This window comes from Clarias gariepinus, chromosome 23 (assembly GCF_024256425.1).
Source record: "Clarias gariepinus isolate MV-2021 ecotype Netherlands chromosome 23, CGAR_prim_01v2, whole genome shotgun sequence".
Lineage (NCBI taxonomy): Eukaryota > Metazoa > Chordata > Actinopteri > Siluriformes > Clariidae > Clarias > Clarias gariepinus.
The window spans coordinates 61,706-133,794 of record NC_071122.1 but is presented as its reverse complement, the minus strand read 5'-3'; the positions used below and the strand labels follow the sequence as shown (position 1 = coordinate 133,794).

The 72,089-nt window shown below is 40.2% G+C and overlaps 1 pseudogene; it reads left to right on the top strand.

The window, feature by feature from the left end:
* Positions 1 to 31,099: 31,099 nt before the first annotated feature.
* Positions 31,100 to 59,167, top strand: LOC128511708 (anti-Muellerian hormone type-2 receptor-like; annotated as a pseudogene).
* The last annotated feature ends 12,922 nt before the right edge of the window (positions 59,168 to 72,089 follow it).

Below are 72,089 nucleotides of genomic sequence, written 5' to 3'. Positions count from 1 at the left end.
GGTTACCAACCCCCATTATTTCCCTGGAACGGGGAACCATCTGACCTCCCGACAGTCGACAGCTGGTTCCGAACAAGTGAGAAAGTCTGGGAAGAAGCTCACCATCATCTGCAAAGTGCTGTACGCAGACACAAGAGTAACGCCGACCGACGTCGATCCATCGCTCCATCATTCCAACCTGGAGAAAAGGTATGGCTCTTGACTCGAGACATGCGTCTACGTCAGCCATGCAAGAAGCTCAACCCCAGGTATGTCGGCCCCTTCACGGTCCTGGAACAGGTAAACCCGGTCACTTACAAATTACAATTACCTCCTCATTATCGAATCCATCCCACGTTTCATGTATCACTATTGAAAAAATACCTAGGCCCTGTTATATCATCCTCAGAGCCTGGCCCAGGAGAAGAAACACCTCCTCCTTCGATCATCGAAGATGAGGGAAACATCTACCAAGTAAGGGACATTCTGAATTCCCGTCGTCGCGGTGGTCGCCTGGAGTACTTGGTGGACTGGGAAGGCTACAGTCCAGAGGAGAGATCATGGGTACCTCGAGTTGACATCCTTGACCCCACGCTGCTAGATGAATTTCATCACACCCATCCCGACCGCCCAGCACCAAGGGGTAGAGGTAGGCCACCACGTCAACAGAGGAGACGACCCTCAGGAGCGGGTCGTGGAGGAGGGGGTAATGTCACAATCGGGCCAGGCTCCGAAGCAAGTCAAACACCAGGCCCCCCATCTCCTGAGTACTAATCACCGCCACCTGATCACAATAAGGACGAACCCTTTAAAAGCGCACGCCACATAACATTCAACGTCCGGGCTCGTAAGACGAAAGTGGACCGAATCTCCAGAAGAGTAAGATTCGAATAAGTGTCTTAAAATTACTTACCTGTTCTCCTTGTCTCTCCTCAGAAGTGTGTTCTCCTGTTTGTTTCCCCGGTCTCCGTGGCTCCGTGTGTGTGTGGTGTGCGCACATCTCCCGCGCCGTTGTCTCTGTGTGCCCTCCGCTCCGAATCTGCCATCCCCGAATCTCCACGTCGACCAGCTTCCCCCCATGTAAAGTGACTGCCGATAATTTCCAGTAAATATTCTCTCAACCTCTGATCCGCTCAACCTTGACCCAACTGTGTTTGCTGAATAAATAAACATCTCGTTCTTGAAAGACTTACCCTCCGGTGTCAGTCCGATTCTGTTACAAAAGGAGATTCAGGTCTTAAGTATTTACAATGTTTTTTCCAGCAAGTTTAATCTAAATGCACAAATAAATATAATTAATGTAATATATATGATACATGTATGCATTCATGTATTTATTTATTATTTAATGTATTCTTTCTTTCTTTCTTTCTTTATTTATTTAATAATACTTAATGTATTTATTTAGTATGCAATAAATTTCTTAATTTTATGGTTAAAAATAAAGTGGCTTTTATAATTCTCTTTTCATTTATTTCTCCTTTTCTCTCTATAAGAGAGGTAAGAAAGACACACACTAAGTATAATCAGTTCCTCATACAATGTGTATAATCTTCACTTACCCTCAACAGATCTGTAAACACTATAGATTTTTTTTTACTTTTTATTGAGGTGCCTCGATGAGAATCACAGCTTTCAGCATGCTGACACACTCGCACTCTGATATAATCAATTAAAATAAATAAATAAATAAATAACACCAAGGCACTGTAATAGCTAAACTGTTCAAATGTAACTAAGGGTGCTTTCACACCTATAGTTCGATTGCTTTAGTCTGCACCAGTCAAAAAAATGTTACAATGTAGTACAATGCACAGTTCTAAATGAACCAAAATAGGCCGCGAAGCCCATTGGCACCGGGAACAGACTATTTTCAGAAAATCGCGCCATTTTCAATAATCATGAAGGAACAGCTTTGCTTTGCGCTCATGGTGCTGATCCTCACGCACTACATTGTACGGCAAATCATTATTTTCAGATAATTAATTTCGAACACGATTCGCGGCTGCGACTCCAAACCAGCTTTCTGGTTTATTTATCTCGCCGACGGCGCATTGCGCGCCACTTCAGGGGGAAGAGACGTGCCCTCCTCCTGAATGATCATTTTGTTATTAGCCGGCGATCTTCCTGCAGATCCATCGGGTAATCCGTTGGCCTATCAAAACAGCCCAGCCACACATTTTTCATCCTTAATGTGAAGCAGAGAGGCATAGGCTTGCTATGAAATTGTCATACAAATGGCAAGTCTTGTAATGATACACATTCAAACATGATATTGTCTATATTATCTATACAGTTCTTCAAATTGCATAGTGACATGGCATGAGATTACCTAGGCTACTATAACAATGTTTTGAGAAGTAATATTTGGCGAGATAAAGTCCATAACTGTACCAATGATTCCTTTGTCAATGTAGTCTATGACTTTTTACTTAAATGGTTATCAAAGTTAATGATTATCAAAACATAACAGATCCCCAATTTTTTTCTGCTCTATAAGAGCATATGGGCATATGCACGGAGTGATTGCTGGTGGTCTCACATTTACAACACCTGGACAGATAAAGAATGGCTATCCAACTTCCGGATGTGCAGATCAAGTTTTGATTATCTCTGTGACATTCTCCAGCCATGGCTAAAACGCCAAAACACAAGATTTAGACAGGCTATACCCGTAGAGAACAGTGAACGCCAATTGTATTTGGAGGTTGGCCACCAATCTGGTGTTTCGGTCAATCTCTCACCTCTTTGCTGTTGGGATATATCAACATGCTGCATCATCACTCAAGAGGTTGTAACCGCTATAAATTCAGTTTGGGAGCCTATGTACCTCAAGCATCCCTCAGCAGCAGAGCTACGCCTTATTGTGCAGGGCTTTCGTGACCGGTGGAGATTTCCTCAAGTGGCAGAAGCCATTGATGGGACGCACATTACGATTAGAGCTCCATCAAAAAACTCATCTGATTACTACAACAGAAAGGGGGGCTATTCCATTATTTTGCAGGGTGTGGTAGACCATAGGATGAGATTTTGGGACATAAATGTGGGGCGAACAGACAAGGTACATGATGCCCGTGTTTTCTCCCTCTCATCATTGTATGAGCTAGCCAGTGCAGGAACTCTTTTACCTCACTGGAGTGAAGCATTTGAGGGGGTCGATGTGCCTCTTCTTCTGTTAGGAGATTCAGCCTATCCCTTACTACCGTGGCTGATGAAACCTTACCCAGAAGGTGGAGGAATAATACCACAGCAGCTAAATTTCAATCAAAACTTGGTCAAGCCCATATGACAGTTGAGCGTGCCTTTGGCCGTCTCAAAGGCCGTTGGCGCTGCTATTTGAAATTAAATGACACCCATATAACTTTTATAAGTCGCACAGTGTCTGCTTGCTGTGTGCTACATAATTATTGTGAGTACCACAATGAGGAATATCTTAAGGAAGATACTGAAGTAGAGGAGGCCAAGAGTGGGGGACATCAGGAGCAGGTTCCTGGTCAACAGCAGCCGAAAGACATCAGAGAAGCGCTATCTAGCTATTTTTCTAAAATGTAAGTAGACTCCTTTTGAACAGATGGCAGCTACTGGCAGAAAAATGCAGCTACTCATATACAGTGTGAGGTACAGACTTAACAGTATATTTATAGATGCGTTAAAAAAACACTGGCTTTTCCGTTAACTATGTTTGTTTGTATGTTTGAATGGGATTTTGATATAGCACCAATTCTAAAATGTTATTTGAATTAAGGGCTATTTATGACCATTAATATTTTGTTCATTTTAACTTCATTTTGCATGTTCAATAGATGCACCATATTCTGAATGCTGAATGAAACCATGTTTGTCTATAAACAGTGGTTAGATTTGCCTAAAAACCTAACCTGTTTGAATGTTTGTAAATGATACTCGACAAAAGGAAAATAACAATTAAAGCAATTTATTGTTTATTCCCAAATGTGTTGCTTTTGTACATGAATACAACTTTCAGAAAAAAAGTAAGGTAAATAGTGCTACTTCTCACAAAAAGAGCATTTTTGCAACCACATTAATAAGAATGGGGTATCACATTGTTTAGGCATGTTAACAAAAAGATCTTGACTGCACCTCAAGAACATGATGTGCTGTAACAGTTGGTACCTCAAGTAAGAAGTAAAATCAAAGGTGTTTAAACGTGCTTAAACTCACAAAAGAGTTGTATCCCTTTAGTGTTTTAGGCCCTAAATAATGAGGCATCTTATTGTTTACACATGAACACAAAAAAATCCTCAAAAAGCTATATCCTTATTGTAATTGCACCCCAAGAACATGTGCGGTATAACAGTAAGTAGTCTATTCTCACAAAAGTGTAAGGGTTAACCCCTAGAGGGCGCCAAAGCGCCCAAAGACTGGTTCTTGTTGTTTTATGTTTGTAGTTTTGTTTAGTTGGACTTCAAGTCCCAGACTGCACCTCGGTCAGGTGACGCAGACATTCACCTGAACCGAGGGAAAGTAATTAAATTAAGGATTATAAATAGCCTGACTGAATCTCAGTCAGGCGTCTAGCTTTGGTTCAGATCGTATGGTTTATGTCGGTGTTTATTTATGTGTTTTATGTGTTGCTTTAATAATAAAAACCTTATTTGAACCGCCAGCTCGCCTCCAGCAATTATGCCACACACGCGCCGATTGAGGAGCCCTGACAAAAAGAGTGTTTTAGCAACCAAGGAGAATGAGGTAACATTGTAAACACCAAAAGAAATTTCTCCACTGAATAAACATTCTTGTCTTAACTGAAAGCAAATAATATGACCTACTTTATGCTACATAAACAGCCTACAAATGGTAAAAGTCCTGTTGGCGATTAATGTCATGTAGGATAGATGAAGTGCTGGGACGTTGATTTTGGGCATCTTGGGGATGTGGAGGAACCCCATGTGGCTGGGCAGCAGGCTGTGGTTGATATGTCTGTGGCACTGACCAGGTCCTAATGGGAGGAGGTGTGGTCCAGGTCGACATTGATTGAGAACGGCCTGGCGCAACAACACTTACCACAGTGCTCATTAGTTGCATAAGAATCTGATTGCTGGCTTGTTGCTGTGCCTGTAAAGCCTGAAATCTCCTATCTTCTGCCTCCCGCTGAGCCCTCATCATACTTTCAAATGCAGCAGCCTTTTCTTCCAGTCGCCCCTGCTCAGCAGTTTGTGTTTCCTGCATCATCCTTCTGCTGTCAATCATGTATTGCCGTAAGTTGTCATCTTCAACTCTGCTCGACTTTGCCTTTCGCTTTCGAGCCCGTGCTCCAGGAATAGGTAATTTTAACTCTTTAGGGGTCTCTGCATGATCACCACTCTCAGTGCTCTGGGTAGACTCACTTGACTCATCAAGGTTGGTAACTGAATCTTCCACTGTTTGAAATGGAAGAGGACAATAGAAGAAGTAGCATAGAAGAATAGATTGGGCCCATTTTTAAGCTAGCCTAACATTGTGTGCATGCGCATGTATGTATCTGCCCACATATTATGAACATATTCTCTCTCTCTCTCTCTCATACACTCATGCATGCATGCACATGCACACGTACATGCACACACACACACACACACACACACACACACATATATTTGTTCGTTTTTGTTCCAGTACATTAGTCTAAACATCATTTATACAGTGTCAGCAAAAAAATAGGTTGCTTACCATCTACATCAGTGTCACGTTGGTCTGTCAGGTCAGACACAGCATCGATGGGTTCAAGTGGCGAAAGCGTTGAGCTGTCATTCTCCACAACATCCACCAGCTCAACGATAGGTTTTGTCCTGAGTATTCCATTTAAAGCGTCATACCAGGGAAACTTGTCTTTCTCTTTTCCAGAACTTCCCATCTTGCTAAGTGCATCATGCACTTTTATATCAAATTCAAATTTTATTTGTCACATACACAGTCATACACAGTACGAAATGTAGTGAAATGCTTACACGACCGCCAGTGACCTTAAAAAGAGAATTAAAACTTATAAGTAATAAATATCAATGGAGGAAATATGATAGAAAATTTAAATAAAAATTTAACTAGAAAAAATAGAACCTGAAAATAGAAATATGGAAATATACTGTACACATAAGAACCTGAAAATAAAAAATAGAATAGAAATATACTGTACACATAGAACTATAATGGTGTGCAAGTATGCATAGAAAAAGTGACTTTGTGCAATGGTTATTAAAGTGACTTTGTGCAATGGTCCAGAATGTAAACGTAAACATGGAGTGTGCATGGAGTGTAGATGTGATGTGCGTGGAGTTGTCCATAGTGTCCATGGATGTATAAAGATTGATTGATTGATTGTGAGAATTGTGAAAATATTGTGTTAGTTTTGCCTAGTGGTGTGGTTGAGAGACCTTATCGCCTGCGGGAAGAAGCTCCTCCTCAGTCTCTCTGTGTTGGCCCTCAGGGAGCAGAATCGCTTCCCAGACCGCAACAGAGTAAACAGTCCATTGTTGGGATGGCTGAGGTCCTTCACGACCTTCCTGGCCTTGGTCCAGCACCGCTTGGTGTAGATTGAGTGCAGGTCAGGGAGCTCGATGCGGATGATGCGCTCAGCTGATCGCACCACCCTCTGTAGAGCTCGTCTGTCCTGCATGGTGCTGTTCCCGAACCAGGTCGTGATGTTTCCCGTCAGGATGCTCTCTATGGTGCAGGGGTAGAAATTCCTGAGCACCTTGGAGGGCAGTCTAAAGTCTCTCAAGCGTCTGAGGTGGTACAGACACTGCCGGGCCTTTTTTTACCACGGTGTTGATGTGACAGGACCATGTCAGGTCCTGCGTGATGTGAACACCGAGGTATCTGAAGCTGTCCACTCTCTCCACTGGGCTCCTGTTGATGATGGGAGTCTGGTAGTTCCTCACCTGCTTTGTACTGAAGTCCACTATCAGCTCCTTTGTCTTGCTGACGTTCAGGAGGAGATTGTTTCTCTGGCACCAGTTCTCCAGATTTCCAACCTCCTCCAGGTAGGCCGTCTCATCGTTGTTGGTGATCAGGCCCACCACAACAGTGTCGTCAGCAAACTTGATGACGGTGGTGGAGTTGGTAGTGGTCACGCAGTCAGAGGTGTACAGAGAGTACAGCAGGGGGCTCAGAACACAACCCTTGGGGGCTCCAGTACTGAGAGTGATGGAGGCTGAGACATGGCCGCCCATCCTTACTGCCTGTGGTCTGCCAGTCAGAAAATTGGAGATCCACTGATACATGGATGAGCTGAGTCCCAGGTGCTCCAGCTTGGTGGTGAGTGTGGAGGGAATTATGGTATTAAATGCAGAGCTGTAGTCGATGAAGAGCATTTTCACATAATTCCCCCTCCGAGTGTCCAGGTGAGTGAGAGATGTATGGAGGAGATGTGAGATTGCATCGTCCGTGGAACGGTTTGGATGGTATGCAAACTGTAGTGGGTCCAGTGTGTCTGGTAGTGAAGAAATTATGAAGTCTCTGACCAGGCGTTCAAAGCACTTCATCACTACTGAAGTGAGGGCTACAGGGCGATAATCATTGAGGGAAGCAGGATGAGGTTTCTTTGGGACAGGAACAATAATGGACTCTTTGAAGCATGTGGGGATCACCGACTGAGATAAAGAGATGTTGAATATCTCAGTGAACACAGGTGCTAGCTGGTCTGCGCAGGCTTTGAGAATACGGCCTGAGATGCCGTCTGGTCCTGCTGCTTTCCTGGTGTTCACTCTCTTGAAGGCTCTCCTCACGTCGTGCTCGGTGATGATGAACACGCTTCCGGTGCTGGCAGTGACTTCCTGTCTGCAGCCATTAGCGCCGCTAGCATTAGCATCGCTAGCGTCTTTAGCTGCAGCCTCGAAGCGAGCATAGAAAGTGTTCAGCTCATCTGCCAGAGTCATGCTGCGTTTATCATACCGGATGTTGGTGCTTTATAATCCGTTATTGTCCTTAATCCCTGCCACAGGCTTCTAGAGTCACTTTGTTGGAGTTGTGACTCTAGTTTCCTCCCGTAGCGCTGCTTCGCCTCTTTCACCGCCTTCCGGACGCTGTATGACGCAGCCTTGTACGTTTCCATGTCCCCCGACGCGAGTCCCGTGTTGTAGGCAGCGGTGCGAGATTTCAGAGCGTCGCGGATGGTTTTATCCACCCATGGCTTCTGGTTGGGAAACGTTCTAATAGTCTTTTTCTCCACGGTATCATCCGCTAGTTTCCCGATGAATCCCACAACCGCTTCCTTAAACACGCTGACGTCACCATCGGAGCTGTTTCTGAACATGTCCCAGTCTGCGTCATCGAGTGCGTCCTGTAACGCGGCCACTGATTGGTCCGTCCAGCGCGCGACCTCCCTCTGAACCGGAACTTCCTGTTTCAGCCTTTGTTTGTATTTTGGCATGAGGAAGATGGCGGCGTGGTCGGATTTACCAAACGGAGGGCGAGATTGTGCCTTGTAACCGTCCTTGACTGTGGTGTAGCAATGATCCAGTGTCCTTTCGCCCCTGGTGGGGCAGGTGATGTGCTGATAAAAGTTTGGCGCTGCACGTTTGAGGTTGGCACTGTTAAAGTCCCCCGCCACAATAAGCGCAGCGTCCCGGTGTTGTGTTTGTTGTTGTGTGAGTGCCTCATGCAGCTCGCATAAAGCAGTGTCCGTGTCCGCTTGTGGTGGAATATAAACGGCGCTGATTATGACCGATGTGAACTCCCGAGGAAGGTAAAAGGGACGACACATGATGGACAGTAGTTCCAGATTTGGTGTGCAGGAGCGTGTGAGAGGAACAACGCTCGCGCTGTTGCACCAGCTGCTGTTCACCATTAAACACACGCCGCCTCCCCTTGACTTCCCCGAGTCTCGCGTCCTGTCCATGCGGTGAACCGAGAAGAACTCGGCCGGCTGGATGGAGTGGTCCGGCACCGCTGGGTTCAGCCATGTCTCGGTGAAGCAGAGGAGATTGCAGTCCCGAATGTCTCTCTGGAACTTTATCCTGGCCCTGAGGTCATCGAGCTTGTTTTCCAGTGACTGGACGTTGGCGAGCAGGATGCTAGGCAGAGGTGTGCGGTGTGCACGGGCTCTCAGCCTGTTCCTGACGCCGGCTCGTTTCCCTCGGGGCCGCCGCTTCGCGTCGCGTCCTTTGTTTTCCCTCAGGATCTCACTCGGCCAGCTCGGATCCGGAGTTAAAAACGTCGAATTGTGAGTACATTGTATACCAATAGAAACAAGAGTGTCTCTATCATAACTAATGTACTCCATGGTGGTAATTTGACTGGTTTTAAAACGGTAAAAACTAACTTAAAGAACAAAAACAAAGAAAATCTGGTCGGAGCAGTCGTGACGGCAGCCGACCTCACCGGCGCCATCTTGGATTCTATATACAGGTCCTTCTCAAAAAATTACCATATTGTAATAAAGTTCATTATTTTCTGTAATGTACACACAACTGAAGTAGTTCAAGCCTTTTAATTATTTTAATATTGATGATTTTGGCATACAGAAAACCCAAAATTCCTATCTCAAAATATTAGCATATCATACTAAAAAAGGTTCTCTATACGAGCTATTAACCTAATCATCTGAATCAACTAATTAACTCTAAACACCTGCAAAAGATTCCTGAGGCTTTTAAAAACTCCCAGCCTGGTTCATTACTCAAAACCGCAATCATGGGTAAGACTGCCGACCTGACTGCTGTCCAAAAGGCCATCATTGACACCCTCAAGCAAGAGGGTAAGACACAGAAAGAAATTTCTGAATGAATAGGCTGTTCCCAGAGTGCTGTAACAAGGCACCTCAATGGGAAGTCTGTGGGAAGGAAAAAGTGTGGCAGAAAACGCTGCACAACGAGAAGAGGTGACTGGACCCTGAGGAAGATTGTGGAGAAGGACCGATTCCAGACCTTGGGGGACCTGCGGAAGCAGTGGACTAAGTCTGGAGTAGAAACATCCAGAGCCAGAGTGTGAGTGTGTATACTGTGTCTATTTTTGTGTGTCTACATGTGTGAGTGTGTGAATATTTGTTTGTGTGTATGAGGGTGGGAATGTATGTTTGTGTATATGTGTGCCTGGCTGTCTACGTTTAGGTGTCAGGTTAGGTCCTAGACTCCACCTCTCTCAACATCCCAGGCCCCTCCTGCCCTGCCATCACACCCAGCTGTGGAGTGCCCCCGGCCGCTGGTGGGTTGGTGGTTTCTCGCTCCGGGGCGGGGCGCTCGGGTGAGCGCTGGCTCACTTGCGGCGGTCGCTGGGCGGGATCTGGCTCTCCTGGCTTGGCTGGGCACCGGCTGGGGGGTGGAGGCGCCCTGGGATTTCTGGACCCAGGGACCGGACTGCCTCGGAGTGGACGACCGCCGGCGGAGCCTGCGGTCCTGTCGCCACGGCCCCCTGGGACGTCTGCACTGGGGCTGCTAGATGACCCCCCTCTGGGCTCTCCGCTGCTCCTTTCGGGGTGGGGGGGGCTGTCTTTCCGGTGGTTCTCCTGGGACTCCTGTGCTTTGGGGGGGCCTCTGGATGTCTGGGACCCGTGTCTCCACCGTGTCTGCTCCATGCCTTGCGGGACGGGACTGTGGTTTCCCACACATACTATTAAACATTTACATGGATAAACCTTATGAACACAAGCGCGCTCACACACACAGGTGTGCACACAAACGTTCACACTGGTGTACAAACAGGTGCTCACACACACACTGTCTTTGCTGTTGCTTTAAAACAAAATGTTTATTTCAAAATATTTTATTTTGTGCGCTGCTCAACAGGTTTTAGGATTTATGATTTACTGCGAATCATACAGATGTGGGTTGTGGCTGCAATTTCTCTGCTGTTGTGTCTTCTGTTGTTTTCTCCCTTTTTTTTCAGCAGGTATGGTAGCAGATTCTGACTATATTCCCCCCCCCCACCCCCTTTTTTTCCTTTCCTTTTTTCTTCCTTAAATGTTTGTTTATTTGTTTATTTATTTATTATTATTATTTATTATTATTATTTTTTTTTTATTATTATTATTATTATTTTTTTTTTTACTCTCTCTTTTGGTCCCCCGGTCTTGTCTGTCATAATATGGGAAACAAACAAAAAAAAAAAAAAACTGTTAATTAATGGAAAAAATAAATAAATTTAAAAAATGGCTGTGAATGATGATAGCACAGCTACACATACACTCTATTATGTGTTATCTGTGATACCCACAGGCCGGGAAAAAAAACAAAAAAAAAAAAACATCCAGAGCCACCGTGTACAGCCGTGTGCAGGAAATGGGCTACAGGTGCCGCATTCCCCAGGTCAAGCCACTTTTGAACCAGAAACAGCGGCAGAAGCACCTGACCTGGGCTACAGAGAAGCAGCTGTTGCTCAGTGGTCCAAAGTACTTTTTTCAGGATGAAAGCAAATTTTGCATGTCATTCGGAAATCAAGGTGCCAGAGTCTGGAGGAAGACTGGGGAGAGGGAAATGCCAAAATGCCTGAAGTCCAGTGTCAAGTACCCACAGTCAGTGATGGTCTGGGGTGCCATGTCAGCTGCTGGTGTTGGTCCACTGTGTTTTATCAAGGGCAGGGTCAATGCAGCTAGCTATCAGGAGATTTTGGAGCACTTCATGCTTTCATCTGCTGAAAAGCTTTATGGAGATGAAGATTTCATTTTTCAGCACGACCTGGCACCTGCTCACAGTGCCAAAACCACTGGTAAATGGTTTACTGACCATGGTATTACTGTGCTCAATTGGCCTGCCAACTCTCCTGACCTGAACTCCATAGAGAATCTGTGGGATATTGTAAAGAGAAAGTTGAGAGACACAAGACCCAACACTCTGGATGAGCTTAAGGCCGCTATCGAAGCATCCTGGGCCTCCATAACACCTCAGCAGTGCCACAGGCTGATTGCCTCCATGCCACGCCGCATTGAAGCAGTCATTTCTGCAAAAGGATTCCAGACCAAGTATTGAGTGCATAACTGAACATAATTATTTGAAGGTTGACTTTTTTTGTATTAAAAACACGTTTCTTTTATTGGTCGGATGAAATATGCTAATTTTTTGAGATAGGAGTTTTGGGTTTTCATGAGCTGTATGCCAAAATCATCAATATTAAAACAATTAAAAAGCTTGAACTACTTCAGTTGTGTGTAATGAATCTAAAATATATGAAAGTCTAATGTTTATCAGTACATTACAGAAAATAATGAACTTGAATAACCACATCTGTAAAAGACATAATCTGAACTTTATCCAAGAGTCCATAAACTTCCAGCTGCCTAACACTCAGTATGACTGCAGCAAAAATTTCTGCTATTTGTTTCACCCAAATGAGAATGGGTTCCCTGTTGATTCTGGTTCCTTTTAAGGTTTCTTCCATCACAGGGAGTTTTTTCATGCCACCGCCACCCTTGGCTTACTGATCAGCGACAGTCTAATCATTTTGATTCATACACGTTTCACATTTCATACACATTTCCATGTTTTTATTTTTTTTTTATTTTGTAAAGCTGCTTTGCGACAATGACCATTGTTAAAAGCGCTATACAGTAACGATGCGGGTAAATCGTGCATAAATACTCTGCACTGGTTAGAATGGGCGGGGTCACATAGACACGCGGTTGCCAAGCGATGCTGCTGCAAGGCGATCTTCCTGGACACGCCACACCTGGCGGTGTGTTTATTTTAAATGTCCTAATACCTCCGCACTTCGTGTTATTATTTAGGTAGCCCCCGTAAGGTATCAGGGCCAAATAAAAGAAAGGAAGAAAGACAGACAGACAGACAGACAAAGTGTGCATAGAGTGCAAGACAGAGGCAAAGACCTAGCCTGTGTCTTTCTAGACACTAGTGAACGAGAGAGAGAAGGAGGGAGAGAGCGCGACACGCATTAGTTAAGCATGTACTCTCGGTTTGAGGTAATTATGTTAAAACACAAAACTCTCTCTCTCTCTCTCTCTCTCTCTCGCTCTCTCTCATCTAAACCCTTGTTTAAGGGCGTGAAATTGTTTTTGTTTTAGTTTCCAGAGCCCCATCTGTTTTTGCGTTTAAACCGTCTTTTATTTTGTGTTTGTATGCATGCATGTACAGTGTGTGTACTGGTTATTATAACGTGTGTGCACGAGTGTAAAGCAAAAGAAAGTCACAGTAAAGAGGTTAAATATCTATTTTCCCTCTCTGTATTAGCCTGCACTGATTCCGTTAGTGTGTCTGTGCGCGCGCATCATTGTACAGTGTGCCTCTTCCCTTCTCCTCTTGTCTTCACACACACACACACACACACACACACACACACACACACACTAATGGAAACACTGCTCTGTCATGATTATTTATAAAAGTAAAGTGCGGCTTAATTTGTTTATTTTTACTTTACAGCAGTGATTCTATTAGTGTGTGCACGCTGGAGTGTCAGATGTTTCTTGTTAATTTTCCTGATGAGGCTTTCCGTTAGTGTGTGTGTGTGTGAACGTCGTCCCACACGTCCTCCGCCCTCTCCAATTAGAGAGGAGGAAGGCTTACTGTGTAAGACAAGAGGAGGGTGTCATGACACAAATAAAATAAAATTTAATTGACAGTTTACTGGTATATAATTAATAATTAGTGTTAATGTTATGGCTGATCGGTAGACCCTAGGTCAGTATTTTGGAATGAGAGATATTGTTTTTGTATGTGTTATCTGTCAGTGTTTTTAAGTTAACATCCATTGGAGCTTTAATGTTTCACAGCAATGTTTGCAATAATTATATTTAATAATATTTTGTATTATTGTGACAAACTAACTTATCCACGGGAAAGCAGATTTTGAAGTAAAGAAACAGTTAACAATTAGTGCCCTTAGGCAGTATATACTGATGCACCATTATACCAGCGGTTGCACTCCCCAAAGTACTGGCTGCTATAACAATAAAGTGCTTAAAGGTACAACCCACAAGCCTACAAGCCCACCATTTGCTCTCACAGTGTTTTTTTATTGCCTTTTATTAGGTAACTGTGATATACACTACTTGAATTGTTGTTTTTAACCTTGTGTTGTTTTTATGTTTTGTCATAGCCCCAATGTTTCACTTTTCGTTTTTGTGTGACTCTGCGTGAAACTTTATAAGACATTTTAGATCTACCACTGTGTATCTGGAGCTACACAGTGATTTTTTTCTGCTGGTACGTATGGGTTCTCCATTGCATATTAATAAGATTGTGTATATAGTAAAAGTCAAAAGTTTGGACACAAGATTGGATTTAATTTTTACATTCTCAAACAAAAAATTGCACTTTAAAGTTAGTGCATATGGATGTACAAAAAAGTAACTTTCATCATTGTAAAAAGAAAAAAAAAGACAGCTACAGAGCTATAACTGGGAGTCACAATTCTACAAATGAGTAAAAAAAAGGTTGAATGCAAGTTTCCTTAAAGCACAATAGGGAGTCTGTTTAAAAATAGAAGAAGAAAAAGAATATTCATTTCTGCTTGTAACATCACCAAAAATAAAAGGCTTTGTAATTTTTTTTATAAAATGGGAATGGAGTATCAATTAGTGCTTGTTTTCTTTGCAGAAATAGTCAATTTCATCTCAAAGAATTTTTTTGGTTTGACAGCCAGCATAAGATTTACAAGGTCTAAGATTATTTTTTTCATTTTGTGAGAGCACATAGAACAATCATAGAACAAGACAACAGCATTGAACAAGATGTGAACGGAGCGCTGAGGCATTGAAGGTTTACAAAAAAAAAAAAAATCCGATTACGCCACCCTAAGACCCAGGGACCTTAATTAATTAAATCTCATCTTAGGCAGCAGGAGTCTTAAACATGCAGTCTAAAACTAACATCTGATGCCTCTAAATGTACATAAATAAATGTCTGTGCTACATTTACTTTGGATTTCTCACTAACATGAAATTAAATTTCAATCTTTCATTTATCTTCTCTGCACCGTTCTTTAACTACCGCTTGTAAAAGTACAACAAGTATTACTCGTATAAGTATATAGTATATAATAAGCCTAATTATTATTATTATAAGTAATGTGTAAAACATTAAATTTACACTCCGACTTCATTCATTAGAAAGCAGCATTGGGGAGGTAAAGACACTAGCCTGTTGGCCACACACTCTGCTGTGAGTCTTGCATCCTCATCGTGATCCCAGCAATCTTCAAGGAGCTTGTGAAGAAGCTGTCCCTGAAAATAAAGTCAATTAGACTCATTATAAAACTATTAGTGAAAAAAATGTATGATATTTTTAACATTGTCACAAGAGTAATCTGTTTTTTAATCCCATACTGTAGGTGTTTTTAGGTGGCACTATGGTGGCACCTCTAGGGTTGGGGTACAATTCCAGGCTCTGTGTGCATGGAGTTTGCACTTGATGGGTTTCCTCCTGGTGATCTGGTTTCCTTCCACAGGTTCCCAAAAAAATTGCCCATAATGTGTGAATGACAATCGGGCGTCAAGCTGGCAACCTGATCTCTTAAGTAACTGCCACAGAAACTATGGAAATATCTTCAGGGTGGGAAGTATTCATCGCCCGATGTTACGGATGGCATGTGGATGGACCAAAATACTAAATGTTTTTTTAGGCTTAAAAGTAGGCACTTATGTTTAAAGGCAGGGTCAGGAAAAGTGTTCAGGAAAACTATGGCAACCACAGAGGACGTACCTGAGAGACCCTGGCCCATGAACGAGGTATAGTTCGACGCAATCTCAAATTTTTCAAATTCAAATTCAAATTTTATTTGTCATGTACACGGTCATACACAGTACGATATGCAGTGAAATGCTTTTCCGACTACAGTGACCTTAAAATAAAAAAACTTAAACATAAGAATAAATATAAATAAACGGTAATACGGTAGAAAATAAAGGTAACTGGTAAAATATACTGTACAAGTAAAAATAAAGACATATTGCAGTAAAAGAAATGTTGCAGGAAAATGAAATCAACTAGTAAAAGTAAAAATATACTGTGCTACCTAAGATAAAATATGAATAAAAATATACTGTACAAATAAGAACAAAAAAATATATAATATATAAATATGAAAGAAGAAAATAGAAAGTTGTCCATAAGTAATGTAAAAAAATGGCTGAGGTGTGCAAATATGCATAAAGTGACTGTCTTCTTAAAGTGTCTTATTATTAAAGTGATTTGTGCAGTGATCCATAATGAAAGTATAAGTATATAGTGCAAAAATTGTGCATGAATGTGTCCATAGTGTCCATGAATGTATGAATGCAAAAATTGTGCATGAATGTGTCCATAGTGTCCATGAATGCCCACTGTTGGATCTTTTCTCCAATACCAACATTGACCCAGTTCCGTCTCATAGGGCAACATATGTTTTGGAACTGGAAAATCTAGAAATTATCAATAACATAACCAGTGACATTGAGACACCTACCTGAAATGTAAATATTTGTTTTATTTATTACTTTTAGCCATATCGAGAGGGTACATCAAAGAATTATTATTTAGGCTGCATGAACTTACCAGTTGGAATTATATTCAGGCTTCCTTAATTTTACTAGAATGAAATGAAGATTGTTCTTAAATCCAACTGCGTAATGTTTTTTTTTAAGGATAAAGATTATTTTTTTTTACAAGCATCTATTAAAAAAAAAAACATAAACCTATACCATTGCAGAGGTCAGAATACCGCATCAGCAGCTCCCAGAGCAGTAGTCTTCACTGCATTGGCTCCCTGTGAAATTTCGCATTGATTTTAAAATACTACTCTTGACATATAAAGCATTAAATGGTCTCGCGCCGCAGTACCTGAGCGAACTGCTAGTGTCTTACGATCTGCCACGCCTACTTCGATCAAAGGATGCAGGCTGCTTGTCAGTACCGCGTATTATTAAAACTACAGCAGGGGGCAGAGCTTTTTCTTACAAAGCCCCAAAATTATGGAATAGTCTTCCAAATAGTGTTCGGGACTCAGACACAGTCTCAGTGTTTAAGTCCAGGCTAAAAACCTATTTATTTAATCAAGCATTTTTATAAATAGATTAGCCTTAGGTAAAGGAGCAGATCTGGGGGACTCATGGACGTAGAGTATTATGGTGAACTGGTATGTTTGGATGCTGTCTTCCTCACTCTCATTGATCACTCAGGTTTGTTGACAGTGAGGTGATTGTTTGCTTTACATCTCAGTTCCCCCTCATGTCTGTGTTTCCTTCTGGCTCCTCCCTTTTAGTGATGATGTCATAGTTAGTCCTGCTGGAGTCTCTGCTTGCACTCTACAGTTAATATACATTCACATTATACATTGTGTGACTGTGACCAGACCTAACTGTTATCTCTCCTCTTCTTCTCTCTCTCCTGCTCTTTCTCTCCTCCTCTCTCTCCTTCTCTCTCTCTGTCGAGCTACACATGTCGTTCCTGAGCTGCCAGTGATCCAGACTCCCTCTGCCCTCCGGACCTGTCTGACCCATCCTGGTGCCCCGCTTCTGGTTGGAGATCTCGTCACATGGATGCCCCGTGTGTCTCTTTGGGATGCGTCTCGTGTCTGGGGATGATTCTCTCTACCTAGAAGACGGTTCTGGCCTCGACTTACGGTGGCCCAGAAGGGCAAATCATCTTACCCGTATATGTGTATGTTTTTTCCCTTATAAATGTGTTTTTTCCCCTTGAAAATGTGTGCTTTTTCCCGTTTGTGCGCAACTGCTTTTTCCCGTGTGAGAACTGTCTTTCTCCCGTATTTTGCAAGCTAAATGCTAATACGCAAAGGACTATGGGAATAAGGGCAGAAGGTAACTAAAGACGAAACCTTACCGGTGTTACGCGCTAAAATGGCCCCCGCCCCCGGATTGTCCCCGTACATAAACTCTATCAAATATTATATTAGGACATAAATTCGTAGGTTTATGATTTACAAATCACAAATTACACTCAACGAATTTAATTAGAAAATAAGCAATATAAAAAATTTTGCACATAACCCTGGCTTCCAAGTGTTCATTTTGTCCGTGTTGGCCTCAAAATCTCATAGTGCCTTGCGCATTAGCTTTAGCGTTTAGCTTGCAACTTAAACGAGAAAGTTAGTTCTCGCACACATGCTCCAGGGAGATGCTTTGCCCTTCTGGAGCATGTTTTTTTCCTCCTTGTGGTGTAATATTTTTCCCTTGAAAATGTTTACTTTTTCCCGTGTAAGTATATTATTTTTCTCTAGTAAATGTGTTCTATTTCCTGTGTATGTATATTATTTTTCCTGTGTAAGTATTTTTTTTTCTCTTGTAAATGTGTGCTTTTTCCCGTGTACTTATATTACTTTTCCCTTGAAAATGTGTACTTTTTCCCATGTAAGTATATTATTTTTCATGTGTAAGTATATTATTTTTCTCTTGTAAATGTGTGCTTTTTCCCGTGTACGTATATTACTTTTCCCTTGTAAAGTCAAGTCAAGTCAAGTCGCTTTTATTGTCACATCACGTTACTGGTACACTGGTACCGTACATGTGAGTGAAATTCTTATGTGCAAGCTACACAAGCAATAGTGGTGTACAATTATAAAAATAAATATACATATGGATAATACAGTAGTATAAATATTGTGCAAGTGTTATTAAAAAAATAACAATAAAAAAAGGTGAGTATAAGTATACATATATACACATACAGAATATACACACATATACACGTCTATATATATATACATACATATATATACATATATCTACATATGCACATACACACATATGCATACATGTATATACCCATACACACACGATTGTGGGAGTGTGTCTACTTGTGTATAAATGTATAAGGAATGTCCGCAATGAATGTTGTGGAAAAAGGCAATTATTTGGGTAACTGGGGTGACTGGAGTCTTTGATGATCCTCCTCGCTTTCCTCAGGCACCGCTTCCTGTAGATGTCCTGGAGGGAGGGAAGCTCACGGAACACCGCACCACTCTCTGCAGAGCTTTGCGGTTGTAGGCGATGCTGTTGCCGTACCAGGTCGTGATGGATCCAGTGAGGATGCTCTCGATGGCACAGCGGTAGAAGGACCTAAGTATGCGGGGGCTCATGCCAAATCTCTTTAGTCTCCTGAGAAAGAAGAGTTGCTGCTGCGCCTTCTTCACTGTTTTGTCAGTATGAACTGACCATGTGAGATCCTCTGCTATGTGAACACCCAGGAAGCGGAAGCTGCTCACTCTCTCCACAGCAGCGCCGTTGATGATGATGGGGGAATGTGCACTCCTACACCTCCGGAAGTCCACTATCAACTCTTTGGTCTTTCCGACATTGAGGGAGAGATGATTCCCCTGGCACCAATGTGTCAGGGCACTGACCTCCTTCCTGTATGCCGTCTCATCACTGTTGGTGATTAGACCCACCACTGTTGTGTCGTCCGCAAACTTCACAACGATGTTGGAGCTGCTAGTGGCCGTGCAGTCGTATGTGTCGTAAATGTGTGCCTTTTCCCATGCAAGTATATTTTTTTCCCCTTGTCTACGTAGTATTTTTCCCTTGTGAGTGTATGATTTTTTTTTCTCTTGTGAATGTATCATTTTCCCCTTGTGGTCTATGATTTTTTTTTTCTTTCTAAGTGTATGACGTTTCCCTTGTGGGTGTGTTTTCTTTTTTTTAAACACTTGCATGATATTCTAATTTTTTTAAATAAACTGTATTTCTAATGTCACACTCATTGTTTACATGTGTATTTTAATTATTTGCCAATTTATGATACTCTGATTCTTGAACATTCCATTCACAGTACATCGATATAAGTTGCTACTATAGTAAATAGTTGGTGGTAAAGTTTGACCTTGAGGGCTTACACTCCTTCTGGAAGGTGTAGATGATCATCTTCTGGACAATTTGTTAGGTCAGCAGTCTTCCCCATGATCGAAGTGAATATATTTTAATATTTTGACATACTAGATTTTAGATTTTTATGGAGGTGTAAGCAGTAATCATTTAAATGAAAACAAAAAGCTTTACTTTTTGAATACCATAAAAATAAATTTTTGGAAATGCACTATAAGTAAATGTATGCAGAGGTGTTGGTTTACAGTTGAAGGAGTCCTTTGCTGTAAAATGTTTAAGAACCTCTGTTTTAACTGCTGAACATATGGGATTAATGTATTCATAAATATTATGGAATATGTTGTTCGAACTGAAACAGAGATATCACTAATATCTCCAAGGCAGCATGCTTTAGTTAGCAGAAAAACCTTATTAATGCTAATATCACATACTGTATTTAAGCCTGTACCCTCACACAAAGTGGAGTAACATCTGATTCTATTCAGTGTCATTTGCAGCAATGCTTTACATGCACTTTAAATGTTTTGCTAAATAATAAGCAAACTAGAAATAAATACTCAACTATAAATTATATTAAAGACTTTATTTACAAATTAATAAAATACATGTATGTATTGGTGGTGCAAGAAGGCAGAGCATCAAGGGTCTGACCTCTCCACGACAATCTACAACAGGGGAGAAATAAAGACATGTTAATATAAGTGTCTAGTAAAAAGACTTCATGGTGTTACTATGCAGCTCCATGGCATCTCTGTAATATACATCCACATATGGGTTTATAAGCAAGTTAATATCACTTCATGATGTTTGACATCATATGACATCAGTTTGACACACGCAGGCAGGCACGCACACAAAATTTCATAGAATGCAAGCTTTTAGTAATACTGTTTATTTTATTATAAATAGCAAAATTATTTGGTTTTGCTATTAAGGATTGCTGCAAAATTTGGCCCCATCTCCACCATTCATTAACACACACATTATGTCCATAAGGAGAAATGTGTCCCTGTCCCCTGATTAAGATGTGCTTAGTGGTGTTCTTGAAAAGAGAGGTAAATACTTCTGAGCACTCACCTTCTGCTCAGGATGTAAAGCTGGTGTAGAAATCAGCTGATACACAGGCAGTTGATGATTTACACACAGTTCACTGTAAGAAGAAAAACACACAATCATACATATTATAAGGAGTATAAACATGTATTTAATGACTTTATAATAGAATAGATAGAACCTGAACAAAAGCCCCTTTTCTTGACTGTTACATACATTGTGTAAGCACATAACTAACTATTCAGAAGATCTCTAGCTATGATAAAACCACTACATTATACAGCAGTATACATTATATGGCACTCAGGAGCTCCAATAAACTACATACAACAATTCGTTAACCATCTGTAACATTTAGCACATAACAGGAACAGCTCAGGGATTGCTGTGTCGAAGTTGGTTCCCCCATCAGAACGCGCATTTAGGAGAAGGCTCGCCCGCGGAGGGTTATGCGCGGACCACTAAGTTTTTACGGAGCGCGGTAAAGAATAAAAAGGACAGTTAGTGTTCTTTAATCCCTGACGAACTCTTGCCAACAGGATGTGTTTCCCTTGTTATCTTGGACATATTTAGAATGATGAACCTCGGCTGAGTCACTTGTAGGCTGTAAACATGTCAGTATTTTGTCTGATATTTCATATCAAATATGCCTTTACAGCAAAACCATAATGCCAAAATAGAGACCCGTCAGATAAAGTCTCAAGACATTAATAATAATAATAATAATAATAATAATAGTAATAATAATAATTATTATTATTATATATAAATTATAATTATTATTATTAATAAAATATTTCATATAATAATAATAATAATAATAATAATTATTATTATTATTATTATTATGCGAGATAATTAGCCTTTTTATCCATGTGATGTCAATTCACTAGGTCACATTATTTAATTAAACCCAAACTGTATATGAAAGAAATCAGCACTCGTAGTGGTCCATTTCTTTATATTAAATATATACTGTATTTTAAAAAAATCCCTTGATAAAATAGCATAAATAAATCATGGGTAGTGTATACCAGTAATTAAATATAAACAATACAACGCATGTACTGACATGTTTACAGCCTACAAGTGACTCAGACGAGGTTCATCTTTCTAAATATGTCCAAGATAACAAGGGAAACACATCCTAATGGCTAGAGTTCGTCAGGGGATTAAAAAACGCTAACTGTCCTTTTTGGCCTTTACTGCGTTCCGTAGAAGCTCAGTGGTCCGCGCATAACCCTCGTTATCATCCCATTTCAGTGCATCAAAAAAATCTGTGTTTCGTAATACACAATTTCAGATGGACCATTTGTGTTGACAGCCCTGTGGCCAGAATTTGATAATTCTTGATTCTTCTTTAACATCTCAATTCATTTCTTTACCGCATGGTTACTAGTAAACATATTTACAGTAAGTGGCTACTCTATGCAACCCCCTGATCACATTTCATACAATAATTATCCGAATTGTGTTTAACATATCAGAAAAACAAAAAACAAGGGTTAGATAATGAATAAATGAAAGATGAGCTTTCTCCAAGCTCTTGTATAAGCATTTTTCACTGTGGGTGTCTACATGACAAGTGAAATTGTGGGGAAAAGATCAGGAATTTATACTTATATATATATATAAGTATAAATTCCTGATCTTTTCCCCACAATCTTTTGACTTTAATCAGAGAATTCTGACTTTAAACTCAGAATTTTTACTTTTGTCCACCAGAATTTTGAGAAACAGGTCAGAATTCTGACTTTAATCTTGGAATTCTGACTTTAATTGAGATTAAAGTTTGAATTCTGAGAAAAAAGTCATAATTCTTAGGGGAAAAAATAGATTTTACTCTTTTTTTTATGCTGGCCCAAATCCTCTACAAAATCCTGTACAACTGAAATATGGAATGTTACAAAACTTTATCCATGCCATAAGTTAAACATAATAAAATTGAAATAAAAAAGTTGTTTAAAAAAAAGTTTCCTTGGAGTTACTAAATAGAGTTTACCTGAACATCAACACTATTAGAGCTTCAGTACAACTGGAATTATGAGATTCATGCAACTTTATTAGGGCGACAATTATGAGTGGAATTATAAAGTTCATCTGACATTGCCATCTTAAGAGCTACAACGGGAATCATGAATTACATCATAAACCATTTCTGATTAAAAAAACCTTGAAAGTCATGGTCATTGCAGTGATAGTACTGGTAATGGATACCTAATTAGTTGTAGCCACGGCTGGTTAATGTTGCTCATTATCTATTTGCTCATACTGCTGAATGAAGGTACAAGATAATGTGTTACACATGGGTCTGAAGTCCTTACCATTCATTTGTAAGCAGATAGGTCAATCCTTTCTGTATGCAGATAGGTCAATCCTTGCGATAGGGCCTGAGCTAGTTTCAGCGTACACGCCCAGTCAAACACCGCTCTAGATAAAAATACATTCAAAGAAACCTAAAAGTAAAAAAATGTGTGTATATACAGTATATATATATATATATATATATATATATATATATATATATATATATGATTTTGGACGAGCAAAATTAAACTGATACCAAGTAGCAGGATTTCATTACATTTGTCATCTTCTATACCCCTTTATCCTGTATTCAGGATCACGGGAGCGAAGCCTATCCCAGGAGACTTAGGGCACGAGGCAGGGTACCCCTTGGACAGGGTGCTAATCCATCGCAGGGCACACACAAACACACCCATTCACACACTATGGGCAATTTGGAAATGCCAATTAGCCTAATATACATGTCTTTGGATTGTGGGAGGAAACTGGAGTACCCGGGGGAAACACACCAAGCAAGGGGAGAAAATACAAACTCTATGCACACACAGACGGGAATCGAGCCTGACCAGGAATCGAACCTGGACCCTGGAGGTGCAAGGCGTCAATGTTAACGACTACACCACCGTAAAATATGATGATATTTGAATAAAAGAGGCACACTTTGAAATAAATGTCTAACAGGAACACTGAAACTGAAACACTGAAACTGAAACTTTACCAGTGCCAATACGCCTCTGCCACATTATTGTTTTACAAAATAGCACTTGATCCAGCACATCCTATTATTTTTATTGTATTTGGTTTTTCAATCATGCTGTAGCAGGTACTATGTTACTGAGCACAGCATAAAGGCCACAGCTGAGACAAAATTTGGGTCATGAAATCACAAAGAACTTCCACAGAAAACAATCAAAATGCACCTGGGTTGCCAGTTCCAAAACAAGCACAAACTCGTTCCCCATTTTTCCATTTGCAAGAAATCTAACGATCCCAGAATGCATCATTAGAGGTAGCTTGTAAACATCTTTCTCTCTTGTTTAAGTGCTGTAGGAAACACTTTCCTACAGCAGATAAAATCAAGTGAAACATTGTAATTAAACGAATTCATAATCACACTAGTAACATTACAGTACAAATTTAAAATTAAAATTAATTTAAATATTTTTAGGATCAAATTTAAGCAACCTAAACGTTAACACACTGAGCCTTTAGATTTTATTATGTGTAATTAGAAAAGCTACACGTGTAGGGTCTTGCGTCATCTTATATTTTGTGTTCTTCATCTTATATTTTGTGTGAAAAATATATACTTATAGAAAGCGAAATATCTGCTTTTATATAAAATAATGAAAAACAAATTATTAGATTATGTAATTCATATGAAAAGTGAATTGTAGGCGCGTCCACCTGTGCGGAGACGAGGAGATGACATTATTACCATCAGCACAGCCGAAACCAAAGAAATCACTAATTTATTAATTAATTATTAAAATGGTCAGAGTGAGTTTCATGGCTGTTTTTCCCGAAGCATTCATAATCCTTACTCTACTTCTGCCGGTGCGCTCTTGAAAACTTTATGCGTGCTAATTAGACTACTAAATTAAAGAGCAGTATCACATACACATACACATACATACACATACAGGGACATCTGTATGAATAAATTGTTTAAATGTATGTATCTCATTGCTGTGCGGTTGGGGGGAGGAACGTGCTAATGACGATTTGGTCTGCTGTGTGTGTGTGTGTGTGTGTGTGTGTGTGTGTGTGTGTGTGTGTGTGTTTGTGTCAACTTATCAGTGAATTATTGAAATGGCCAGTCAAACTTGCTGTTTTCCCCGACGCATTCATAATCATTAGTTTAGTTCTGCCGGTGCGGTGATCCTTATCCCCAACTCCGTTAAAACGGCGTATTCAGAGGCTCGCCACTACGGTCTACTACAAAGCAAAAATATGTTAGTATAATATGACTGTGATAATGCGGCTCACATCTGCGTGCGTTTTGCAGAGCGCCGCAAAACCAGCGCTTATTTAACACGTATAAATGGGTGTTTGTTGTATTTCTGGGAAAAAGAAATCTCTTATAAATCTCTCATGTGACCCAATAACAGTAATATTTCAAACATTTTGCAGGCTGCCGTTTGGAGAAACCAGAGAATAATGGCTCAAAATAACCCAACCAGGTGTTCATTTGTAAATGACTCACTACATCTGACCCAACATGAGATACACAACAATGTGTTTAAAGTACCCGAAATAACCCAGAATTTTGACCCAGCATAAACCACCCAACGATGTGTTTACAGAAACAACACAACATTTTTAGTGCGTCTTTTTTGAGTTATTGTAATGTTTTATTCTGAAAGTCTATTTTACCAGTTATTTCTATATTTAAAGTTTGATGTATTTTTAAATTTATTTTTTTAAATAACAATAAATAGACACAAACAGAGATAGGCTATATAACAGTTCATTCTTTGTACAAATAAAATGATCAGCTAGTGAACGTGATCGTCTGTCCAAACAACATTTAACCAATGTTTGTTTTTTTTTACTCATTATTATACAATAAATATCAATATCTCTGGTTCAGATTTTTTATTTTTGTTGTATAAAGTTCCCAGATGTGAAAATTACAATCACTGTAGTATTTCTTCGATACAACATATTGTTAAGACTTTTTTTATGACTTAATTATATTTAAAACTGCGTAGATTGAAAAATGTCACTTTGCGCCACCTGGCGGTCATTTCACGAATGACTTTAAACTGCAACTGATTTATTTTGGCTGCTGCCGTTTTCCCACGGCGGTGAGCGCGACGGTAATAGGCATTCTGGTTGTCCACCTACTGTAATGTGTGTCTGGAGGTGTTACGTGTCCTTTATGAAGAGATAAAACATATTTATATAATTACATACTGACATCATAAACATTTAATAAAATACTTTCCTGTAAGGCGTTTGTTTTCACACAATAAGAGATGTTCCATGGTACTGTACCTGTTTTTAATTTTGATATGCGAGATCAAAAAATAAAATCAATAATAATATGAAACATGTACAGTACACAGGTATTTACAAAGGTATAGTCTAGAACTACAAATAAGAACATTTTCTGGCTATTACTGCAAAGGCATTTATACTCACTGGCCACTTAAGTAGGTACACCTGTTAAATGTTTTTATTAATGCAAGTATCTAATCAGCCAAATAAATGGCAGCAACTCAGTACATTTAGGCATGTGGACACAGTCAAGACCATCTGCTAAAGTTCAAACCTGAGCATCAGAATTGGGAAGAAAGGTGTTTTTGAGTATGGCATAGTGGTTGGTGCCAGAGAGGCTGGTCTGAGAAGGGTTTACAGAGAATGAGCTTAAAAATATCCAGTGAGGGCAGTTCTGTGGGCGAAGATGCCTTGTTGATGCCAGAGGTCAGAGGATAATGTCCAGAGCTAATAGAAATAGAAAGTGACTCAAATAACATCTTGTTATAACCAATATATGCCGAAGAGCATCTCTGAACACACACCATGTCGAATGATGAAGCAGATGGAGTATAGCAGCACAAGACCACACCGGTAAGAACAGGAAATTGAGGCTACAGGTCACATCGGCTCACCAAAGTCTCGGTTTCTGCTGTGACCTTTGGAGGGTAGGGACAGAATAAACAACATCAAAGCATGGATCAATCCAGCTTTGTATTAATGGTCCAGGCTGCTGGTGATGGTAGTGGTGTAAAGATATGTGGGAGATTTTCTTGCCAAACTTTGGGACCCTTAGAACCAGTTGACCATGGTTTAAATGCCACAGCCTACCTGTAGGAAATATTTAATTCTTAGTGTGTTTCATGATATTCTGTGTGCGTGAGAACAGAGTGTCTTTCTTTTACCATGACACAAGCTGCACTTTCAACAAACAGATTCTATAGATTCTCTTCTTCTCTTTCCCCCCTCTTTCTTTTTCCTCTTTCCTCCTGTCCCCCCCTTTTACTCTTTCTCTCTCTCTCTGTCGAGCTACACATGTCGTTCCTGAGCTGCCAGTGATCCAGACTCCCTCTGCCCTCCGGACCTGTCTGACCCATCCTGGTGCCCCGCTTCTGGCTGAAGATCTCGTCACATGGATGCCCCGTGTGTCTCTCTGGGATGCGTCTGGTGTCTGGGAATGATTCTCTCTACCTAGAAAATGGTTCTGGCCTTGACTGGTGTTGGCAACTGTTTCTCTGGGGACTTGACAGTTCGATAGTTCATGACTGGAACTTCTTACAAGTCTACCTGGGTCTTCAATAACTACCTGGACTCCATATTAACATCAATTAACATCAGCTATTATAGCTGAACTGGCTTCCACCCTACACACTGTATAAATGCAGATCATTTACTGCTTTCTGTTTCACCCAAATGAGGATGGGTTCCCTGTTGAGTCTGGTTCCTCTCAAGGTTTCTTCCTATTACCATCTCAGGGAGTTTTTCCTTGCCACTGTCGCCCTCGGCTTGCTCACCAGGGACAAACTGACCATTTTGATTCATACAAATTCACATTTCATACTAACTTAAATAATTCTTTTGACTATGTAAAGCTGCTTTGCGGCAATGAAAATTGCTAAAAGCGCTATACAAATAAAATTGAATTGAATTGAATTGAATCATACTGAATGCGCAGCCGGCACCTCTGATCTGAAGCTAGGACTGTTAAATATTAGATCTCTCGCATCTAAAGCAGTTATAGTTAATGAAACTATCACAGATCAGGAGTTTGATATACTCTGTTTAACAGAAACCTGGATTAAACAGAACGAGTATGTAGCTTTAAATGAAGCTAGTCCTCCTGGATACAGCTACATACACCAGCCTTGGTTAACTGGTAGAGGAGGAGGCGTCGCAGTTATTCACAATGATAATTTGACTATTGTACAAAAACACGGACACAGAACACAGAACTCGATCAGACGACTGATTATTTAGAGTCGACATTTCGCTATACCTTAGATAATGTAGCTCCATTTAAAAGAAAAATTATTAAAGATAAGAAACTTGCTCCCTGGTATAACAATCACACGCGAACTTTAAAACAGCCTGCTCGGAAATTAGAACGTAAATGGCGTTAAACTGAATTGTTAGTATTTCAAATAGCATGGAAGTAGAGCATCCTGAACTATAGAAAAGCTCTCAGTGTAGCTAGATCAACATATCTCTCCACTCTCCACAAATAACAAAAATAATCCTAGATTTTTATTTAATGCTGTAGCCAAATTAACCAGAAATAAGACCACTGCAAAAATCTCCACAACAACATTGTGTAATAGTGAGGACTTCATGAACTTTTTTAATAATAAAATTGTAAATATTAGGCATAAAATTGAGGCTTTGAAACCGAACAATGTAATTGATGCAGATGTTAATCTAGCCATGTCAGATCAGAACCTAGAATACTTTACTCCCCTTGAAGAGAATGAACTAATTTCACTCATCTCTTCTGCAAATTCATCAACCTGTATATTACATCCTGTACCGACACATTTTCTTAAACAGATAGTACCAGCAATAACAGAACCCCTGTTGAGAATAATTAATTCTTCACTCAGCATTGGTTATGTTCCAAAATCTTTTAAATTAGCAGTTATCAAACCAATAATTAAGAAACCTGACCTCGACCCCTGTCAGCTGTCTAATTACAGGCCAATATCAAACCTCCCCTTTATCTCTAAGATTCTGGAAAAGATAGTAGCGAAGCAGCTATGCTCATATCTACATAGAAATGGCATACATGAACTATGTCAGTCAGGATTTAGGCCTCATTACAGCACAGAGACAGCACTCGTTAAAGTGGTAAATGACGTCCTATTGGCCTCTGATCAGGGTTGTGTAACTATGCTTGTATTACTCGACCTCAGTGCAGCTTTTGACACCATTGATCACGCTATTCTTCTTCATAGATTAGAAAATGTAGTAGAAATTAAGGGTACAGCCCTCTCCTGGCTCAGATCCTATCTGACCGACCGTTATCAGTATGTAGACTTAAATGGTGATTATTCTGCATGTTCTCTAGTGGAGTTTGGCGTTCTGCAGGGTTCAGTTTTAGGTCCACTGCTTTTTTCCCTTTCCATGCTTTCCCTGGGCAACATAATCCGTAAGCATGGTATTAGTTTTCATTGTTATGCTGATGACACACAGTTATATGTCTCAGCAAAACCTGATGAGAAAAAACAGCTTACTAAAGTTGAGCAATGTGTGCAGGACATAAGAAATTGGATGCTAATTAACTTCCTTCTGCAAAATCCGGATAAGACAGAAGTTCTAGTCATAGGACCACATACAGCCAGGAGTAAAATTTTAGATTACACCATAACTTTAGATGGCCTTTCTGTTCCATCAAGTGCAACAGTAAAAGACCTTGGTGTGATTATGGATTCCAGCCTATCATTTGAAGCTCATGTAGATAATATTACCAGGATAGCATTCTTTCACCTCAGAAATATTGCCAAGATAAGAAATATATTGTCGCTAAACGATGCAGAAAAACTAGTTCATGCTTTTATCACCTCTAGGTTGGACTATTGTAATGCCTTACTGTCTGGTTGTTCAGCTAGGTGCATAAATAAGCTTCAGCTAGTCCAGAATGCAGGAGTGAGAGTCCTCACTAGAACCAGAAGATATGAGCACATCACCCCTATCTTATCTTCACTGCATTGGCTCCCTGTGAAATTTCGCATTGATTTTAAAGTACTACTCTTGACATATAAAGCATTAAATGGTCTGGCGCCGCAGTACCTGAGTGAACTGCTAGTGTCTTACGAACCGCCACGCCTACTTCGATCAAAGGATGCAGGCTGCTTGTCAATACCGCGTATTATGAAAAATACAGCTGGGGGCAGAGCTTTTTCTTACAAAGCCCCAGAATTATGGAATAGTCTTCCAAATAGTTTTCGGGACTCAGACACAGTCTCAGTGTTTAAGTCCAGGCTAAAAACCTATTTATTTAGCCAAGCATTTTTATAAATAGATTTGCCTTAGGTAAAGGAGCAGATCTGGGGGACTTATGGACGTAGAGTATTATGGTGAACTGGTATGTTTGGATGCTGTCTTCCTCACTCTCATTGATCACTCAGGTTTGCTGACAGTGAGGTGATTGTTTGCTTTACATCTCAGGAAGCCCTCATGTTTGTGTTTCCTTCTGGCTCTCCCTTTTAGTTCTGCTGTCATAGTTAGTCCTGTCGGAGTGTCTGCTTGCACTCTGCAGTTAATATACATTCACATTATACATTGTGTCACTGTGACCATACCTAACTGCCATCTCTCCTATTCTTCTCTCTCTCCCCCTCTTTCTCTTTCCTCTCTCCCTCTGTCTCCCCCTTTCACTCTTCCTCTCTCTCTGTCAAACACATGTCGTTCCTGAGCTGCCAGTGATCCAGACTCCCTCTGCCCTCCGGACCTGTCTGACCCATCCTGGTGCCTCGCTTCTGGTTGGAGATCTCGTCACATGGATGCCCCGTGTGTCTCTTTGGGATGTGTATGGTGTCTGGGGATGATTCTCTCTACCTAGAAGATGGTTCTGGCCTTGACTGGTGTTGGCAACTGTTTCTCTGGGGACTTGACAGTTCGATAGTTCAGGACTGGAACTTCCTACAAGTCTATCTGAGTCTTCAATAACTACCTGGACTCCATATTAACATCAATTAACATCAGCTATTATAGCTGAACTGCCTGCCACCTAACACACTGTATAAATGCAGATCATTTACTGCTTTCTGTTTCACCCAAATGAGGATGGGTTCCCTGTTGAGTCTGGTTCCTCTCAAGGTTTCTTCCTATTACCATCTCAGGGAGTTTTTCCTTGCCACTGTTGCCCTCGGCTTGCTCACCAGGGACAAACTGACCATTTTGATTCATACACATTCACATTTCATACAAACTTACATAATTCTTTTAAATGTGTAAAGCTGCTTTGCGGCAATGACAATTGCTAAAAGCGCTATACAAATTAAAGTGAATTGAATTGAATTTAATTGACTTCTTTCCTTCTTTCTTTCTTTCTTTATTTATCCTTGTTTAAGTTGTACTGGAAACATGACCAACTGCCCCAACTCTTCATACCATGCATCAATGTATCAAAAAATATTATTGCGTGTGTGCGCAGCTCTGATTTCTGCAACGCGAACATCACTTGGAACCAGAAAAAAACCATGCAAAATGACACCAAGCAACCACAGAATGCATTTGATACTACAAGTGAGTTCTTTCACCTTTATGTTGTTTTGGAAATGTAATGTAATGCAGCTTTAAAACTGTCTATATTCAGTTCCATAACTTTTGGAAGAAAGATAAGTTGTGGAAGTGGGGTGGTATGTGGTGGGTTATATTTGGACTCTGTGCCCCATCGTGTTAAGTTTTGAAATGAAACACTCATGATGCAAGCAAAGTCAAGACTTTTAGCTTTAATTTAAGGGGTTTGATGTGTGTGTGGGTATGAAAATAGCTGTAATTTCTAAAGGGTTAATGCAACACTTTTGTCCAACCCCTTGAATTCAAGCTGAATGGTCTCTTTACTGTTGACATGAAACAGGACTGATGGTAGCACTCACTTTTTCTTCTCTGGACATTTGCGGATGCCCCAAACAATTAAAGAATCCTTCAAGAGCAACTTCTCCCAACTATCAAAGAAGAGGTTGGGGACTTGGCTGACTTTTCCAGCATGTTGGAGCACTTAAAAAAAGTGATAACTAAATGTCTCGCGGAACAAAAAATCTGAATTTTGGCTCCATGGACAGGAAACTCCCCAGTTCGCCACTTGTGGACTGATTTCATTTAATTCAGTCATAGGAGCCACTGTTGTCCCCAGTAGATACTGTAGTTGCTGATCATTATGTGAGAGAAAAATGCGGTGTGATAATCTTTTCAGGATACATCGTGTTTTGCTGTGTAATGTGGCCAGTCCTGGTTTGCCTAAAATGTGGTAGCTTTTAAAAGATAGTTTTGAAATTAAAGGTTTTGTAAAAGGCAAACTTGTGTGGCAGAGAAAAAGATAATTTTCCATAATGAGTAAAAAAAATTAAATGGTATTTATCTCATTTTGCTGTCAAAGTGTTTATTTATACAACTTGACATGCTTTAAATGGAGCTTTGATTCTGTACATTTTCCACGCAATTGCAATGAAATGGAGAATTCTTCCTAGATTCAGCAGTAAGATGGTCTTTCTTTCTTCTTATTGTTTTTAACATTATAACTTTATACTCTACACTCACTGACGACTTTATTAGGTACACCTTACTAGAACAGGATTGGACCCAGTTTTTCTTTAATTCTTCATGGCATAGTTTTGACAAGGTCCTGGAAACATTTATGTTTGAATGTTGGAACATTTGAATGTTGAAATGAATCATGGCTGCACGCCCATGATGTAAAACCCCTGTTCCAACACATTCCAAAGGTGCTCTACTGGATTGAGATCTGGTGACTGTGAGGCCATGTGGGTGCAGTGACCTCACTGTCATGTTTAAGGAACCAGTTCGAAATGACTTTAGCTTTGTGACATGGCGTGTTATACTGTGGTAATAATAACGGGACGGACATTGTCACCAACAATACTCAGGTAGTGTAAGGATTTCTTGAATTTTGGTAGACCCCCTTTGGTCTACTCAGTGCTCCGCCTGTATTCTGCTGTCCCGCCTGAGCTCAGGGAACCCCTCAATGAACCACACAAGTCAGTGTTCAGTGAGACGTTCAAAGTTTATTGTGGGAGACAGGAGTATATATACGCACACACACAAAGAACCAAAGAAAAGGTGGATGCAGGAGTGTTTACATCCAGTCTGGAATGCTTTTAAAAGATAAGGTAAAGAAGAACATAAATTTAGGAGTAGCTCTGCATTTACGAGTGTTCAACAGTTTTACGACCTTTAACATAAACTACTATAGAATCTGTTTATTGAAAGTGCAGCTTGTGTCATGGTAAAAGAAAGACACTCTGTTCTCACGCACACAGAATATCATGAAACACACTAAGAATTAAATATTTCCTACAGGTAGGCTGTGGCATTTAAACCATGGTCAACTGGTTCTAAGGGTCCCAAAGTTTGGCAAGAAAATCTCCCACATATCTTTACACCACTACCATAACCAGCAGCCTGGACCATTAATACAAAGCTGGATGGATCCATGCTTTGATGTTGTTTATTCTGTCCCTACCCTCCAAAGGTCACAGCAGAAACCGAGACTTTGGTGAGCCGATGTGACCTGTAGCCTCAATTTCCTGTTCTTACCGGTGTGGTCTTGTGCTGCTATACTCCATCTGCTTCATCATTCGACATGGTGTGTGTTCAGAGATGCTCTTCGGCATATATATTGGTTATAACAAGATGTTATTTGAGTCACTTTCTATTTCTATTAGCTCTGGACATTATCCTCTGACCTCTGGCATCAACAAGGCATCTTCGCCCACAGAACTGCCCTCACTGGATATTTTTAAGCTCATTCTCTGTAAACCCTTCTCAGACCAGCCTCTCTGGCACCAACCACTATGCCATACTCAAAAACACCTTTCTTCCCAATTCTGATGCTCAGGTTTGAACTTTAGCAGATGGTCTTGACTGTGTCCACATGCCTAAATGTACTGAGTTGCTGCCATTTATTTGGCTGATTAGATACTTGCATTAATAAAAACATTTAACAGGTGTACCTACTTAAGTGGCCAGTGAGTATAAATGCCTTTGCAGTAATAGCCAGAAAATGTTCTTATTTGTAGTTCTAGACTATACCTTTGTAAATACCTGTGTACTGTACATGTTTCATATTATTATTGATTTTATTTTTTGATCTCGCATATCAAAATTAAAAACAGGTACAGTACCATGGAACATCTCTTATTGTGTGAAAACAAACGCCTTACAGGAAAGTATTTTATTAAATGTTTATGATGTCAGTATGTAATTATATAAATATGTTTTATCTCTTCATAAAGGACACGTAACACCTCCAGACACACATTACAGTAGGTGGACAACCAGAATGCCTATTACCGTCGCGCTCACCGCCGTGGGAAAACGGCAGCAGCCAAAATAAATCAGTTGCAGTTTAAAGTCATTCGTGAAATGACCGCCAGGTGGCGCAAAGTGACATTTTTCAATCTACGCAGTTTTAAATATAATTAAGTCATAAAAAAAGTCTTAACAATATGTTGTATCGAAGAAATACTACAGTGATTGTAATTTTCACATCTGGGAACTTTATACAACAAAAATAAAAAATCTGAACCAGAGATATTGATATTTATTGTATAATAATGAGTAAAAAAAAACAAACATTGGTTAAATGTTGTTTGGACAGACGATCACGTTCACTAGCTGATCATTTTATTTGTACAAAGAATGAACTGTTATATAGCCTATCTCTGTTTGTGTCTATTTATTGTTATTTAAAAAAATAAATTTAAAAATACATCAAACTTTAAATATAGAAATAACTGGTAAAATAGACTTTCAGAATAAAACATTACAATAACTCAAAAAAGACGCACTAAAAATGCTGTGTTGTTTCTGTAAACACATCGTTGGGTGGTTTATGCTGGGTCAAAATTCTGGGTTATTTCGGGTACTTTAAACACATTGTTGTGTATCTCATGTTGGGTCAGATGTAGTGAGTCATTTACAAATGAACACCTGGTTGGGTTATTTTGAGCCAAAGTTTATTCTTTATTCTCTGGTTTCTCCAAACGGCAGCCTGCAAAATGTTTGAAATATTACTGTTATTGTGTCACATGAGAGATTTATAAGAGATTTCTCTTTCCCAGAAATACAACAAACACCCATTTATACGTGTTAACACTAGAAGCGCCGCGCCAGTGTCACCTACTAAAAACGCCGTTCAGCGGTCATTTGACCGCCTATTGTTTTGAATGGGAAGCTGCTGCTGACACACAATGATCGCTAGATGGCGCTTCCACCCAAAGCAAATAGTTTAGCTCCAAGATCAACTTGCACTTGGACAATGCGCCATTCATTCCCGCGTTGATAATCAGCGGTATCTTTTTTTTTCATATTCAACTGATAAAACCTACTACAGAGTCTCTAAGGGGACAAAGGAAGAGGGGAAAAAACAAGTCATGTTTGGAATTATAACCCAAAGTTTTTGACTTTTTTCTGCCGTTTTTTCTCCTCCTTTGTCCATCTAGGGGCTTCGTACTATAACAAAAAGGAAAGCTCTACCTAATTTTATATCGTATGGAGAAAATGTTATTAGTTTGTTCATTCTATTTGAAGCTTCTGAACGTCTCGGAGCAGCGATTTAGTTCTGAACTCGCTTCCGTGAAATTATCGCTAAAACAATATTAAATTTGAATAAATCAGATCTACTACAGCAGATAATAAACTATGCTATGTCATAACCGAAGCAAACACAACGAATATGTCTCGTTTCGTTCAGTGTTGCTAGGCAACGGACCACGCGCCTAATCGGTTCACTTGGCCGCGGTGTATTATAAACCTGCGAGATGTTTCACTGCTTATGTTCATGTAATAAAAGCGAGGGAAATGTAAAAGTGATGTGTGGCCACTGAATGAGAACTAAACCAAAGATTTCGGTAACTACACTGAGTGTAACATCTGCATAGTGACACTAAACAGCTGAACACCTTCACTTTCCCGTTAACCTCTGAGAAAAAAAAAGCTGTATGTTGTTTGTTTATATGTTTATAAAAGTACACGAAGTAGGCGCGCGCGCACACACACACACACCTCCCCTGAGCCCTCGGTCAACATCTAATGACCGTCGATATGCAAATGAGTCAAGACGTAGCCTAACGTGGTGTCGTGCCGGATTTCAGCGGTCACGGAGAGGAAAGACTTTGGAAAGAAGGAAGAAAAAGCGTTTTTTCAGTTACAACAAGCACAGCGATGAGTCCACGTTGTTTCACTGGTTATAGTGACACTAAACAGCTGAACAACTTCACTTTTCTGTTTACCTCTGAGAAAAAAAAGTTGTATTTAGTTTGTTTATATTCAGAGTAACACCTTCCAACCACCTCTCATAGTCTATTGTTAGTTTTAATGATTTGGCTGAAACTAATTATCACTACATAAGTACCCCAACACCCCTGATCATGAGTTTCAGCTGAAACTAATTCTATACATGCAACAGAAAATGTAGATGCAGATTCCAAATGTATAAAGATACATGCTATATATATATATATATATATATATATTCAATTCAATTCAATTTTATTTGTATAGCGCTTTTAGCAATTTTCATTGCCGCAAAGCAGCTTTACATAGTCAAAAGAATTATTTAAGTTTGTATGAAATGTGAATTTGTATGAATCAAAATGGTCAGTTTGTCCCTGGTGAGCAAGCCGAGGGCGACAGTGGCAAGGAAAAACTCCCTGAGATGGTAATAGGAAGAAACCTTGAGAGGAACCAGACTCAACAGGGAACCCATCCTCATTTGGGTGAAACAGAAAGAGTAAATGATCTGCATTTATACAGTGAGTAGGGTGGGAGGCAGTTCAGCTATAATAGCTGATGTTAATTGATGTTAATATGGAGTCCAGGTAGTTATTGAAGACCCAGGTAGACTTGTAAGAAGTTCCAGTCATGAACTATCGAACTGTCAAGTCCCCAGAGAAACAGTTGCCAACACCAGTCAAGGCCAGAACCATTTTCTAGGTGGAGAGAATCATTCCCAGACACCAGACGCATCCCAGAGAGACACACGGGGCATCCATGTGACGAGATCTTCAGCCAGAAGCGGGGCACCAGGATGGGTCAGACAGGTCCGGAGGGCAGAGGGAGTCTGGATCACTGGCAGCTCAGGAACGACATGTGTAGCTCGACAGAGAGAGAGAGAAAGAGTGAAAGGGGGGGACAGGAGGAGAGAGGAAAAAGAAAGAGGGGGGGAAAGAGAAGAAGAGGAGAGATGGCAGTTAGGTATGGTCACAGTCACACAATGTATAATGTGAATGTATATTAACTGTAGAGTGCAAGCAGAGACTCCGGCAGGACTAACTATGACAGCATAACTAAAAGGGAGAGCCAGAAGGAAACACAAACATGAGGGCTTCCTGACATGTAAAGCAAACAATCACCTCACCGTCAGCAAACCTGAGTGATCAATGAGAGTGAGGAAGACAGCATCCAAACATACCAGTTCACCATAATACTCTACGTCCATGAGTCCCCCAGATCTGCTCCTTTACCTATGGCAAATCTATTTATAAAAATGCTTGGCTAAATAAATAGGTTTTTAGCCTGGACTTAAACACTGAGACTGTGTCTGAGTCCCGAACACTATTTGGAAGACTATTCCATAACTTTGGGGCTTTATAAGAAAAAGCTCTGCCCCCAGCTGTATTTTTCATAATACGCGGTACTGACAAGCAGCCTGCATCCTTTGATCGAAGTAGGCGTGGCGGATCGTAAGACACTAGCATTTCGCTCAGGTACTGCGGCGCGAGACCATTTAATGCTTTATATGTCAAGAGTAGTATTTTAAAATCAATGCGAAATTTCACAGGGAGCCAATGGAGTGAAGATAAGATAGGGGTGATGTGCTCATATCTTCTGGTTCTGGTGAGGACTCTCGCTGCTGCATTCTGGACTAGCTGAAGCTTATTTATGCATCTAGCTGAACAACCAGACAGTAAGGCATTACAATAGTCCAACCTAGAGGTGATAAAAGCATGAACTAGTTTTTCTGCGTCGTTTGGCGACAATAAATTTCTTATTCTGGCAATATTTCTGAGGTGAAAGAATGCTATCCTGGTAATATTATCTACATGTGCTTCAAATGAAAGGCTGGAATCAATAATCACACCAAGGTCTTTCACTGTTGCATTTGATGGAACAGAAAGGCCATCTAAAGTTACGGTGTGATCTAAAATTTTACTCCTAGCTGTATGCGGTCCTATGACTAGAACTTCTGTCTTATCCGGATTTAGCAGAAGGAAGTTAATTAGCATCCAATTTCTTATGTCCTGCACACATTGCTCAATTTTAGTAAGCTGTTTTTTCTCATCAGGTTTTGCTGAGACATATAACTGTGTATCGTCAGCATAACAATGAAAACTAATACCATGCTTACGGATTATGTTGCCCAGAGGAAGCATGTAAAGGGAAAAAAGCAGTGGACCTAAAACTGAACCCTGCGGAACGCCAAACTCCACTAGAGAACATGCAGAATAATCACCATTTAAGTCTACATACTGATAACGATGGGTCAGATAGGATCTGAGCCAGGAGAGGGCTGTACCCTTAATTCCCACTACATTTTCTAATCTGTGAAGAAGAATAGCGTGATCAACAGTGTCAAAAGCTGCACTGAGGTCAAGTAATACAAGCATAGTTACACAACCCTGATCAGAGGCCAATAGAATGTCATTTACTACTTTAACGAGCGCTGTCTCTGTACTGTGATGAGGCCTAAATCCTGACTGATACAGTTCATGTATGCCATTTCTATGTATATATGAGCATAGCTGCTCCGCTACTATCTTTTCCAGGATCTTAGAGATAAAGGGGAGGTTTGATATTGGTCTGTAACTGGACAGCTGACAGGGGTCGAGGTCAGGTTTCTTAATTATTGGTTTGATAACTGCTAATTTAAAAGATTTTGGAACATATCCAATGCTGAGTGAAGAATTAATTATTCTCAACAGGGGTTCTATTATTGCTGGTACTATCTGTTTAAGAAAATGTGTCGGTACAGGATCTAATATACAGGTTGATGAATTTGAAGAAGAGATGAGTGAAATTAGTTCATTCTCTTCAAGGGGAGTAAAGTATTCTAGGTTCTGGTCTGACATGGCTAGATTAACATCTGCATCAATTACATTGTTCGGTTTCAAAACCTCAATTTTATGCCTAATATTTACAATTTTATTATTAAAAAAGTTCATGAAGTCCTCACTATTGCATGATGTTGTTGTGGAGATTTCTGCAGTGGTCTTATTTCTGGTTAATTTGGCTACAGCATTAAATAAGAATCTAGGATTATTTTTATTATTTTCTATAAGAGTGGAGAGATATGTTGATCTAGCTACACTAAGAGCTTTTCTATAGTTCAGGATGCTCTCCTTCCATGCTATTTGAAATACTAGTAATTTAGTTTGACGCCATTTACGTTCTAATTTCCGAGCGGTCTGTTTTAGAGTGCGCGTGTGATCGTTATACCAGGGAGCAAGTTTTTTATCTCTAATAATTTTTCTCTTAACTGGAGCTACATTATCTAGGGTATAGCGAAATGTCGACTCTAAATATTCAGTCGCCTGATCGAGTTCTGTGGGGTCAGACGGTGATCTAATCGTAGTTGGGAACTCTGGGAGATTACTGATAAAACTCTGTTTGGTAGTTGATGTGAATGTACGTTTTATACGGTAGCGCGGCGCTGTGTGTACATTATTATTGTGACACACTTGAATTGAGACAAGATAGTGATCTGAGATAACTTCAGATAGTGGTATTGTGAATAAATTTTTTATACTTAATCCAAATAATATTATTAAATCTAAAGTGTGACCTGCTTTATGAGTGGGTCCTACTACACACTGATTTACTCCTACCGAGTCCAGTATAGACATAAATGCAGTTCTCAGAGGGTCTTCTGGGTTTTCAAAATGAATATTAAAATCTCCAGCAATTAACATTTTGTCTACAGAAACGACTAGGTTTGAGAGGAAATCTGCAAATTCACTAAGAAATTGCGAGTACGGCCCTGGAGGTCTGTAAATGACAATTAGCGGGATCGACTGAGCTGACTTAATATAGTTAAATACACTTATGTTACTATAAAGAATTTCAAATGAATTAAATTTGTGTCCGTGTTTTTGTACAATAGTCAAATTATCATTGTGAATAACTGCGACGCCTCCTCCTCTACCAGTTAACCGAGGCTGGTGTATGTAGCTGTATCCAGGAGGACTAGCTTCATTTAGAGCCACATACTCGTCCTGTTTAATCCAGGTTTCTGTTAAACAGAGTATATCAAACTCCTGATCTGTGATAATTTCATTAACTATAACTGCTTTAGATGCGAGAGATCTAATATTTAACAGTCCTAGCTTCAGATCAGAGGTGCCGGCTGCGCATTCAGTCTGATCCAAGTTTGTGGTCTTTATGCTAATTAAATTACTAAAACAGACTTTCTGAGTCTTTCTAAATTTGTTTTTAGCTCGGGGAACAGACACAGTCTCAATAGAGTGAACCCTGAGTGACGACTCTATGCAGCTAGCAGACAGTTGGTTTAGCCTGTCTGTCTGCTCCCTGGCCTGGGCTCTGGATTGTCACCGATTAACTAGGCCTTTTCTAAGACTATGAGCTATACTACAAGAAATGAGAGCAGCACCTTCCCGAGTGGGATGGACACCGTCCCGCCCTAACAGGCCAGCTTTGCCCTCAAAGGTCTTCCAATTATCAATAAAGCCCACGTTGTTTTCGGAGCACCACCTGGACATCCAGCGGTTCAGCGACCATAACCTGCTGTAAGTTATGTCACCACGTCTCATTGGGATGGGACCAGAGCATACTACTCCATCGGACATCGCCTTCGCTAATTTAAACACCTCTATAAAGTTATTCTTACTAACCTCTGACTGACGAAGGCGTATATCGTTAGCTCCAGCATGTACCACTATCTTGGAGAACCTGTGCTGTCCTAGAGCCCTAAGATTACCTGCTATGTCCGGTGCTCTGGCTCCCGGGATACACCTAACCACTGCCGCTGGCGCCCCTAAAGGTCTAGCTAATTTCACGTGTCTCATTATAGAGTCTCCTATAACCAGAGCTCTTTCAGGTTTCTCAGTGGGTGCATCACTGAGGAGAGCAAACCTGTTGGACACGTGAAGCGCAGAAGAGGTGTGCTCCGGTGGGCTAGCCTTAGCGTTAGCTTTGGCTGAACGAGTATGCCGCCGAGTCGTCACCCACTCGCCCCGCTGTGAGGGCTCTAATGCCGGAGTCGGGGGCTGGTTATCTCCGCCTGCGGCACCCAGACTGTCCGCTACAGGAATAACACTGCTCTCACACTCTCTAACCCTCTCTAAAGTCTGGATGCGCTCCTCTAACGCTGAAATCTTCTCCGTCAGAGTGCTCACTAACACACACCTATTACAAATAAAATTACCGCTAACGACGGAGGAAGAATGTCTAAACATCCTGCACTCTACACACTGAACGAGCTGAATATTGGACATGATAACGTACCTGAGTCAGAGTTGTAGTTGTTTGGAGCTGAATTCCGTTTGTTGTTTTTAGAAAAAGAAACTCGCGCGTTCTGTGAAAATGCAGAAGGGATTTTTGATATCTTATGATACAACTTATGGTAAATAAAAGGGAACGGGAAGTGGCTTATATCTTCTGTGTACATTGAGTGATTTACATCAAACCTCAGCTTTACGTATATATATGTGTGTATTCGATGCATGCTATATATATATGTGTGTGTGTGTGTAATCGAGGCTGGCTCTATTCAGGGGCAAGAGGGGCAGCGCCCCATCAACTAAATGTCTGCACATGTTAATGTTATTCCTAAAATTAATATATTACAAGTTGATAAACTGATCTGCGGTAGCAGAGAAATCCGCTGAAAAAGGGACACTACACAATACGGTATTAGATGTCCCTCATGTCTCTGTCCCTCTGCTGTGCGTATTCATCCACAGGCTGCAGCGCGCGCGCGCGCTCTCTCTCACACACACGCACACACACACACACCTCCCGTGAAGCAGTTGCGGCGTTTTTCAGTTACAACAAGCACACCGATGAGTATAAGAATAAAATAAGGTAACAGTTTGATCTGTGTAGTTAGTGCCCTTGTATAGAATAAATGAATGAATAACACATTCCAACCACCTCTCAAAAGAGTGCCATAGTTTTGCAAAAATACTTGCAAAACATCAGCATACATTGGAGGGAACTTCTGAGGTGGTCAGTGATTGATGGCACGGTCGTTCGGAGGGGGTTGTGATCACACCTACAGTTCTTTTGTTTTAAGCTGTCGGTCAAATATCTCTCCACTTGAAATGGAAGCACAAAATTGAGGGGCAACATGCAAGGGATTTCAGCATCTCGACGCACAGTAGAAGCTGTTTATAAAGAAGACACTGTTTGTTTTTTATTTTGTAATCTTTCTCGTGTTTACCTTGTACTGTACAATGTATATTCATTTTATTAATGAATTGTTGTGAATAAACTACATATGCAGTTGATTTACCAGAAAGGACTTTTCAGTTTTTGTGTGCTAAACTAAACTTCAGGGTCGATTTTATTTGAAAAGTATATATATATATATAAATATATAGGGAAAAATTAAGAAACACGCTAAAGCGGAATATATATATATATATATATATATATATATATATATATAGCATGTATCTTTATACATTTGGAATCTGCATCTACATTTTCTGTTGCATGTATAGAATTAGTTTCAGCTGAAACTCATGATCAGGGGTGTTGGGGTACTTATGTAGTGATAATTAGTTTCAGCCAAATCATTAAAACTAACAATAGACTATGAGAGGTGGTTGGAAGGTGTTACTCTGAATATAAACAAACTAAATACAGCTTTTTTTCTCAGAGGTAAACAGAAAAGTGAAGTTGTTCAGCTGTTTAGTGTCACTATGTCATAACCAGTGAAACAACGTGGACTCATCGCTGTGCTTGTTGTAACTGAAAAAAACGCTGCAACTGTTCAAAGTCTTTCCACTTTCTTTGACCGCTGAAATCCGACACGACACCACGTTAGGCTACGTCTTGACTCATTTGCATATCGACGGTCATTAGATGTTGACCGAGAGCTCAGGGGAGGTGTGTGTGTGTGTGTGCGCGCGCGCGCGCGCGCGCCTACTTCGTGTACTTTTATAAACATTCTAAATATAAACAAACAACATACAGCTTTTTTTCTTTCTCAGAGGTAGTGTCACTATGCAGATGTTACACTCAGTGTAGTTACCGAAATCTTTGATTTAGTTCTCATTCAGTGGCCACACATCACCTCCACATTTCCCTCGCTTTTATTACATGAACATAAGCAGTAAAACATCCCGCAGGTTTATAATACACCGCGGCCAAGTGAACCACGTTCCCGCCGATTAGGCGCGTGGTCCGTTGCCTAGCAACACTGAACGAAACGAGGCATAATCGTGGTGTTTGCTTCGGTTATGACATAGCATAGTTTATTATCTGCTGTGGTAGATCTGATTTATTTACATTCAATAATGAGGCTTTATATCCTCAGGAGGGGTCATTACATATGTAATATGTAAAACAATATTGTTTTAGAGATAATTTTACGGAGGCTTCTAACAGAACGAATTAATTTTCTCAAAACCTTATAAAATTAAGTAAAGCGAAATTCCCTAAATGTCCTTATAAAATATCGCTGATTATCAACGCCAGAACGAATGGCGAATTGTCGATATTTTACGGAAGCATATATATATATATAAACTGCATATATGGAATGAAACCTGAGATAATTACATATACGCACTGAATGACGCATAAATAGTATGCGCGATTCCTTGCGCCATCTGCTGAGAGAAATGAGAATCGCAGGTTGGAAAAGACAGGAAACGTCACGCCGCCGCGCAGCTGTCAGCGATTTCACGTAAATAAGAGCAAAATAGCTTTATATTGGCTTTTACTGGTGCGATTTAAAAAATTTAAGCATACAGGGTGATTAAGCTCACAGAACTAGGAAAAGTCATGAAAGGAGGGTCCTGAAAATTGATCGAGTGTGAAGTATTTTTTTTTTTTTACCCCCTTGCGGTCAAATGACCGCTGCTCGGCGCTTCTAGTGTTAAATAAGCGCTGGTTTTGCGGCGCTCTGCAAAGCGCACGCAGATGTGAGCCGCTTTATCACAGTCATATTATACTAACATATTTTTGCTTTGTAGTAGACCGTAGTGGCGAGCCTCTGAATACGCCGTTTTAACGGAGTTGGGAATAAGGATCACCGCACCGGCAGAACTAAACTAATGATTATGAATGCGTCGGGGAAACCAGCAAGTTTGACTGGCCATTTCAATAATTCACTGATAAGTTGACACAAACACACACACACACACACACACACACAGCAGACCAAATCGTCATTAGCACGTTCCTCCCCCCAACCGCACAGCAATGAGATACATACATTTAAACAATTTATTCATACAGATGTCCCTGTATGTGTATGTGTATGTGATACTGCTCTTTAATTTAGTAGTCTAATTAGCACGCGTAAAGTTTTCCAGAGCGCACCGGCAGAAGTAGAGTAATGATTATGAATGCTTCGGGAAAAACAGCCATGAAACTCACTCTGACCATTTTAATAATTAATTAATAAATTAGTGATTTCTTTGGTTTCGGCTGTGCTGATGGTAATAATGTCATCTCCTCGTCTCCGCACAGGTGGACGCGCCTACAATTCACTTTTCATATGAATTACATAATCTAATAATTTGTTTTTCAATATTTTATATAAAAGCAGATATTTCGCTTTCTATAAGTATATATTTTTCACACAAAATATAAGATGAAGAACACAAAATATAAGATGACGCAAGACCCTACACGTGTAGCTTTTCTAATTACACATAATAAAATCTAAAGGCTCAGTGTGTTAACGTTTAGGTTGCTTAAATTTGATCCTAAAAATATTTAAATTAATTTTAATTTTAAATTTGTACTGTAATGTTACTAGTGTGATTATGAATTCGTTTAATTACAATGTTTCACTTGATTTTATCTGCTGTAGGAAAGTGTTTCCTACAGCACTTAAACAAGAGAGAAAGATGTTTACAAGCTACCTCTAATGATGCATTCTGGGATCGTTAGATTTCTTGCAAATGGAAAAATGGGGAACGAGTTTGTGCTTGTTTTGAAACTGGCAACCCAGGTGCATTTTGATTGTTTTCTGTGGAAGTTCTTTGTGATTTCATGACCCAAATTTTGTCTCAGCTGTGGCCTTTATGCTGTGCTCAGTAACATAGTACCTGCTACAGCATGATTGAAAAACCAAATACAATAAAAATAATAGGATGTGCTGGATCAAGTGCTATTTTGTAAAACAATAATGTGGCAGAGGCGTATTGGCACTGGTAAAGTTTCAGTTTCAGTGTTTCAGTTTCAGTGTTCCTGTTAGACATTTATTTCAAAGTGTGCCTCTTTTATTCAAATATCATCATATTTTACGGTGGTGTAGTCGTTAACATTGACGCCTTGCACCTCCAGGGTCCAGGTTCGATTCCTGGTCAGGCTCGATTCCCGTCTGTGTGTGCATAGAGTTTGTATGTTCTCCCCTTGCTTGGTGTGTTTCCCCCGGGTACTCCAGTTTCCTCCCACAATCCAAAGACATGTATATTAGGCTAATTGGCATTTCCAAATTGCCCATAGTGTGTGAATGGGTGTGTTTGTGTGTGCCCTGCGATGGATTAGCACCCTGTCCAAGGGGTACTCTGCCTCGTGCCCTAAGTCTCCTGGGATAGGCTTCGCTCCCGTGATCCTGAATACAGGATAAAGGGGTATAGAAGATGACAAATGTAATGAAATCCTGCTACTTGGTATCAGTTTAATTTTGCTCGTCCAAAATCATATATATATATATATATATATATATATATATACACACATTTTTTTACTTTTAGGTTTCTTTGAATGTATTTTTATCTAGAGCGGTGTTTGACTGGGCGTGTACGCTGAAACTAGCTCAGGCCCTATCGCAAGGATTGACCTATCTGCATACAGAAAGGATTGACCTATCTGCTTACAAAAGAATGGTAAGGACTTCAGACCCATGTGTAACACATTATCTTGTACCTTCATTCAGCAGTATGAGCAAATAGATAATGAGCAACATTAACCAGCCGTGGCTACAACTAATTAGGTATCCATTACCAGTACTATCACTGCAATGACCATGACTTTCAAGGTTTTTTTAATCAGAAATGGTTTATGATGTAATTCATGATTCCCGTTGTAGCTCTTAAGATGGCAATGTCAGATGAACTTTATAATTCCACTCATAATTGTCGCCCTAATAAAGTTGCATGAATCTCATAATTCCAGTTGTACTGAAGCTCTAATAGTGTTGATGTTCAGGTAAACTCTATTTAGTAACTCCAAGGAAACTTTTTTTTAAACAACTTTTTTATTTCAATTTTATTATGTTTAACTTATGGCATGGATAAAGTTTTGTAACATTCCATATTTCAGTTGTACAGGATTTTGTAGAGGATTTGGGCCAGCATAAAAAAAAGAGTAAAATCTATTTTTTCCCCTAAGAATTATGACTTTTTTCTCAGAATTCAAACTTTAATCTCAATTAAAGTCAGAATTCCAAGATTAAAGTCAGAATTCTGACCTGTTTCTCAAAATTCTGGTGGACAAAAGTAAAAATTCTGAGTTTAAAGTCAGAATTCTCTGATTAAAGTCAAAAGATTGTGGGGAAAAGATCAGGAATTTATACTTATATATATATATAAGTATAAATTCCTGATCTTTTCCCCACAATTTCACTTGTCATGTAGACACCCACAGTGAAAAATGCTTATACAAGAGCTTGGAGAAGTTCAGGCTTTGCATTTTGCAGATCGCTCACTGGAAGGTGCAACCCTTTCAGACTGACTGTTAGGACACAGGGTGCATCTTTTCATTTTCAAATTTACTGAATTAACTACAGTGGGAGCCACGTCAAACAGCCGCTTGGAGCATGATAGGTCCATGACAGGACCGTGACAGGACCATGATCGATCCGTGCACGGAATGTGATCCCCCGCGATGACGTAGTTAACGATGCCCCGCCCCATAAACGCCCCCATGCGCTTTCTAAAAAGATGGTTGCAATGCTGTATAATTCCGCCAGATGGAGCATTGACTGCTTCAGTTAACTGCAGTGTCCAAGCAGCCGGTTACTATATTTGATATATATATAACATAACTTACGTCAACATAGTTTCATAAATAGATTATGTGGTAAAAAAGAGGGATAAAAAACGATTCATAAAACAGATTTAAATCCCTCAATACACAATCCATGATGCTTATGCTATTTTTAATTAATGATTAAATTAATTAATAAAACTACTTATTGCAATATTTTTCACGACATCCTTAATAATACTTAAAGACACGGTAACATCTGTAATTTATCTATACCGGTCGTTGTAGGTACGGAATACAATGCGGGCTATGTACAGTATTTTACATTACGGTGTATTTTATCTATTTCCGTTTAATACACTGGTAGATAATATTTTGCTGCAAAGTAACGCTTAAAATTTAACTTCTGCTTGGGTTTGTTTTCGTTATATTTTTTATGTTTTCGCTAATGTTTTTTTTCGCTGATAGTCAAAAATTGGCATAACAAATCGATTAATAATGCATAATATCTAAAACAAATATCTGTCCATACGGATCAGTATGTCTTTAGTCATTTAACCAGTATAACGTCTCCCATTAAAGATCTGATGGGACATTAATCACTTATCACTACGGTGAATACATGCGGCAGCAGAGACAGATTAAATCCCCTTAAACATTCACACTTGAACACAATACTAACAGAACTAAACAGGTCCAGAGGGTCAGCGCCTGTTATCAGGACAGGAATCATCTACAGGATAGTACTGTAATTTTTACTGCTTATATATTTTTTGCCATAGTTTCATTTGGTTTTACGCGATTTCATGTTTTATTTGTTTGTGTGTACGTGTGTGTGTGTGTGTGTGTGTGTGTGTGTGTGTGTGTGTGTGAGAGAGAGAGAGAGAGAGAGAGAGAGAGAGAGAGCGTGCGCGCGGGAGAGGGCTTATATTGTGATTTATTCAAGGTTACTAAAGACTGGCTTACTACTACTAATAAAATATTTCAATGTAACCCATGGGTCTCAATCACAAAATCAGCCAACGCTGTAAACAGATGACAAGACAAATTATATAGGCTACTCTGAAACGTTAATTTGAACATTAAAAAAAAAAAAAAAAAATATATATATATATATATATATATATATATATATATATAACGGGGCTTCTCAGTCTTTCGTTAATTTTACTACTGACTGAAAACCAATGCGGCTTATTAAAGATGCACTGTTTTATTGGACATGGCTGTTTTGTAATGTTCCGCGATATAAACACTGTCTACGGTTCGAATATACTGTGAACGTCTCAAAGTCACGTCTCTAGATCCTTCTGCAGTAATGTTATCGTGGTGTTAATTATTAACGTATCGATGTATTTCACTTGCAGACAAAATAGTCTAGTAATGAAAGTAATGAATTCGTCACTACTCTTCTCTTACGCAACACGGCTAAAAAGATAATAAAAATGACACCAATCCTGCCATGATGCTACCCTGTCCATACACAACACTGGCTGGGGAGATGAACTCAGACTTTCCAAAACTTACTATTATTTCATGAGATGAAATTAAGCTAGGATGAAGAGGACAGAAGTGAACTCCCCTCTGTGTAATATCTAAGTAGAGTGTAACTGGGGCAGCCACAAAATGCCCCCCGTGTAACTCTGATTAGGAAAAGCTCACAGACACCAAACCTGCAGCACTTCGGTGTAATTTTTATTATCTTTTTAGCCGTGCTGCATGAGAGAAGAGTAGTGACAAATTCGTTACTTTTAATAACTTGATGTTTGATTGAATATTATATAATTTCCAAGTTTGATAGTGTCGATTTTAGAGTGCATTATACGATGCGAAAAGGAAGTAAATAAACACGTAGCAATGCAAAGAGGACAGAGCTGCGAAATATTTAAGCAATATAAATTCAACAAAGTGTGATCATAATGGTTGTTGTTGCTGCTGTTTATGTAATTGGTTCCACCGTGTTACTGAACGCAACTGTGTTCACAAAACCGAGCGGAGGGAAAGAAAAACACTCGCTAACGCGTTTGAATGAAAAGGGGCGGCGGCTTTTCTTTGAAGATAGCGATTGCGTAATGGGCGGCAATCCGTGGCAGGGGGGTATAACACACCTCTGAACGTCTTTTGTCTTGTAAATGATTATCTTCGTTCACCTTCCAATCCCCCACAGCGCACACACTCTCTACACTGTTGCTATGTCTGTTGGGGCACTTGGTTATACACAGCACCTTAATGTATGAAACACTTACTTCCTGGTTTGTTTAATTTTAAATATTGCTTATTACCTTTTCCCGCAAAATAAACATTAAACATAAACAACATGTTATCATTGTGTAAATTAACATATTGGTGTCTTTTAATTAAGGACAAAAACAGACCCTGCGCTTGTGTTTAGGACTGATGCTGAACAGCTGTGTTCATAGGTTTAATCAACGATTTACAAGACAACAGTTAAAGCGGTTGTGGATGAGAGGTGTGTGTGTGTGCGCGCGCGCTCCTGCATTTCTCCGTTGGTTTAACACAAACATTTTGCGCACAGACAAGTAAGTCTGAAGTACCCCTCCCCCCGCCAAACACACACACACAGAGCAATTAGCACCATGTCATAGTCAGTATTCTCCACTGAGGTTTCTTACCTTCCAAGTTTGTCTTTGCTCTTTTAATGGATTCTTAAAACCCCCCAAAACATTATACTGAGAAAAAAATAATTATGGGTCACAATCACAAACACAAACTAGCACAGATACATATGATCAAGTGTTTAACTGTTGTTTTCATTCGTTTCTATAACCAGTAATAATAATAATAATTATTATTATTATCATTATTATTATCCCAACTCTTTGACTATTTAAAACAACGTCGGGTCCCATTTTTTGCACATTGAAGTTGTTGGTTTAAGTAAATGTATTTTTAAATACACAAACAATCCCCCAACAATTAAAACACGCACACATGACTTTAAAAATAAAATTTATTCTTTCAAAACTAGTCAAAAGTAAAAGTAAAAACAAATAATTTGTATAAAACAGGTGAAAACATGTTTAATTTTTGCTTAAAGGTCATTAAAATACCCGGATAACACCAGCTGCTTATCAGTCTCTATCTAGTTCTTTTATATTAAAATATCATTTTTTAAAAATATTAAAGAGGGAACTGTTTAATTCTTTATTTCCCCCCTAAAGTATCAGAGGTTTTGCAATTCTATGTTCAGAATATACAGTAGACCTGACCAAACATCATTCTAAAGCTGTTGCACTGTGACGTCATCCCTCCTACAGCTCCCTTTAACAGCTTGTTCAGGCTCCTCCAGTAGCTCCAAAAGGCCAACCGTCATCCGTCTGACCCCCCAATCCTCCAGGGCGGAGCTCTGCTTAAAGACAAAAGGAGAATTTAGTGAAGACAAAGATAAATAAACTTTACAGAATATCTAGTTGTAATAAATATAAAAGATATTAGTAAACCTACACCACAGAGTGTGTAAAATACTGTTTTGGGGAATTCTGGAATGTAAATAAACTGGGATAACTTTAACCATTGAACTTTGTTAGTGTTAACCCCGGTTTGTCTGTATTATCGTCTGCATTAAATTAAAATGCGCTTTTCATACAAATAAGTTAGGCGATATAACACTCGTATATATTAGTTCATCTCTGAAGCCAAACTATAACTACCCGAGTACAGAAGCCCCCCTCACCTCCTCCCACACACACCTCCCCCCACACAAACCCCCCCACTCCTTAACTGATAAACACTTCAGAGTTTTATCCAGTTCGGTAACTAAGCGCTCGCGCTACCGCGCAAAGTCACGGCCAAATTGAGAAAAATATAAACCCGGTTATGAGCGTTTAGCTCGCGAGCTCCTGTACATCTATCCTCAGCTCGTGTTCCTCATGAACTGCATCACATTATATTCACAGATATAACCTGCAGATTAACTCTTACCCAAAGAATAAATAAACGCTGAATTTATCCAGACATGCGGTCAGACTCTAAAGACATTTTTATAGAGCACAAACACTCTTCATCCGGTAGTGCAGCTTTTGTAATAGGGACATTAATAGTATTTTCGAAGCTTTAGTGTCTTTTTTAGTTAAAGAGGAGTGACATTGTGAGTTTGTGACACTGACAGTAAGCTGTAACTCCAGACTTGGTAAACAGATCATTAAGTTATCTAAAGTTACATCTGACCGCTGCTGGTGCTGCCAGTGATTTTCAAAACGGCCGGTAAAAAAACTAAACTGGAAAATAAACTGTAAACTAATCCCAAACAAATTTTATAAATAAAACACCACTTACCGCGAAATAGTCCATTAAGCCGCCATCTTCATCTCTAGTGCAGTTTGGCAGCGTCAGTTCGGTGGGGGTGGGTTGTTAAAATCACGTGATTGCAACTCAGCGCAACTAAATTGCTGGCTTGTGTTAACGGGTCCTTAAGAACGAAGCGCCATCTAGTGGTGGAACCAGGTAAATGCATAAATAGGGCTTGAATGGGCGTGTTTACTGTGAAATCTTGACACGCCTTTCTCGAAGTAAAAGGAGGGGGGACTACGGCGTGCATAAGGCAGCCGTACGCCATTCGTACGCCATTCACACTTCCGCGGCTATTTGGCGTGGCTCCATCTGTAAACTGTAAAATTTTGAAAATAAGACTCTTAGCCTCTTGTCTTACTTCCTGACAATGTTTTTCAATCAGGTCTGCTCATATTACTGGAAGGTGTCATTAATTCTAGAGTTGATGCACTTGATACAACCCAAAATACATTGTTTGTTTGTTTTTCTCCTTATCTTGTAAAAGCCTATAAACCAGCAGTGGCGCACTGTGATCTCAGCAACAGTAATGTTCTGGTGAAAGCTGATGGTTCTTGTGTTCTGTGTGACTTTCTATGCTCCACGGTGCTAGAGTGCAAAGCCTTGCGGGGTTATACTAGCATAGTAGAGGTTTGTTTCATTTATTCATTATCTAACCCTTGTTTTTTGTTTTTCTGATATGTTAAACACAATTCGGATAATTATTGTATGAAATGTGATCAGGGGGTTGCATAGAGTAGCCACTTACTGTAAATATGTTTACTAGTAACCATGCGGTAAAGAAATGAATTGAGATGTTAAAGAAGAATCAAGAATTATCAAATTCTGGCCACAGGGCCGTCAACACAAATGGTCCATCTGAAATTGTGTATTACGAAACACAGATTTTTTTGATGCACTGAAATGGGATGATAACGAGGGTTATGCGCGGACCACTGAGCTTCTACGGAACGCAGTAAAGGCCAAAAAGGACTGTTAGCGTTTTTTAATCCCCTGACGAACTCTAGCCATCAGGATGTGTTTCCCTTGCTATCTTGGACATATTTAGAAAGATGAACCTCGTCTGAGTCACTTGTAGGCTGTAAACATGTCAGTACATGCGTTGTATTGTTTATATTTAATTACTGGTATACACTACCCATGATTTATTTATGCTATTTTATCAAGGGATTTTTTTAAAATACAGTATATATTTAATATAAAGAAATGGACCACTACGAGTGCTGATTTCTTTCATATACAGTTTGGGTTTAATTAAATAATGTGACCTAGTGAATTGACATCACATGGATAAAAAGGCTAATTATCTCGCATAATAATAATAATAATAATAATAATAATAATAATTATTATTATTATTATTATTATTATATGAAATATTTTATTAATAATAATAATAATTTATATATAATAATAATTATTATTATTATTACTATTATTATTATTATTATTATTATTAATAATGTCTTGAGACTGTATCTGACGGGTCTCTATTTTGGCATTATGGTTTTGCTGTAAAGGCATATTTGATATGAAATATCAGACAAAATACTGACATGTTTACAGCCTACAAGTGACTCAGCCGAGGTTCATCATTCTAAATATGTCCAAGATAACAAGGGAAACACATCCTGTTGGCTAGAGTTCGTCAGGGATTAAAGAACACTAACTGTCCTTTTTATTCTTTACCGCACTCCGTAAAAACTTAGTGGTCCGCGCATAACCCTCCGCGGGCGAGCCTTCTCCTAAATGCGCGTTCTGATGGGGGAACCAACTTCAACACAGCAATCCCTGAGCTGTTCCTGTTATGTGCTAAATGTTACAGATGGTTAACGAATTGTTGTATGTAGTTTATTGGAGCTCCTGAGTGCCATATAATGTATACTGCTGTATAATGTAGTGGTTTTATCATAGCTAGAGATCTTCTGAATAGTTAGTTATGTGCTTACACAATGTATGTAACAGTCAAGAAAAGGGGCTTTTGTTCAGGTTCTATCTATTCTATTATAAAGTCATTAAATACATGTTTATACTCCTTATAATATGTATGATTGTGTGTTTTTCTTCTTACAGTGAACTGTGTGTAAATCATCAACTGCCTGTGTATCAGCTGATTTCTACACCAGCTTTACATCCTGAGCAGAAGGTGAGTGCTCAGAAGTATTTACCTCTCTTTTCAAGAACACCACTAAGCACATCTTAATCAGGGGACAGGGACACATTTCTCCTTATGGACATAATGTGTGTGTTAATGAATGGTGGAGATGGGGCCAAATTTTGCAGCAATCCTTAATAGCAAAACCAAATAATTTTGCTATTTATAATAAAATAAACAGTATTACTAAAAGCTTGCATTCTATGAAATTTTGTGTGCGTGCCTGCCTGCGTGTGTCAAACTGATGTCATATGATGTCAAACATCATGAAGTGATATTAACTTGCTTATAAACCCATATGTGGATGTATATTACAGAGATGCCATGGAGCTGCATAGTAACACCATGAAGTCTTTTTACTAGACACTTATATTAACATGTCTTTATTTCTCCCCTGTTGTAGATTGTCGTGGAGAGGTCAGACCCTTGATGCTCTGCCTTCTTGCACCACCAATACATACATGTATTTTATTAATTTGTAAATAAAGTCTTTAATATAATTTATAGTTGAGTATTTATTTCTAGTTTGCTTATTATTTAGCAAAACATTTAAAGTGCATGTAAAGCATTGCTGCAAATGACACTGAATAGAATCAGATGTTACTCCACTTTGTGTGAGGGTACAGGCTTAAATACAGTATGTGATATTAGCATTAATAAGGTTTTTCTGCTAACTAAAGCATGCTGCCTTGGAGATATTAGTGACATCTCTGTTTCAGTTCGAACAACATATTCCATAATATTTATGAATACATTAATCCCATATGTTCAGCAGTTAAAACAGAGGTTCTTAAACATTTTACAGCAAAGGACTCCTTCAACTGTAAACCAACACCTCTGCATACATTTACTTATAGTGCATTTCCAAAAATTTATTTTTATGGTATTCAAAAAGTAAAGCTTTTTGTTTTCATTTAAATGATTACTGCTTACACCTCCATAAAAATCAAAAATCTAGTATGTCAAAATATTAAAATATATTCACTTCGATCATGGGGAAGACTGCTGACCTAACAAATTGTCCAGAAGATGATCATCTACACCTTCCAGAAGGAGTGTAAGCCCTCAAGGTCAAACTTTACCACCAACTATTTACTATAGTAGCAACTTATATCGATGTACTGTGAATGGAATGTTCAAGAATCAGAGTATCATAAATTGGCAAATAATTAAAATACACATGTAAACAATGAGTGTGACATTAGAAATACAGTTTATTTAAAAAAATTAGAATATCATGCAAGTGTTTAAAAAAAAGAAAACACACCCACAAGGGAAACGTCATACACTTAGAAAGAAAAAAAAAATCATAGACCACAAGGGGAAAATGATACATTCACAAGAGAAAAAAAAATCATACACTCACAAGGGAAAAATACTACGTAGACAAGGGGAAAAAAATATACTTGCATGGGAAAAGGCACACATTTACGACACATACGACTGCACGGCCACTAGCAGCTCCAACATCGTTGTGAAGTTTGCGGACGACACAACAGTGGTGGGTCTAATCACCAACAGTGATGAGACGGCATACAGGAAGGAGGTCAGTGCCCTGACACATTGGTGCCAGGGGAATCATCTCTCCCTCAATGTCGGAAAGACCAAAGAGTTGATAGTGGACTTCCGGAGGTGTAGGGGTGCACATTCCCCCATCATCATCAACGGCGCTGCTGTGGAGAGAGTGAGCAGCTTCCACTTCCTGGGTGTCCAAATAGCAGAGGATCTCACATGGTCAGTTCATACTGACAAAACAGTGAAGAAGGCGCAGCAGCGACTCTTCTTTCTCAGGAGACTAAAGAGATTTGGCATGAGCCCCCGCATACTTAGGTCCTTCTACCGCTGTGCCATCGAGAGCATCCTCACTGGATCCATCACGACCTGGTACGGCAACAGCATCGCCTACAACCGCAAAGCTCTGCAGAGAGTGGTGCGGTGTTCCGTGAGCTTCCCTCCCTCCAGGACATCTACAGGAAGCGGTGCCTGAGGAAAGCGAGGAGGATCATCAAAGACTCCAGTCACCCCAGTTACCCAAATAATTGCCTTTTTGCACAACATTCATTGCGGACATTCCTTATACATTTATACACAAGTAGACACACTCCCACAATCGTGTGTGTATGGGTATATACATGTATGCATATGTGTGTATGTGCATATGTAGATATATGTATATATATGTATGTATATATATATAGACGTGTATATGTGTGTATATTCTGTATGTGTATATATGTATACTTATACTCACCTTTTTTTATTGTTATTTTTTTAATAACACTTGCACAATATTTATACTACTGTATTATCCATATGTATATTTATTTTTATAATTGTCCACCACTATTGCTTGTGTAGCTTGCACATAAGAATTTCACTCACATGTACGGTACCAGTGTACCAGTAACGTGATGTGACAATAAAAGCGACTTGACTTGACTTGACTTTACAAGGGAAAAGTAATATACGTACACGGGAAAAAGCACACATTTACAAGAGAAAAATAATATACTTACACATGAAAAATAATATACTTACATGGGAAAAAGTACACATTTTCAAGGGAAAAGTAATATAAGTACACGGGAAAAAGCACACATTTACAAGAGAAAAAAAAATACTTACACAGGAAAAATAATATACATACACAGGAAATAGAACACATTTACTAGAGAAAAATAATATACTTACACGGGAAAAAGTAAACATTTTCAAGGGAAAAATATTACACCACAAGGGGGAAAAAAACATGCTCCAGAAGGGCAAAGCATCTCCCTGGAGCATGTGTGCGAGAACTAACTTTCTCGTTTAAGTTGCAAGCTAAACGCTAAAGCTAATGCGCAAGGCACTATGGGATTTTGAGGCCAACACGGACAAAATGAACACTTGGAAGCCAGGGTTATGTGCAAAATTTTTTATATTGCTTATTTTCTAATTAAATTCGTTGAGTGTAATTTGTGATTTGTAAATCATAAACCTACGAATTTATGTCCTAATATAATATTTGATAGAGTTTATGTACGGGGACAATCCGGGGGCGGGGGCCATTTTAGCGCGTAACACCGGTAAGGTTTCGTCTTTAGTTACCTTCTGCCCTTATTCCCATAGTCCTTTGCGTATTAGCATTTAGCTTGCAAAATACGGGAGAAAGACAGTTCTCACACGGGAAAAAGCAGTTGCGCACAAACGGGAAAAAGCACACATTTTCAAGGGGAAAAAACACATTTATAAGGGAAAAAACATACACATATACGGGTAAGATGATTTGCCCTTCTGGGCCACCGTAAGTCGAGGCCAGAACCGTCTTCTAGGTAGAGAAAATCATCCCCAGACACGAGACGCATCCCAAAGAGACACACGGGGCATCCATGTGACGAGATCTCCAACCAGAAGCGGGGCACCAGGATGGGTCAGACAGGTCCGGAGGGCAGAGGGAGTCTGGATCACTGGCAGCTCAGGAACGACATGTGTAGCTCGACAGAGAGAGAGAAGGAGAGAGAGGAGGAGAGAAAGAGCAGGAGAGAGAGAAGAAGAGGAGAGATAACAGTTAGGTCTGGTCACAGTCACACAATGTATAATGTGAATGTATATTAACTGTAGAGTGCAAGCAGAGACTCCAGCAGGACTAACTATGACATCATCACTAAAAGGGAGAGCCAGAAGAAAACACAGACATGAGGGGGAACTGAGATGTAAAGCAACCAATCACCTCACCGTCAGCAAACCCGAGTTATCAATGAGAGTGAGGAAGACAGCATCCAAACATACCAGTTCACCATAATACTCTACGTCCATGAGTCCCCCAGATCTGCTCCTTTACCTAAGGCTAATCTATTTATAAAAATGCTTGATTAAATAAATAGGTTTTTAGCCTGGACTTAAACACTGAGACTGTGTCTGAGTCCCGAACACTATTTGGAAGACTATTCCATAATTTTGGGGCTTTGTAAGAAAAAGCTCTGCCCCCTGCTGTAGTTTTAATAATACGCGGTACTGACAAGCAGCCTGCATCCTTTGATCGAAGTAGGCGTGGCAGATCGTAAGACACTAGCAGTTCGCTCAGGTACTGCGGCGCGAGACCATTTAATGCTTTATATGTCAAGAGTAGTATTTTAAAATCAATGCGAAATTTCACAGGGAGCCAATGCAGTGAAGACTACTGCTCTGGGAGCTGCTGATGCGGTATTCTGACCTCTGCAATGGTATAGGTTTATGTTTTTTTTTTAAATAGATGCTTGTAAAAAAAAATAATCTTTATCCTTAAAAAAAACATTACGCATTTGGATTTAAGAACAATCTTCATTTCATTCTAGTAAAATTAAGGAAGCCTGAATATAATTCCAACTGGTAAGTTCATGCAGCCTAAATAATAATTCTTTGATGTACCCTCTCGATATGGCTAAAAGTAATAAATAAAACAAATATTTACATTTCAGGTAGGTGTCTCAATGTCACTGGTTATGTTATTGATAATTTCTAGATTTTCCAGTTCCAGAACATATGTTGCCCTATGAGACGGAACTGGGACACAATCCTTCCCTTGAACACCTACGCATGTTGGTATTGGAGAAAAGATCCAACAGTGGGCATTCATGGACACTATGGACACATTCATGCACAATTTTTGCATTCATACATTCATGGACACTATGGACACATTCATGCACAATTTTTGCACTATATACTTATACTTTCATTATGGACCACTGCACAAATCACTTTAATAATAAGACACTTTAAGAAGACAGTCACTTTATGCATATTTGCACACCTCAGCCATTTTTTTACATTACTTATGGACAACTTTCTATTTTCTTCTTTCATATTTATATATTATATATTTTTTTGTTCTTATTTGTACAGTATATTTTTATTCATATTTTATCTTAGGTAGCACAGTATATTTTTACTTTTACTAGTTGATTTCATTTTCCTGCAACATTTCTTTTACTGCAATATGTCTTTATTTTTACTTGTACAGTATATTTTACCAGTTACCTTTATTTTCTACCGTATTACCGTTTATTTATATTTATTCTTATGTTTAAGTTTTTTTATTTTAAGGTCACTGTAGTCGGAAAAGCATTTTACTGCATATCGTACTGTGTATGACCGTGTACATGACAAATAAAATTTGAATTTGAATTTGAAAAATTTGAGATTGCGTCGAACTATACCTCGTTCATGGGCCAGGGTCTCTCAGGTACGTCCTCTGTGGTTGCCATAGTTTTCCTGAACACTTTTCCTGACCCTGCCTTTAAACATAAGTGCCTACTTTTAAGCCTAAAAAAACATTTAGTATTTTGGTCCATCCACATGCCATCCGTAACATCGGGCGATGAATACTTCCCACCCTGAAGATATTTCCATAGTTTCTGTGGCAGTTACTTAAGAGATCAGGTTGCCAGCTTGACGCCCGATTGTCATTCACACATTATGGGCAATTTTTTTGGGAACCTGTGGAAGGAAACCAGATCACCAGGAGGAAACCCATCAAGTGCAAACTCCATGCACACAGAGCCTGGAATTGTACCCCAACCCTAGAGGTGCCACCATAGTGCCACCTAAAAACACCTACAGTATGGGATTAAAAAACAGATTACTCTTGTGACAATGTTAAAAATATCATACATTTTTTTCACTAATAGTTTTATAATGAGTCTAATTGACTTTATTTTCAGGGACAGCTTCTTCACAAGCTCCTTGAAGATTGCTGGGATCACGATGAGGATGCAAGACTCACAGCAGAGTGTGTGGCCAACAGGCTAGTGTCTTTACCTCCCCAATGCTGCTTTCTAATGAATGAAGTCGGAGTGTAAATTTAATGTTTTACACATTACTTATAATAATAATAATTAGGCTTATTATATACTATATACTTATACGAGTAATACTTGTTGTACTTTTACAAGCGGTAGTTAAAGAACGGTGCAGAGAAGATAAATGAAAGATTGAAATTTAATTTCATGTTAGTGAGAAATCCAAAGTAAATGTAGCACAGACATTTATTTATGTACATTTAGAGGCATCAGATGTTAGTTTTAGACTGCATGTTTAAGACTCCTGCTGCCTAAGATGAGATTTAATTAATTAAGGTCCCTGGGCCTTAGGGTGGCGTAATCGGATTTTTTTTTTTTTTGTAAACCTTCAATGCCTCAGCGCTCCGTTCACATCTTGTTCAATGCTGTTGTCTTGTTCTATGATTGTTCTATGTGCTCTCACAAAATGAAAAAAATAATCTTAGACCTTGTAAATCTTATGCTGGCTGTCAAACCAAAAAAATTCTTTGAGATGAAATTGACTATTTCTGCAAAGAAAACAAGCACTAATTGATACTCCATTCCCATTTTATAAAAAAAATTACAAAGCCTTTTATTTTTGGTGATGTTACAAGCAGAAATGAATATTCTTTTTCTTTTTCTTCTTCTATTTTTAAACAGACTCCCTATTGTGGTTTAAGGAAACTTGCATTCAACCTTTTTTTTACTCATTTGTAGAATTGTGACTCCCAGTTATAGCTCTGTAGCTGTCTTTTTTTTTCTTTTTACAATGATGAAAGTTACTTTTTTGTACATCCATATGCACTAACTTTAAAGTGCAATTTTTTGTTTGAGAATGTAAAAATTAAATCCAATCTTGTGTCCAAACTTTTGACTTTTACTATATACACAATCTTATTAATATGCAATGGAGAACCCATACGTACCAGCAGAAAAAAATCACTGTGTAGCTCCAGATACACAGTGGTGTATCTAAAATGTCTTATAAAGTTTCACGCAGTCACACAATGACTAAAAGTGAAACATTGGGGCTATGACAAAACATAAAAACAACACAAGGTTAAAAACAACAATTCAAGTAGTGTATATCACAGTTACCTAATAAAAGGCAATAAAAAAAAACACTGTGAGAGCAAATGGTGGGCTTGTAGGCTTGTAGGTTGTACCTTTAAGCACTTTATTGTTATAGCAGCCAGTACTTTGGGGAGTGCAACCGCTGGTATAATGGTGCATCAGTATATACTGCCTAAGGGCACTAATTGTTAACTGTTTCTTTACTTCAAAATCTGCATTCCCGTGGATAAGTTAGTTTGTCACAATAATACAAAATATTATTAAATATAATTATTGCAAACATTGCTGTGAAACATTAAAGCTCCAATGGATGTTAACTTAAAAACACTGACAGATAACACATACAAAAACAATATCTCTCATTCCAAAATACTGACCTAGGGTCTACCGATCAGCCATAACATTAACACTAATTATTAATTATATACCAGTAAACTGTCAATTAAATTTTATTTTATTTGTGTCATGACACCCTCCTCTTGTCTTACACAGTAAGCCTTCCTTCTCTCTAATTGGAGAGGGCGGAGGACGTGTGGGACGCGGTCACACACACACACACTAACGGAAAGCCTCATCAGGAAAATTAACAAGAAACATCTGACACTCCAGCGTGCACACACTAATAGAATCACTGCTGTAAAGTAAAAATAAACAAATTAACCCGCACTTTACTTTTGTAAATAATCATGACAGAGCAGTGTTTCCATTAGTGTGTGTGTGTGTGTGTGTGTGTGTGTGTGTGTGTAAAGACAAGAGGAGAAGGGAAGAGGCACACTGTCCAATGATGCGCGCGCACAGACACACTAACGGAATCAGTGCAGGCTAATACAGAGAGGGAAAATAGATCTTTAACCTCTTTACTGTGACTTTCTTTTGCTTTACACTCGTGCACACACGTTATAATAACCAGTACACACACTGTACATGCATGCATACAAACACAAAATAAAAGACGGTTTAAACGCAAAAACAGATGGGGCTCTGGAAACTAAAACAAAAACAATTTCACGCCCTTAAACAAGGGTTTAGATGAGAGTGAGCGAGAGAGAGAGAGAGAGAGAGAGAGTTTTGTGTTTTAACATAATTACCTCAAACCGAGAGTACATGCTTAACTAATGCGTGTCGCGCTCTCTCCCTCTTTCTCTCTCTCGTTCACTAGTGTCTAGAAAGACACAGGCTAGGTCTTTGCCTCTGTCTTGCACTCTATGCACACTTTGTCTGTCTGTCTGTCTGTCTTTCTTTCTTCCTTTCTTTTATTTGGCCCTGATACCTTACGGGGGCTACCTAAATAATAACACGAAGTGCGGAGGTATTAGGACATTTAAAATAAACACACCGCCAGGTGTGGCGTGTCCAGGAAGATCGCCTTGCAGCAGCATCGCTTGGCAACCGCGTGTCTATGTGACCCCGCCCATTCTAACCAGTGCAGAGTATTTATGCACGATTTACCCGCATCGTTACTGTATAGCGCTTTTAACAATGGTCATTGTCGCAAAGCAGCTTTACAAAATAAAAAAAAAATAAAAACATGGAAATGTGTATGAAATGTGAAACGTGTATGAATCAAAATGATTAGACTGTCGCTGATCAGTAAGCCAAGGGTGGCGGTGGCATGAAAAAACTCCCTGTGATGGAAGAAACCTTAAAAGGAACCAGAATCAACAGGGAACCCATTCTCATTTGGGTGAAACAAATAGCAGAAATTTTTGCTGCAGTCATACTGAGTGTTAGGCAGCTGGAAGTTTATGGACTCTTGGATAAAGTTCAGATTATGTCTTTTACAGATGTGGTTATTCAAGTTCATTATTTTCTGTAATGTACTGATAAACATTAGACTTTCATATATTTTAGATTCATTACACACAACTGAAGTAGTTCAAGCTTTTTAATTGTTTTAATATTGATGATTTTGGCATACAGCTCATGAAAACCCAAAACTCCTATCTCAAAAAATTAGCATATTTCATCCGACCAATAAAAGAAACGTGTTTTTAATACAAAAAAAGTCAACCTTCAAATAATTATGTTCAGTTATGCACTCAATACTTGGTCTGGAATCCTTTTGCAGAAATGACTGCTTCAATGCGGCGTGGCATGGAGGCAATCAGCCTGTGGCACTGCTGAGGTGTTATGGAGGCCCAGGATGCTTCGATAGCGGCCTTAAGCTCATCCAGAGTGTTGGGTCTTGTGTCTCTCAACTTTCTCTTTACAATATCCCACAGATTCTCTATGGAGTTCAGGTCAGGAGAGTTGGCAGGCCAATTGAGCACAGTAATACCATGGTCAGTAAACCATTTACCAGTGGTTTTGGCACTGTGAGCAGGTGCCAGGTCGTGCTGAAAAATGAAATCTTCATCTCCATAAAGCTTTTCAGCAGATGAAAGCATGAAGTGCTCCAAAATCTCCTGATAGCTAGCTGCATTGACCCTGCCCTTGATAAAACACAGTGGACCAACACCAGCAGCTGACATGGCACCCCAGACCATCACTGACTGTGGGTACTTGACACTGGACTTCAGGCATTTTGGCATTTCCCTCTCCCCAGTCTTCCTCCAGACTCTGGCACCTTGATTTCCGAATGACATGCAAAATTTGCTTTCATCCTGAAAAAAGTACTTTGGACCACTGAGCAACAGCTGCTTCTCTGTAGCCCAGGTCAGGTGCTTCTGCCGCTGTTTCTGGTTCAAAAGTGGCTTGACCTGGGGAATGCGGCACCTAGCCCATTTCCTGCACACGGCTGTACACGGTGGCTCTGGATGTTTTTTTTTGTTTGTTTTTTTTCCCGGCCTGTCAGTATCACAGATAACACATAATAGAGTGTATGCGTAGCTGTGCTATCATCATTCACAGCCATTTTTTAAATTTATTTATTTATTCCATTAATTAACAGTTTTTTTTTTTTTTTTTGTTTGTTTGTTTCCCATATTATGACAGACAAGACCGGGGGACCAAAAAAAAAAGAGAGAGTAAAAAAAAATAATAATAAATAATAATAAAAATAATAATAATAATAATAAATAATAATAATAAATAAATAAACAAACATTTAAGGAAGAAAAAAGGAAAGGAAAAAAAGGGGGTGGGGTGGGGGGGGGGGAGAATATAGTCAGAATCTGCTACCATACCTGCTGAGGAAAAAGAGAGAAAACAACAGAAGACACAACAGCAGAGAAATTGCAGCCACAACCCACATCTGTATGATTCGCAGTAAATCATAAATCCTAAAACCTGTTGAGCAGCGCACAAAATAAAATATTTTGAAATAAACATTTTGTTTTAAAGCAACAGCAAAGACAGTGTGTGTGTGAGCACCTGTTTGTACACCAGTGTGAACGTTTGTGTGCACACCTGTGTGTGAGTGCGCTTGTGTTCATAAGGTTCCTCCATGTAAATGTTTAATAGTATGTGTGGGAAACCACAGTCCCGTCCCGCAAGGCATGGAGCAGACACGGTGGAGACACGGGTCCCAGACATCCAGAGGCCCCCCCAAAGCACAGGAGTCCCAGGAGAACCACCGCAAAGACAGCCCCCCCCACCCCGAAAGGAGCAGCGGAGAGCCCAGAGGGGGGTCATCCAGCAGCCCCAGTGCAGACGTCCCAGGGGGCCGTGGCGACAGGACCGCAGGCTCCGCCGGCGGTCGTCCACTCCGAGGCAGTCCGGTCCCTGGGTCCAGAGATCCCAGGGCGCCTCCACCCCCCAGCCGGTGCCCAGCCAAGCCAGGAGAGCCAGATCCCGCCCAGCGACCGCCGCAAGTGAGCCAGCGCTCACCCGAGCGCCCCGCCCTGGAGCGAGAAACCACCAACCCACCAGCGGCCGGGGGCACTCCACAGCTGGGTGTGGTGGCAGGGCAGGAGGGGCCTGGGATGTTGAGAGAGGTGGAGTCTAGGACCTAACCTGACACCTAAACGTAGACAGCCAGGCACACATATACACAAACATACATTCCCACCCTCATACACACAAACAAATATTCACACACTCACACATGTAGACACACAAAAATAGACACAGTATACACACTCACACTCTGGCTCTGGATGTTTCTACTCCAGACTTAGTCCACTGCTTCCGCAGGTCCCCCAAGGTCTGGAATCGGTCCTTCTCCACAATCTTCCTCAGGGTCCAGTCACCTCTTCTCGTTGTGCAGCGTTTTCTGCCACACTTTTTCCTTCCCACAGACTTCCCATTGAGGTGCCTTGTTACAGCACTCTGGGAACAGCCTATTCATTCAGAAATTTCTTTCTGTGTCTTACCCTCTTGCTTGAGGGTGTCAATGATGGCCTTTTGGACAGCAGTCAGGTCGGCAGTCTTAACCATGAGCGGTGTTTGAGTAATGAACCAGGCTGGGAGTTTTTAAAAGCCTCAGGAATCTTTTGCAGGTGTTTAGAGTTAATTAGTTGATTCAGATGATTAGGTTAATAGCTCGTTTAGAGAACCTTTTTTAGTATGATATGCTAATTTTTTGAGATAGGAATTTTGGGTTTTCTGTATGCCAAAATCATCAATATTAAAATAATTAAAAGGCTTGAACTACTTCAGTTGTGTGTACATTACAGAAAATAATGAACTTTATTACAATATGGTAATTTTTTGAGAAGGACCTGTATATAGAATCCAAGATGGCGCCGGTGAGGTCGGCTGCCGTCACGACTGCTCCGACCAGATTTTCTTTGTTTTTGTTCTTTAAGTTAGTTTTTACCGTTTTAAAACCAGTCAAATTACCACCATGGAGTACATTAGTTATGATAGAGACACTCTTGTTTCTATTGGTATACAATGTACTCACAATTCGACGTTTTTAACTCCGGATCCGAGCTGGCCGAGTGAGATCCTGAGGGAAAACAAAGGACGCGACGCGAAGCGGCGGCCCCGAGGGAAACGAGCCGGCGTCAGGAACAGGCTGAGAGCCCGTGCACACCGCACACCTCTGCCTAGCATCCTGCTCGCCAACGTCCAGTCACTGGAAAACAAGCTCGATGACCTCAGGGCCAGGATAAAGTTCCAGAGAGACATTCGGGACTGCAATCTCCTCTGCTTCACCGAGACATGGCTGAACCCAGCGGTGCCGGACCACGCCATCCAGCCGGCCGAGTTCTTCTCGGTTCACCGCATGGACAGGACGCGAGACTCGGGGAAGTCAAGGGGAGGCGGCGTGTGTTTAATGGTGAACAGCAGCTGGTGCAACAGCGCGAGCGTTGTTCCTCTCACACGCTCCTGCACACCAAATCTGGAACTACTGTCCATCATGTGTCGTCCCTTTTACCTTCCTCGGGAGTTCACATCGGTCATAATCAGCGCCGTTTATATTCCACCACAAGCGGACACGGACACTGCTTTATGCGAGCTGCATGAGGCACTCACACAACAACAAACACAACACCGGGACGCTGCGCTTATTGTGGCGGGGGACTTTAACAGTGCCAACCTCAAACGTGCAGCGCCAAACTTTTATCAGCACATCACCTGCCCCACCAGGGGCGAAAGGACACTGGATCATTGCTACACCACAGTCAAGGACGGTTACAAGGCACAATCTCGCCCTCCGTTTGGTAAATCCGACCACGCCGCCATCTTCCTCATGCCAAAATACAAACAAAGGCTGAAACAGGAAGTTCCGGTTCAGAGGGAGGTCGCGCGCTGGACGGACCAATCAGTGGCCGCGTTACAGGACGCACTCGATGACGCAGACTGGGACATGTTCAGAAACAGCTCCGATGGTGACGTCAGCGTGTTTAAGGAAGCGGTTGTGGGATTCATCGGGAAACTAGCGGATGATACCGTGGAGAAAAAGACTATTAGAACGTTTCCCAACCAGAAGCCATGGGTGGATAAAACCATCCGCGACGCTCTGAAATCTCGCACCGCTGCCTACAACACGGGACTCGCGTCGGGGGACATGGAAACGTACAAGGCTGCGTCATACAGCGTCCGGAAGGCGGTGAAAGAGGCGAAGCAGCGCTACGGGAGGAAACTAGAGTCACAACTCCAACAAAGTGACTCTAGAAGCCTGTGGCAGGGATTAAGGACAATAACGGATTATAAAGCACCAACATCCGGTATGATAAACGCAGCATGACTCTGGCAGATGAGCTGAACACTTTCTATGCTCGCTTCGAGGCTGCAGCTAAAGACGCTAGCGATGCTAATGCTAGCGGCGCTAATGGCTGCAGACAGGAAGTCACTGCCAGCACCGGAAGCGTGTTCATCATCACCGAGCACGACGTGAGGAGAGCCTTCAAGAGAGTGAACACCAGGAAAGCAGCAGGACCAGACGGCATCTCAGGCCGTATTCTCAAAGCCTGCGCAGACCAGCTAGCACCTGTGTTCACTGAGATATTCAACATCTCTTTATCTCAGTCGGTGATCCCCACATGCTTCAAAGAGTCCATTATTGTTCCTGTCCCAAAGAAACCTCATCCTGCTTCCCTCAATGATTATCGCCCTGTAGCCCTCACTTCAGTAGTGATGAAGTGCTTTGAACGCCTGGTCAGAGACTTCATAATTTCTTCACTACCAGACACACTGGACCCACTACAGTTTGCATACCATCCAAACCGTTCCACGGACGATGCAATCTCACATCTCCTCCATACATCTCTCACTCACCTGGACACTCGGAGGGGGAATTATGTGAAAATGCTCTTCATCGACTACAGCTCTGCATTTAATACCATAATTCCCTCCACACTCACCACCAAGCTGGAGCACCTGGGACTCAGCTCATCCATGTGTCAGTGGATCTCCAATTTTCTGACTGGCAGACCACAGGCAGTAAGGATGGGCGGCCATGTCTCAGCCTCCATCACTCTCAGTACTGGAGCCCCCAAGGGTTGTGTTCTGAGCCCCCTGCTGTACTCTCTGTACACCTCTGACTGCGTGACCACTACCAACTCCACCACCGTCATCAAGTTTGCTGACGACACTGTTGTGGTGGGCCTGATCACCAACAACGATGAGACGGCCTACCTGGAGGAGGTTGGAAATCTGGAGAACTGGTGCCAGAGAAACAATCTCCTCCTGAACGTCAGCAAGACAAAGGAGCTGATAGTGGACTTCAGTACAAAGCAGGTGAGGAACTACCAGACTCCCATCATCAACAGGAGCCCAGTGGAGAGAGTGGACAGCTTCAGATACCTCGGTGTTCACATCACGCAGGACCTGACATGGTCCTGTCACATCAACACCGTGGTAAAAAAGGCCCGGCAGTGTCTGTACCACCTCAGACGCTTGAGAGACTTTAGACTGCCCTCCAAGGTGCTCAGGAATTTCTACCCCTGCACCATAGAGAGCATCCTGACGGGAAACATCACGACCTGGTTCGGGAACAGCACCATGCAGGACAGACGAGCTCTACAGAGGGTGGTGCGATCAGCTGAGCGCATCATCCGCATCGAGCTCCCTGACCTGCACTCAATCTACACCAAGCGGTGCTGGACCAAGGCCAGGAAGGTCGTGAAGGACCTCAGCCATCCCAACAATGGACTGTTTACTCTGTTGCGGTCTGGGAAGCGATTCTGCTCCCTGAGGGCCAACACAGAGAGACTGAGGAGGAGCTTCTTCCCGCAGGCGATAAGGTCTCTCAACCACACCACTAGGCAAAACTAACACAATATTTTCACAATTCTCACAATCAATCAATCAATCTTTATACATCCATGGACACTATGGACAACTCCACGCACATCACATCTACACTCCATGCACACTCCATGTTTACGTTTACATTCTGGACCATTGCACAAAGTCACTTTAATAACCATTGCACAAAGTCACTTTTTCTATGCATACTTGCACACCATTATAGTTCTATGTGTACAGTATATTTCTATTCTATTTTTTATTTTCAGGTTCTTATGTGTACAGTATATTTCCATATTTCTATTTTCAGGTTCTATTTTTTCTAGTTAAATTTTTATTTAAATTTTCTATCATATTTCCTCCATTGATATTTATTACTTATAAGTTTTAATTCTCTTTTTAAGGTCACTGGCGGTCGTGTAAGCATTTCACTACATTTCGTACTGTGTATGACTGTGTATGTGACAAATAAAATTTGAATTTGATATAAAAGTGCATGATGCACTTAGCAAGATGGGAAGTTCTGGAAAAGAGAAAGACAAGTTTCCCTGGTATGACGCTTTAAATGGAATACTCAGGACAAAACCTATCGTTGAGCTGGTGGATGTTGTGGAGAATGACAGCTCAACTCTTTCGCCACTTGAACCCATCAACGCTGTGTCTGACCTGACAGACCAACGTGACACTGATGTAGATGGTAAGCAACCTATTTTTTTGCTGACACTGTATAAATGATGTTTAGACTAATGTACTGAAACAAAAACGAACAAATATATGTGTGTGTGTGTGTGTGTGTGTGTGTGTGCATGTACGTGTGCATGTGCATGCATGCATGAGTGTATGAGAGAGAGAGAGAATATGTTCATAATATGTGGGCAGATACATACATGCGCATGCACACAATGTTAGGCTAGCTTAAAAATGGGCCCAATCTATTCTTCTATGCTACTTCTTCTATTGTCCTCTTCCATTTCAAACAGTGGAAGATTCAGTTACCAACCTTGATGAGTCAAGTGAGTCTACCCAGAGCACTGAGAGTGGTGATCATGCAGAGACCCCTAAAGAGTTAAAATTACGTATTCCTGGAGTAGGGGCTCGAAAGCGAAAGGCAAAGTCGAGCAGAGTTGAAGATGACAACTTACGGCAATACATGATTGACAGCAGAAGGATGATGCAGGAAACACAAACTGCTGAGCAGAGGCGACTGGAAGAAAAGGCTGCTGCATTTGAAAGTATGATGAGGGCTCAGCGGGAGGCAGAAGATAGGAGATTTCAGGCTTTACAGGCACAGCAACAAGCCAGCAATCAGATTCTTATGCAACTAATGAGCACTGTGGTAAGTGTTGTTGCGCCAGGCCGTTCTCAATCAATGTCGACCTGGACCACACCTCCTCCCATTAGGGCCTGGTCAGTGCCACAGACATATCAACCACAGCCTGCTGCCCAGCCACATGGGGTTCCTCCACATCCCCAAGATGCCCAAAATCAACGTCCCAGCACTTCATCTATCCTACATGACATTAATCGCCAACAGGACTTTTACCATTTGTAGGCTGTTTATGTAGCATAAAGTAGGTCATATTATTTGCTTTCAGTTAAGACAAGAATGTTTATTCAGTGGAGAAATTTCTTTTGGTGTTTACAATGTTACCTCATTCTCCTTGGTTGCTAAAACACTCTTTTTGTCAGGGCTCCTCAATCGGCGCGTGTGTGGCATAATTGCTGGAGGCGAGCTGGCGGTTCAAATAAGGTTTTTATTATTAAAGCAACACATAAAACACATAAATAAACACCGACATAAACCATACAATCTGAACCAAAGCTAGACGCCTGACTGAGATTCAGTCAGGCTATTTATAATCCTTAATTTAATTACTTTCCCTCGGTTCAGGTGAATGTCTGCGTCACCTGACCGAGGTGCAGTCTGGGACTTGAAGTCCAACTAAACAAAACTACAAACATAAAACAACAAGAACCAGTCTTTGGGCGCTTTGGCGCCCTCTAGGGGTTAACCCTTACACTTTTGTGAGAATAGACTACTTACTGTTATACCGCACATGTTCTTGGGGTGCAATTACAATAAGGATATAGCTTTTTGAGGATTTTTTTGTGTTCATGTGTAAACAATAAGATGCCTCATTATTTAGGGCCTAAAACACTAAAGGGATACAACTCTTTTGTGAGTTTAAGCACGTTTAAACACCTTTGATTTTACTTCTTACTTGAGGTACCAACTGTTACAGCACATCATGTTCTTGAGGTGCAGTCAAGATCTTTTTGTTAACATGCCTAAACAATGTGATACCCCATTCTTATTAATGTGGTTGCAAAAATGCTCTTTTTGTGAGAAGTAGCACTATTTACCTTACTTTTTTCCTGAAAGTTGTATTCATGTACAAAAGCAACACATTTGGGAATAAACAATAAATTGCTTTAATTGTTATTTTCCTTTTGTCGAGTATCATTTACAAACATTCAAACAGGTTAGGTTTTTAGGCAAATCTAACCACTGTTTATAGACAAACATGGTTTCATTCAGCATTCAGAATATGGTGCATCTATTGAACATGCAAAATGAAGTTAAAATGAACAAAATATTAATGGTCATAAATAGCCCTTAATTCAAATAACATTTTAGAATTGGTGCTATATCAAAATCCCATTCAAACATACAAACAAACATAGTTAACGGAAAAGCCAGTGTTTTTTTAACGCATCTATAAATATACTGTTAAGTCTGTACCTCACACTGTATATGAGTAGCTGCATTTTTCTGCCAGTAGCTGCCATCTGTTCAACAGGAGTCTACTTACATTTTAGAAAAATAGCTAGATAGCGCATCTCTGATGTCTTTCGGCTGCTGTTGACCAGGAACCTGCTCCTGATGTCCCCCACTCTTGGCCTCCTCTACTTCAGTATCTTCCTTAAGATATTCCTCATTGTGGTACTCACAATAATTATGTAGCACACAGCAAGCAGACACTGTGCGACTTATAAAAGTTATATGGGTGTCATTTAATTTCAAATAGCAGCGCCAACGGCCTTTGAGACGGCCAAAGGCACGCTCAACTGTCATATGGGCTTGACCAAGTTTTGATTGAAATTTAGCTGCTGTGGTATTATTCCTCCACCTTCTGGGTAAGGTTTCATCAGCCACGGTAGTAAGGGATAGGCTGAATCTCCTAACAGAAGAAGAGGCACATCGACCCCCTAAAATGCTTCACTCCAGTGAGGTAAAAGAGTTCCTGCACTGGCTAGCTCATACAATGATGAGAGGGAGAAAACACGGGCATCATGTACCTTGTCTGTTCGCCCCACATTTATGTCCCAAAATCTCATCCTATGGTCTACCACACCCTGCAAAATAATGGAATAGCCCCCCTTTCTGTTGTAGTAATCAGATGAGTTTTTTGATGGAGCTCTAATCGTAATGTGCGTCCCATCAATGGCTTCTGCCACTTGAGGAAATCTCCACCGGTCACGAAAGCCCTGCACAATAAGGCGTAGCTCTGCTGCTGAGGGATGCTTGAGGTACATAGGCTCCCAAACTGAATTTATAGCGGTTACAACCTCTTGAGTGATGATGCAGCATGTTGATATATCCCAACAGCAAAGAGGTGAGAGATTGACCGAAACACCAGATTGGTGGCCAACCTCCAAATACAATTGGCGTTCACTGTTCTCTACGGGTATAGCCTGTCTAAATCTTGTGTTTTGGCGTTTTAGCCATGGCTGGAGAATGTCACAGAGATAATCAAAACTTGATCTGCACATCCGGAAGTTGGATAGCCATTCTTTGTCTGTCCAGGTGTTGTAAATGTGAGACCACCAGCAATCACTCCGTGCATATGCCCATATGCTCTTATAGAGCAGAAAAAAATTGGGGATCTGTTATGTTTTGATAATCATTAACTTTGATAACCATTTAAGTAAAAAGTCATAGACTACATTGACAAAGGAATCATTGGTACAGTTATGGACTTTATCTCGCCAAATATTACTTCTCAAAACATTGTTATAGTAGCCTAGGTAATCTCATGCCATGTCACTATGCAATTTGAAGAACTGTATAGATAATATAGACAATATCATGTTTGAATGTGTATCATTACAAGACTTGCCATTTGTATGACAATTTCATAGCAAGCCTATGCCTCTCTGCTTCACATTAAGGATGAAAAATGTGTGGCTGGGCTGTTTTGATAGGCCAACGGATTACCCGATGGATCTGCAGGAAGATCGCCGGCTAATAACAAAATGATCATTCAGGAGGAGGGCACGTCTCTTCCCCCTGAAGTGCGCGCAATGC